General features: G+C 41.5%; 2 protein-coding genes and 1 long non-coding RNA gene across 4 annotated transcripts in view; 2 read left to right on the top strand and 1 right to left on the bottom strand.

Annotated features, from left to right (window-relative positions):
* Positions 1 to 15949, top strand: part of rhpn1 (rhophilin, Rho GTPase binding protein 1) — a 23914-nt gene extending 7965 nt beyond the window's left edge. The window contains 13 exon segments of the mRNA XM_030432128.1: positions 5238 to 5366; positions 6885 to 6960; positions 7466 to 7543; positions 7692 to 7816; positions 8264 to 8430; positions 8830 to 9017; positions 9111 to 9267; positions 10439 to 10570; positions 10675 to 10869; positions 10950 to 11099; positions 11102 to 11250; positions 14069 to 14221; positions 14307 to 15949. Coding sequence (XP_030287988.1) covers positions 5238 to 5366; positions 6885 to 6960; positions 7466 to 7543; positions 7692 to 7816; positions 8264 to 8430; positions 8830 to 9017; positions 9111 to 9267; positions 10439 to 10570; positions 10675 to 10869; positions 10950 to 11099; positions 11102 to 11250; positions 14069 to 14221; positions 14307 to 14516 — 1909 coding nt within the window. The 3' untranslated portion in view covers positions 14517 to 15949.
* A 4726-nt stretch (positions 15950 to 20675) lies between these two features.
* On the top strand, positions 20676 to 38107 carry LOC115591040 (uncharacterized). Its single transcript, XR_003985886.1, has 4 exons — positions 20676 to 20792; positions 20872 to 20987; positions 21074 to 21148; positions 38004 to 38107. It is a non-coding gene; the product is annotated as an uncharacterized LOC115591040 (long non-coding RNA).
* Positions 38108 to 38382: 275 nt separating this feature from the next.
* Positions 38383 to 60292, bottom strand: atpaf1 (ATP synthase mitochondrial F1 complex assembly factor 1). Of its 2 annotated transcripts, none has more exons than XM_030434225.1 (9): positions 60051 to 60292; positions 49182 to 49290; positions 45184 to 45246; positions 43056 to 43118; positions 42899 to 42949; positions 40038 to 40085; positions 39724 to 39819; positions 39511 to 39618; positions 38383 to 38940 (listed from the first exon to the last, which is right to left on the bottom strand). In XM_030434225.1, exons 1-9 carry the CDS (start codon positions 60269 to 60271, stop codon positions 38758 to 38760), a joined length of 942 nt encoding a protein of 313 aa, XP_030290085.1. In that variant the 5' UTR covers positions 60272 to 60292; the 3' UTR covers positions 38383 to 38757. The 2 variants fall into 2 exon arrangements, with proteins under 2 accessions (XP_030290085.1, XP_030290086.1); XM_030434226.1 differs by having other exon boundaries at positions 59986 to 60248.
* Between the last annotated feature and the right edge of the window lie 11797 nt (positions 60293 to 72089).

The raw sequence follows: 72089 nt of genomic DNA, 5'->3' as shown, positions 1-72089 counted from the left end.
ACAGAGAAGTGCAGAAAAATCCTCACCTGTAAGAGGCTGGAACCACTGAATATTTGGCATACTTGTTGACTCTGAAAATTTTTAATCATCCAAGTTGTGAATAGTTTTTTCTTCAACAAATTTTATCAAATAGTAACAAGTAGTGGTTGATCTTTCTCCACTTCTGACTGGATTCTGGCTGTTATCCTAAAAGGTGGTGACTCAGTTTAGGGGAAATAAAACAAGCGCTCTGGCCCTTTCTATTGGGACGATGGGTCATACAGACAAAGAGGACCCCCACACAGCCTGTTGGCCTGTAATCAGCCTGCTTTGTGTCCACCTCCTGTCCTGTTCCCATGCAGAGATTCCCAACAGAGCCCCAGAAGCTCATCCCCCACTTATTTGTCTGGCACAGTCAGACCTTTTTTTTTGTCCGTCCTCTTTTCCGGTGAACTGTAACAGTACACACACGCATACATACATACACATGCACACACACACTGTGTAATTACAGATGAAAAGAGGGGTTGTAACTCATCAGGGTTTGTGATTGGCTGATGAAGATGTCATGCATGTTGCAGAGTGGCAATTCAGCTGAGCGGGGAGTAACAAGTTCAATCCTGGTCTATATTTCAGTTGGTTGGTTATTACAAAAATCAGAGAAATTTTCAGCTCCTCAGTCAATGTGTACACTCAGAGTAAGAAAGTAATTTTCTCTCCACAGCTGCGGTAATGGTGTGCGTGCAAGTGGGTGTGTGTGTGAGAAGGGGATATTTGGCAGCCCATTTAAAGCTGACTAATCAGATTGCTGTTGGCTTGATCCTAGATATATATGTGTGTGTGTGTGTGTGTGTGTGTGTGTGTGTGTGTGTGTGTGTGTGACAGAGGGACTGACAAATGAAGAGAGAAGTGAAGGTAAAATGGTCTAACTGGACAGATTAACATTATTTACAGTAGCGCAGACCTGAGAGCATGTTTGAGCCCAGTTTGGTCATGTGTTCAGGAATTACAACTTTCACTTACTACACCAGACACTGGGTGTGTTAAAACACAGTTTCTTTGTTTTTTTTTAACATCTGCCTCCTACAAGGTCTGTTCAAATTAACAGAGTAAATGTACGCAAGTCATGTTTTAGATGTTTGAGTTACAGGGGTCCACAGTAACAGTTGACAGTTCACTTTCGAGAAATCTTTAAACATTACAACAGCTACACTACTGGTGGGACTATTTAGTATATATATATATATATATATATATATATATATATATATATATATATATATATATATATATATATATATATATATATAAGATTTTTTAATAGATACTGGAAAAAAAATTACAACATTTTACCAGATAAAACTATAAAACGAAGAAAACTATCTAACAGTGCTCACTGTATGTAGAACATATTCAGGCTGCCCATGCGTGGTTTGTGTGTCTTTGTGTGTATCTATTTCTCCCCATCTTAACAGTGTAGATTTATAGAAAAGTATGCCAGAATCATTCATTTGTGTGTATGATATTACTCATCTTGTGGATTCAGTGCAGTTGTGCTGTCCTCCTCTTCAAAACACTAAACTGAAGTCTGTTCATCACACATTTTACTCATTTACATTTAACCTAATTTCCCCTCTTGGTTTAACAAAATCATCTATCTCTCTACCTATGTATCGTCTTTTGAATTCTCCGTCTGTCCCTTAGAGACACATGGAAAGCTTTAAGGATTTAGTAGTTTTCCTGGAACACGTTTTCGAATATTGTATATCATCAGATACCATATCAACCCAGTGATGCCTCAAATTTCCAGAAACGTTGTGTGTCTTTGACCTCAGACCTCCACACAATAGTTTGAGCTCTCCTCCCCCATGATTGGAGGAGGGGTGCAAGGTCTTGAGGTGAATGAAACTCAGGATGATGGAGGAGAGGGTGGAGAGATGATAGTTGCATAAATTAAAGAAGCTTATTGTCTGAGAAAAGTCTATGACTGGGTGTGTTTATGGTGTCATGAATGCAGATTCTCCTTTAAGGCAGCTTTAGAGGTGAAATGTGTTATTTGATGCTAAGCTAAGGGCACACAGTAACACACCATCCCTGACACATGGTACTATTTGATCAGGCCTGTTCCAACTTTGGTGACTAATTTCTTACTTGTTCATTACAATAGACATGTTTTGTGTCAAATTCAGATAAGTGTTTTTGAAGCTGCGCCGATCCATTAATACAGGGTTTCCACGGGGTCTTAAAAAGTCTTAAAGTCTAGAATTTGACGATCTCAATTTTAGGCCTTAAAAAGTCTTAAATACGCCCATATTTTGCACATAGGTCTTAAATTACATTTAGTTAGGTCTTAAATATGTACATTCATTTACTGCTTCCGTCGTCGCCTTTTTTTTTTGTTTTGTTTTTTTTTTGTTTCGGGGAAATGTGTTGGTGAGATTCACAGTCGGTTCCGTGCGTTGTACTTCTGTCTGAAGTATGAAGGAACGCAAGAGGCATTTTGCCAACAGCCCGGTCGGAATTTATCGCCGCACTCTTCACCAGTTCCGGAAAGACTTTGACTGTGGAATCTGCTACAACTATGTGAAAGTGTATATTTAACAAGTGTTGGCTTTAACATCCATATTTCAGTTGGTTAAAAGCCATGCTTGATAATGAATCTGAAGCACAGTGCACGCTCTGCAAGAGGACCCTCAAATTGGGCACATTTGGTGTAAAAGCGCTGGTGTCACACACAAAATCGGAAAAACACCGGTTAGCTTCTAAAAGTCTCCAGCGAAGTCATGCTATCACACACTGCTGTACGCCTTTGTCACCAGTTCCCGGTCTAAGTTCGTCCACTTCTGCTCGACCCGAATTCTGACGTCTCGTAGTCAAGCGACATTCAAACCTTCTTCATCTCAACTCTGACGTTGAAATCGGAGGTGCTTTGGATTTTGAACACCGTGTGTGTGTACAGTTTGTGTGCACACACATGTATAATAATACTGGTGTTTGTGTACAAAATAAATAATAAATAAATATATAAAGAAAAAAACAGGGCTATTATAGTTAATAAATTAAATTCCCAGATAAAAACTAAACTAAAGCTACTTAATCACGTGTTAGACTAATTCAAACTAAACTTAAATAAAAAGCAAACTGAAAAAACAAATTAAAATAAAAACTAATGAAATTTTAAAACTATAATAACTCTGTGCAATTGCTCTGTGAATGGCAATAGATTTAGTTATTTTTGAAAGTAATTCAGGGACTTTATTTTTCCTTGCTTTTTCGTACTTCGGGTAGGTCTTAAATTTCGTTGGAAGTGGTCTTAAAAAGGTCTTAAAAAGTCTTAAATTTGACTTGTTCAAGCCTGCAGAAACCCTGTAATAACTCTTTAGTCGATTAAATCGATTCTCAGCAAATATTTTCTTTCAGTCTTTTTCACACATAAATTTCAGTTGCTGTTTCCAGGTTGGACAAAAGCAGCATTCTGAATACGTCACTTTCGGCTTAGGCAATTGTGATGAGCATTTGTCAGTTTCTTGACCGTATAAACAGTTTATCTATTAATGATGAAAATAATTAGCAGACAAATTGATGAGGAAAATAATTACTAGTTGAAGTCTCAGTTTTTTCCACTATCAAATGATAGGGATCAGTAGCATGAGCAACAGATGAAGTGGAGATACATGACTAATTTTTTCCATAATACTATTATATAAAGCATCAGAACAAAGAATTGTTTAATTGATACATTTATTCATGAAATAATCTAAAAGAACTAAGTTGCCTTTAAATTAAGTTTTAGAAGTGCTACTACTGGTCATTTTATCATCCATTGATCTGTACATTATTCAACTGCTCTGTCCACTTTTTTACTTGTTCCCATGATACCTTGCCCAAATTATGAAAGGACTTCCAGCACATCCTGTACCTTAAGGGTAACAGGAAGCATTATTATTGCTTAGCCCATATACAGTGGTGATTGAAAGTTTGTGAACCCTTTATAAATTTCTATATTTCTGCATAAATTACCTAAAAAGGCATCAGATTTTCACACAAGTAGTAAAAGAAGCCAATTAAACAAATAAGACAAAAATATTATTAATAAATATTTATTTATTGTGGAAAATGATTACTTATCCGGTGTTGCTTTCAGTATCTGGTGTGACCCCCTTGTGCAATAATAACTGCAACTAAACCTTTTCGGTAACTGTTGATTAGTCGTGCACATCGTCCTGACATTTTTAAATTTAGAATTTGCTGGTATGATTCCGAATTCATTGTTCCATCAATGATGACAAGCCGTCCTGGCAAAGATGCAGAAAAACAGGCCCAAACCATGATACTACCACCACCATGCTTAACAGATGGAAAGGGTTCTTATGATGGAATGCCATGTTTTCCTTTCTCCAAAGATAACCCTTGTCATTAAATCAAAAAATTCTATTTTGGTTTCATCCATTCCAAAAACATTTTTCCAATAGCCTTCTGGCTTGTCCACGTGTTATTTAGCAAACTGCAGACAGGCAGCGATTTTCTTTTTGGAAAGCAGTGGATTTCTCCTTGCAACCCTGACACGCACACCATTGTTGTTCATTGTTCTCCTGACAGTGGACTCGTTCGTTTCTTCTTTTTTTTTCCCGCTAGGACTCATGAACATTAATTTACCCTGGGGTCTTTTGTGACCTCACTGATGATTATACGTCTTGATCTTGGAGTGATCTTTGGGGGGGTTTTGCGATTGACATTTTCAAGGTGTCACGTCCAAAAAAAAATAATGATAATAATGATCATTATTAGCAACACATCTACAAAAATAAATTGCGTCCGTCTAATAAAGGGTGCGGGTCGGGTGTCGGTATTGATTTATAGCGGGTCGGCTCGGGTGGAATATATATTGTGCTACTGTCGGAAAACGGGTCGGATGCGGTTTTAATTTAAGGCTTTTAAGTCATTAAAAGTAATGCAAACAAAAGAGAATGACTGAAACGTCGGTATGCGCTAGGAAAAGCGGTAATATTTTTTCACATTCCATAATTAGACTATGGCGGGCCGCCACAGTCTCGTCAATGTATGGAAAACACTGAATTTCAATACAACTTGTACAGTTTAGGAGGTGGGAGTGTCTGTGATGTTGGTGCTTGAAACTACTCCTGCTCAGTGGCAATAACTGATTTACAGTGTGTGTGTGTGTGTGTGTGTGTGTGTGTGTGTGTGTGTGTGTTTGTGTGTGGGTGGGTGGGTGGGTGGTTGTGTGTTGATTTTTGCAGGGCGACCACAAACAACAAGGTGAAGGAGACGGTGGCTCTGGAACTCAGCTTTGTCAACTCCAACCTGCAGCTGCTCAAAGAGGAGCTGGAGGAACTCAACAGCAACATGGAGGTCTATCAGACAGACAGGTAAATGGCTGACTGATGCATGTACACACACACTTGTCTTTCTAAACTTATGAGAACCCTCACTGACATACTTTCCTGGCTCCTAACAACAACCCTGGCTGAACCCTAATTCTAACCCTTAACTAATTCCTAACACACAAGAAGCCCTTTAACAAATTAATAACTGTATAAAATGTGCTCAATTTAAGGAGAATTTGTATCTTGTATCGTCTTTCCAAAATCACCAACTCTTTTGGTAAAAAAAACCCTTAATTTACCTCATTAGTTTTCTTTGTAAGTTACCACATCTAACACAGTGAATTATACGGCTTTACCAAAAAGAAAGTTCGAAGGTTCAAAGCTTCATTCATATCATCAGCAATGACATTTCGAAACCTTTGAATGCTGCACAGCGTTTTCTTCTTATTTCTGCATCTCAGTTGATTGAGGAGTCTCATTTATTAGCTTGTCAAATGCAGACATATCATATTCTGAAACTGCCATCACTTGGCACTCAGTGTTTTATTCAATCTGATGATAAAAAAACGTAAGCGTAATAACATCAAAGTATAACTGCAGAAAATTTCTTTCAAGTTTGGTTGTAGTGAGCTTTACAATGATAAAATTACTGTTTCTGTAAATGGAATCTGGTGAATTTGGCAAGAGCAGCGTACAGTAGCAGCTGTTTGTGGTTAAACAAAAAGATTTTTACTCTTTAACAAATGGGTCTCTCTGTAGGGATAGTTATTGTAAAACTGTCAGACACTTAAAATAACAATCTGAGCCTGTCAGTGGAAATACAAGCATTTTTTGAGGATTTACTTTGACTGTTGATTTTACCCACAAAGATCACGTTGCAGCCTGTGTCACGGCTGAGGTGGTATACTGGAATGATCCAAACCATTTGTACTCATTAGTCACTTACGCACCAAAATATATCTACATAGAGCCAGGTTAAATGATAACTAAAATCCTCTTTAATAAAAATGTCAAGGTCTAAAACATGATAGGTTCCCACAAAGACAGAATTACACAAGCACACACACACGGATAGTGCACTTTTTGAATACAACAATGTAATGGATGCTTTGTTGTCACCATTTATAATTGTCATTAGGCTACTGAGAGTGATCTGGAATTCATGACACAAATAATAAATGGGCGTGTGCGTGTTTGTGTTTGTGTGCAGTCCTTCTCAGCCAGGAGATGTTTTTTTCCCTGTGCAGCTCGGAGTCATGGGGGAGATAAATCCCCTGATTAGAGTGTCATTAATGACCCCGTGGTGCGTGTGCGTGTTTATGTTCATTGTGAATGGGAGGGGTCACTGTGGGGGGTGTTGGGGCTATAAGGGTTAATACTTGGATTTAGCTTTGCTTATAAGCAGGATGAAGCTGTGAGCAGTGAGCCTGCTGGGTTTGGGTGAAGACGAGCAGATGGTAGTGCTGACCTGACTGTTATTGTGTATTTACTACTCTGTCATAGTGGAACCTGTGATAGATCACACACACCAACACACAGTTTTTATTTCTTATTTCACAGTGAGGCCATCAATGTTCCCATGATCCCACTGGGATTAAAAGAAACCAAAGAGGTGGACTTCACAGTTTCTATCCAGGTGAGGATGTCATCCATCTAGTCATATTTCATCCCCTTGATTTCTCTCATTTAGAGAATTTTCTCTTCAATGGGAGAAAAAACGTGACTCTTGTATGTAACATATTGGAACAAGGTAGTGGAGGTACATCACTGTCCTTATTTCACAAGCAGTGTTTAATCTTATTTGTTGTGATAAATACCAAATTAAGGTCACATCCCAAAAAGTGTTAATGCATCTCTTTAACCACTTTCACACTGCCCTTACAAATCACATTGCCTGTAAAAGTTACAGATATAACTTTGACACTTACCATGATGCATGGTGGATCAGGATCTCAATCACAATACATTATAACAGCATCCATATGATCCATCCATATGTATCCATATGTAATTTCCATCTTAAAAAAAATGCCGCTACTAAAAGCACAGTCAGGTCTTCTGCAGTTTGTTGGGATATTAGAGAATACTTGAGCTTGACCAGATTTGTCTTCATGTGACTGTCGGTCTGTCTCCCCTCACAGGACTTCATCTGTGAGCACTACGGAGAGGACAGTTCACTCTATGACAAGGAGATCAAGGAGCTTATGGAGCTCAGACAGGTTAATAAATACTCTCATAGAACTAAAATGAGCATCGATTTAGTTATGTCGAAGGCTGGTTTTCATTGAAGGGGGTTTCTAATCTTGTTAGGATGAGAGGAAAATTATCTGTCTGTAATATAACATGTTTGTCGGTGTTTTGGGCCAGGCCATGCGTACACCCAGCCGTAACCAGGCTGGCCTGGAGCTACTTATGGAGTACTACAATCAGATGTACTATCTGGACCAACGATTCTTCCCTCTACACAGGAACCTGGGTGTGCACTTCCACTGGTACGATACCAGCACTTTCTCATCATCAGATCATATGTTTCACAGGTGAAACACATGATCTGTTGAACTGGAGTCGTGTGACTGTGAAAATATTCACATTTAAGAAGCTGGAATCAGAAAATGTAGACTTTTTTTCTTGAATTACTCAAACTGATTTATCGATCATCAAAACAGTTGGCAATTAATTTTATAGTTGACAGCTAATCAAACAATCGTTGCAGCTCTGGCAGCCTCATCTATGTTTTTAGTTTCATTGTCCTGGTGCCTTGTCTTTAAAAGTGTGGAGGACTATGTATATGTAAATTGGTATGAAAGTGATGATGATGCAAACACTCCTAATTAGCCCTAAATCTAAAATGATACGCTTTAACCTCAAGATCATAGTTGTATTTTAAATAAGTGTTCATTTAGATGAAGTAATTTGATTCCCTCTGGTCTGTCTCTCAGGTATGACTCTCTGACAGGGGTCCCGTCCTGTCAGCATACGTTGGCCTTCGAAAAAGGAAGTGTGTTGTTCAACATCGGTGCTCTGTACACACAGATTGGAGCACGGCAGGACCGCTCTGCAACAGCTGGAATAGACAAAGCTATAGATGCCTTTCAGAGAGCTGCAGGTACTGAAACCGAAAATACTCACCTGGATGTTCTATCAGCCTTTTGTCTCGATTTCAAACATGCAACAATGTTTTACACGAAAACATCCAAGTCTGTTTCACCTTATTTGCCAGGTATACTGTAGTTCAATTTGTATCATTTTATCAATCAATTTATCAGTCTTTTTGATACTTAAAGCAGCAGCTAATTATTGTTTTCATCATTGTTTAATGTGATGTAACACAGAGAAAAGCAGCACAATTCTCAATAATCAAAAGCTGAGACAAATAAATTTTTGGCATTTTTGCTCGACAAATTACTTGAATAAAAAAAGGGCACTCAAAATTGTTGTAAATTGACTATTTTTAACTAACTTAACATATTTATGTGTCTATGTTCATTTCCTTGTGTGTGTTTAGGTGCATTTCATTACCTGAAGGAGAATTTCTCAAACGCTCCAAGCCTGGACATGAGTAGTCCATCGCTCTGCATGCTGGTACGGCTCATGGTTGCCCAGGTGCAGGAGTGTGTGTTTGAACGTATCACACTCACCACACTGGACATGAACTTCACGTCTCAACTGCATCTGGCACAAGAGGCTGCACGGGTGAGTGAACACGTCTCTGGTTGTGTTTTGTTGTCCCTGCTGATATATAGAGATGTTGTGCTCATGCTGTGTTTCTGTGTGTGTCTCCTGTAGGTGTCAGATGTGTACTTGTTGGTACAGCAGACCATGACGCAGCCTCTGATGAAGGACTATGTGCCGTTTTCATGGGCGTCAATGGTTCAGGTCAAATCTGAACACTTCCGTGCCCTCTCACACTACTACACTGCTGTTGCACACTGCAACCACATGTGTAAGTCACACCAAACCACTGAGCATTTTAATATAAGCAGGGGGGTGTTCACACTGTTGTATCCAACTATTTCCCAAACCAGATGCAGTTGATCAAATTTTGATGGTCTTTGTTGCACATCAGAAAAATAAAAGGAATGATAATGTACAAAAAACTTGCAAAAAGAAAAGCAAGATAAAAAAATGACATTGTGCAGAGATGGTTCTCATGGTGGGACAGCAGTCAAACAATAGGCTCCATAAGAAAAGTATACCTCTGCCCCCTCTCATGTAAAATAGCCTAAAGCCTGTGTCACACTAACCAAGCATTCTCCAGACATAGGGAACATTCTTGTGTTGGCAGTTGTCTTAGTGGCCAATCACACTGAGACAAATTGCTAGAAACGCAATGTACTTCCAACAAAAACCACTGTTTTCATGTGGCCCGGTGTTCATTCTTCTCTTGTGTGGTGTGTCACATATTTCTACCGTTTTTTAGACGTGCATAAAAGTTTAAATGCCAACTTTTTAGCTACATTTCATTGCCCTTTGGCACACAGTCCATTTGCAACGGTGCACCAAACTGTTTGGCCCAACATGCTTTTCCAAGGTGGTTTTGAAGCAGCTAAACCTGTAGTAGGTGAGGTCATCAGGGCTGCCCACACCCACATCGCATTGGTCAGACAAAACAGTTCAGAACAAAACTACCTCAAAATGGAGAGTTAAGGATTATCTACTGTAAGTTAGATACTTGTACTATTATGTTTAAAAATGGCAAGTCATCTTCAAACATGTGCGAAATATATATTTATAAATATCTGGAGCAGGTCATGGTTATTAAGAAGACAATACAAGAGCGCTTTTCATCTTTGTCATAGGCTTGAAGACAAAGACAGATCTGCTTAACCCTGACTCTGACTTAACCTGTCCAAACAAAGACACTTTGGTGGAGAATGTTTGATTAGTGTGCCACGACTTTAACATGGGGATTCTTATAATCAAGAAGTATCTTTAGTGTTTGTTTATTAGGAATTACAATTACTTTTACCAAATGAAATGAAAAAACATGAATTTTGAGGTTTTCAGAAGCTTCTTCTTTCCATAGAGACTCACTCACCTTTGATAATTCTTACCCAAAATTAGCTTTGCATTCTGTATCTACAGCTATGAACTTTAAATGCATTGATTTGCAGTGTCTACAGAGGGGGAGGAGGGGGAGGGTGGTGAAGAAGCAGAGAGGGCTTTCCTCCAGTTTTACATCAACGTTCCTGCAGGACCAAAACTCAGCCAAGTTTTACGTGACCCTGAAAAAAGTAGAAAGCTTGGTGAGTTCATGTGCATGAAGAAAATGTTCATATGTAGTCCTGTTCTATGGAGTTAAGCTTTGTGCAAACATCAGGGATGTTATTTTAAAAAACACTGTCTTTAGGTAAAGCTCACCTGCGACGTGCAGTCATCAGACATGAGGAGGCCATGCGTGTTCACAGTCTGTGTAAGATCCTGAGGAAGATGGACATCCTGCAGGACGTGCTGTCTCTCATGCACAAACGCTCTTTGGACAAGTACTCAGAGCTTGACAGAGAGGATGACTTTGATGAAACCGCAGAGGCTCCAGAGATACAGTGTGAGTATCTGTTTCATGTCTTATCAATAATATGCTATGGTTAAATGACAGGAAGTGAATGTGGTGTCTTCTCTTATCAGCTCACACCCATCAAAAACCGGACATCACTCCACCAAACTTCTCTTCAGTCCAAGTCACTGATATCTTCCAAAAATTGGTAAGTCATGTTCATTCTCCCATTAAAAATCGTAGTCCTGATACTTGTTTTGAAGATGAAACGTCACTGTGCTGCAGGGGCCTTTGTCCGTGTTCTGTGCTCGGGCTCGCTGGGGCCCCATACGAGTGATCTGCCTGCAGAGGGGAGAGGGTGGCCTGGGGCTCACACTCAGGGGGGACTCCCCCGTCCTGGTGGCTGGAGTGGTGCCTGGAGGCTGTGCAGCGGTAAGAAAATCCAGACTTCATCTGTATCAGTTAAATTAGTCAGCTCATGTGTTCCACAACTTGTGAAGTACAGAAGCCCTTTTTTTCTGATAATTCATTCCTATCTAAATAGTTTTCTCTGCTGTGTTTATCAGGCATGAAAATCACTCACCTTTTGGTGAAATTTGCCGTTTTTAAACCAAAATAGGTGACCTACGTGAATCGGGTAGATCTGATGAGAAATTTTTTTTGGGGGGGGGGGGGGGGGGGGGGGGGGGGGGGGGGTATGGACAGGACATGGAGGTATACCAGAGATTATCAGTGAACTGCAATATTTTTGTCATTTTCCAGTAAAAATATATATTTTTGCTTTCTTCTTGCGTCTCAGGGGAGTGATGTCACGTACGCGACAAGTCAGGTTTTCCTCATGAGGACAACTCACGTGTAACACCACGCAGCGACACAAACACAAACAACAATTGAGGGAGGAAAGAGATGCACGTTTTCTAGCTGGAAATATAGTCATTATTTTGAGTTTAAGAAAAACCCACAAATGCTTGATCAAGGGCTGGCCTGGCCCGGCCTGATTATAGTGGCGGGAAATATCGACCTGGGCTTGGACTCGAGCAGAGATTCTAAACTCTAGGGGACTGACTGGAGGCTGAAGGTAAAGTTGGCGCAAGCTAACGACGTTAGCTTTTTGTGTTGGGCTAAACTAGAAGTTAAACCTAACATTAACAGTGTTTTTCTAGAATGAGTGTGTAAGGAGAGAAAGATGATGTGGTTGTCAAACAACTGGATGCAGGGATCAAGTGCAACTGGAACTGGTCTTGGCTCAAGCTAGAAGGCAAAGTCACAGTAAAAGGACAAGAGCTGTCATTCCATCTAGCAGATGTGTTCAGGAAGATCAGTAAGCGGGGATTTTCATGTTGCATTCACTGTAAGAAAGACATTAACTGTGCAAACAAGGGCAGCCATGCACTGCAGACACACTGTCAAACAGAAGTGCACAAGAAGAAGGTTCAGCAAATGTGTATAGATAGATACTTTATCATACATTCATACTGTCTTGAAATTCTGCTTGATTTTTCTCTCAAAATGCATCAGATTGATGCTTTTAAATATGAAATATTCAAAATTTTGGGGGTAGCATGCCCCTGGAGACCCCCCAAGGGGGTCGTATCCTTCTCACCTTTTAACCCCTGACCAGTTTTCATGCCAGGTTTATGATTTGATAAATGGTGTGAAAAAAAAAAAAAGTTTTAGCAGCTTTTTTCCCATGTATAAAAAGACATGAAAACTTCAGGAGAAAAAATATGCATGTGTTAAATAGAGTGGGAAAAAAAATTTCATTTTTGACACCAGTTGGTGGAAAAACTGAAGGGATTCTTTTTTCTTTGAGAATTTTAAATAATTATATGTAAACAAAGAAAATGTAACCTTTTCCACCTGAAAATGTTCTGTTTTTCCCAGGAGAAAAGAAATGTATTAAGCATGGGGAAGAATGGAGGACTTAAAGGGATATTCCGGTGTAAGTTTAATCCATGGTCTAACACACCGTGAAACTTTCTTAGACTCCCTCTCGAGAGATAAAGTTTGCAGACCGCTAGCTAACGTAGTTTTAGCATGACACACGACAACATTACATAGCAGTAAATGGGTCCAAATATAAAACTACCATCAAAAAGCCACAAATAATGCTCAGAACAGCATCAAACTTAAGCAACATTAGAAACAGGGTCCCATCACATATTTCGAGGCATCAAACATTTGATATCATTGCCGGATTTGTCGGAGTAGATAAACAAATCTCACCACCCTAGAAGCCCTCCTTGTTGTGGGGAAGCCCCGTGAGTCGATTATCGATTGCAGTAGAGTTCCGCAGCTCAATGATGATCATTACTGCGGGACTCTACTGCACTCGGTAATCGACTCACAGGGCTTCCCCACAACGCGGTCATTTCTGAGGATGCTAAAACTACGTTAGCTAGTGGTCTGCAAACTTTATCTCTCAAGAGGGAGTTTAACATAGTTTCACGGTGTGTTAGACAAGGATTAAATTTACACCAGAATATCCATTTAAGGCTCTTGTGGTCAAAATGAGTATTACACAAATGATTACAAAAAAAATCACGAGAAATTTCTTCACTTCCCCATCAGGGCTCCCATACATTAAGGTCAGAATCTCTGGGAAATTGATTTGTTGTAGATTTTCAAGACGTGTTATCAATATACCAAAATGCCTCTGGATTGGACTGGATAGACATACAATCATAGTGTTAAGCCAGGTAAAGCTACTGGAAGGAACTTTAATTTTTTTAAGCTCGTTAGCTTGTTTGTGTTGGCTTTACACAGACTCAGTTTGGCCAAAAGACACCAGTTAGTCTCTTTTAAACAGAATCAACGGCAGTGCAGTAGTGCACTTGCTGTACGAAAGTTGAAACAGACCTTTAAATTAGGCCCTGTAGATCTAATGAGGGAAGATCTATCAAATGGATTACTTATTTCTCCTCTCAGATTTAATCCAAAATAGTTTCTGGTTGACTCATAAGGTAAAATCTGTGAAAATATACGGAATCGAAACCTGTATAAAAAGTAAATGTATCAAACCTGCCCCATATTAGATGATGGTTCTGAGTGGCTCCTTGCAAAACAAGGACAGAGGGAAAACTGTCTAAACATGAGTGGGGCCATAGCTAATTCAGCTTGAGCTCCCAGATTCATCAAAGTTCTCAGGCTTTTATAAACTTTAACATGGTTGATGCGATGATGATTGGTTGCGAAATTGAAGGGTATATAACACTTTAGTGATTGACACATGTTGTTTGTGTGTTTGCAGGAGGCGGGACTGAGGGAAGGCGACTACATAGTAGCAATAGACGGACAGGACTGTAAATGGGCCAAACATGGCGAGGTGGTCAACATGCTGAAGAGCTGCAGCGACAGAGGAGTGGAGCTCAGTGTGGTCACACTACACTCACATGAATCACAGGTAAGCAAGTGTGTTTGTGTGTTTGAGGCTGTTGTTTCAATATGCGTGTGCAAATGTGACCGATACTTTACCTTTGTGTTTGCAGGTAGAAAGGAGAGCCATCATGCTGTCCCACTGCAGCAACAAAGAAAACACACGGCAGCGTCTGCTAGGTGGAAGTAAGGGCCAGAGCTCCGCCTCTTTGTTGAACTGGAACAGGAAGAAGAAGAGGGAAGGCAGTGGTGTCACCAAGAGACTAGGAAGCACTTTCAGTTTGTCGTTTGGAAGCACCAGAGACGCCGAGGCCATGTACTGAGACAGGACTACACAGGAACCACTCAGGGAATGACAGCAGTGGAGCACACTGTAAGATTGGGACCACGTTCAGACCAGCTGCAGTGCTGCACCAGGAAACCCCCTGATGGGGATGGTGATGCTGCAGAGTGCTTTGATATACAAGCACAAGCATAGCCATGTGAAAATGTGCTACAGCATGGTCCAATGTATCTGCCAACTTTTTTGTGGGAGCACACATACCAGGTAAAACAACCTCTAAGTACGGTACACGAGGATTTAAGCAATCACATTCTGTATCGGCTAATGCACCTCGATTATTTCTGTCCATAATGATCCAATGCTGTCATGTTGCAATGACATAGCAGACAAGGTTTGTAGTGAAATTTTAGAAAGACATTACTGAAATATTCTTGTACTCAACTTTACACAAAATGTGTATTGAAATCAATGTAACTTCACTAAAATATTGAGAGGACAAAGCAGAATTAACGAGCATGCACCACATTTCTTGTGTCTTTTGTAATCCTGAAATGGTCACCTGTTGAACCACTGAAGTGCTCCACAAACCATCTGAAACTTATTGATTAGAATCAGTTGATTCTCTGATACTTCACTTACAAGTATGATGCTCGACTTGTCCTCAGATCAGTATTTTGGAGAATATTATTGTTTAGTTTTGTCACTTTTTAGATGATTAAAAGCACTTCAGAGGTTTTTTGTGGGTATTTTTAATAAACTGTGAATATTGAAAAGGAGAGATCTCTTGACAACAATGTAGTTGTGAATTGGCATTACAAGTTGTGTGTGAGAATGTGAACAGTTATTGAAGTCCAGCCACTTTACTGTGAGTTAGTCAGCCAATATAAGGAACAATGGATGACGATGTTAGTAAGAACATTTTTTATTTTAATTAACATTGTTTGAACTTTTTGTAAGATTTTGATACAACTAGAATTCTGAGAATTGTAGCACATTATTGTTTGATCCAGCTAAAACTCACCGCTGTCAATTTCTGTTTTGTTTGTGCATGTTTGTGCCATCTGTGATCCAGAGTGCCGAGGAGAGGAGACAAATACAATTGTTTCTCATGATCTTTGTTTTGGATTCCTGTATTGATTAAAAAAATAATAATAATTAAGTGTGTGTGAGTACAAAAGCTAGGGTTGAGAATGTATGCCAGGATCACAAAATAGGAAGATAATGACATTCATTTCCAATTTGAAGAAAACAAACTCGTCATGTTGCAACGACAAAGTGACAGACAAATCTTCCTATGACGCCCTCCTCAGTTCTCTGTACTTAGTGTGTGAGCAAGTAAATGTTTGTCATGAGGAATCCTTTTTTCTTTGCATTTGTGACTGAATATCTGACCATCCCTCAACGACTGCATCTGGGGATTTGCACAGTATTTTTTCATTTGTAAATAAAGTAAAAGTGAATTATCTGCTTTAACTCTTTGAGTGTTCATGACATGCTGCAAGAAGTCACTCTAGCTTAGAATTGTAGTGTACAGTAAATGTACCTACAGAGGAGGAATCTTAAATAATTTACAGCTTTGTGTTAATTGTTGGTGACTTTAACATCCATGTCGATAAGCCTGAGGAAAGATGGACTAAAGAACTGTGCTGTGTCCTTGATAACTTTGGACTCACTCAGCATGTGACACAACCCACACACAACAGGGGCCACATCCTGGACTTAGTTATCTCAAAGGGTCTGAACATCTCTAAGGTTCTGGTATCTGATATCGCTCTCTCTGACCATTACTGTGTTGTCTTTGAGAGTGATATATCAGTGCACACAAATGTTGAAACTCAGGTTGTCTCAAAGCGATACATCACTGAAAACACTGGTGACATATTCATTGATGATTTCTCTTCCACACCACCCCTCTCTAGGTTCTCTGTCAATGACCTTGTACTTCATTTCAATTCCAAAATTACAAATGTCATGAATGCCATTGCACCCACTAAAGTGAAGGGGTCTCTGGTAAGAAAAAATCTCCTTGGAGAAACGCCACGCTTGTCAAGATGGAAAAAAGGGAATGTCGAAAAGCTGAGCGCAGGTGGCGAAAAACAAATCTCCAGGTTCATTTTGACATTTATAAAGAGAGACTTTACATTTTTAATTTAGAATTAAAAAAGTCAAGGCTGTCCTTCTTCTCAGACATTATCACCAAGAACAAAAATAATGCTCGTGCCTTGTTTGCTACTGTCGACAGGTTAACAAACCCTCCTGTGCCAGTAGCAGCTGAACATCTGTCTACCAGGGCCTGTAATGAATTTGCATCATTCTTCACTGCCAAAATTCAGAACATTAGACAAGCGGTCAGTGCCACTCTACCAGGTACTGGAGGTGTGTTGTCGTTTTGTCCACCTAAACCCAACTCTAATACCCTGACACAATTTGATCCAATTAATGACAAAAACCTTCAAGACATTATACAGCATTTGAAGTCTTCCTCCTGCAGCCTGGATATTTTACCAGCAGGGTTCTTCAAAAAAGTTTCAGACTGCATGATTCCAGACCTGCTACAGATTGTTAATATGTCTCTTCTCTCAGGTGTCTTCCCCCAAGCCATTAAGACTGCAGTCATTAAACCACTCCTGAAGAAGAGAACTCTAGACACATCAGTAATGAATAACTATAGGCCCATTTCAAACCTCCCAATTTTAAGTAAAATAATTGAAAAAGCTGTCTTTCAACAGCTGAACAATTACTTAATAATAAATGGCTGTTTTGATGTTTTCCAATCACAGCACTGAGACGGCCCTCGTTAAGGTCTTCAACGACATTCATTCAAACACAGACAGCGGAAAAATCTCAGTCTTAGTATTACTGGATCTCAGTGCTGCGTTTGACACAGTCGACCATAATATACTACTGGACCGACTGGAAAACTGGGTTGGACTCTCTGGTACAACACTAAAGTAGTTTAAATCTTATCTAAATGAGAGAGATTACTTTGTGTCTATTGGTGATTACACATCTGAATGGATGAAAATGACAAGCAGAGTACCCCAGGGCTCCATTCTGGGGCCTCTACTATTCAACATTTACATGCTCCCTCTAGCTCAAATAATGGAAAACAATGAAATTTGCTACCATAGTTATGCAGATGACACACAAATTTACATAACCATATCACCAGGGGACTATAATCCCATACATACCCTGAGTAGATGCATTGAACAAATCAATGATTGGATGTGTCAGAATTTTCTTCAGTTAAACAAAGATAAGACTGAAATAATTGTTTTTGGATCCAAGGAAGAACGACTTAAAGTCTCTGCTCAGCTTCAGTCTGTAATGTTGAAAACTACAGACCAAGTCAGAAACCTTGGTGTGACTATGGACTCAGACATGAATTTCAGCAGCCATATTAAGACAGCTACAAACTCAGCCTACTATCACCTTAAGAATATATCCAGGATAAGAGGGCTTATGTCTCGGCAGGATTTGGAGAAACTTGTTCACGCATTTATCTTCAGCAGACTCGACTACTGTAATGGTGTCCTTACAGGACTCCCTAAAAACTCCATCAGACAGTTGCAGCTGATTCAGAACGCTGCTGCTCGAGTCCTAACAAGAACCAAAAAAGTAGATCACATCACTCCAGTTCTTAGATCTTTACACTGGCTTCGTGTCTATCAAAGAATAGATTTCAAAGTCCTGTTGTTGGTTTATAAAGCATTGAATGGTTTCGGGCCAAAATACATTTCTGATCTGCTGCCGTGCTATGAACCATCCAGACCTCTGAGATCGTCAGGTACCGGTCTGCTTTCAGTCCCCAGAGTCAGAAGTAAACATGGAGAAGCAGCTTTCAGTTACTATGCGCCACATATTTGGAACAAACTCCCTGAAAATTGCAGGTCTGCTCCATCACTCACCTCTTTTAAATCAAGACTTAAAACATTTCTTTTTTGCCACTGCTTTTTTTTGCTCTTTGAACTGCATTATTACTCTGACTCTACAGTCTTGTTTCTTTTAAAGCTTCTCTATTTTAGCCTACTTGTTTTGATGTTTGTCTCTTAATGTTTTTACTGGTCTTAAAATGCTATTTTTCTTTTTTTTTTATTTATTTTTTTTATTTATATTTTTTTTAATGCAATTTTTAATGTCTTTTAAATGAAATGTTTGTCTTTTAATGTAATTTGTGTGTGCCTGTAAAGCACTTTGAGTTGCCTTGTGTCTGAATTGTGCTATACAAATAAACTTGCCTTGCCTTGCCTTGCCTCTGATGCCGTTTCCTGCCTGCATTCATCCACAGCACTGACATTTGTATTACACATCTTAATACCAGGTTGTCCTATTTTTTTTCATTCTACCAAACACATTGTTTTGAAGCTGTAGTCTTGAGTTGAGCAAAACGTGGACTTAGCCACAAAATTTGAATGAGCACGACTCCTAGGTCCCACCTTCCTCTGTGCTGTGCTGCAGCCCTGTCTTCAAAGCCCCTCCCCACAGAGGAGCCTGCTGTGCATGAGCAGGCTTGTACGCCGTAGAGTTCTCAACAGGTCGGCCCGGACCGACAAACCCGACCGGACCTGCAGGTTCGCAAATGAGCCGGGTCGGGTCGGGCCTCGGGCTTCCTTTTTTACAAAACACATTTCATAAAACACATTTCTTGCAGGTTGTAAATTATATATTGTTTGTTGTGAATCATCGCTGTTCACGTGTGGTGAAGAGTAAGTCTGGCTGCCTGCTTCATGGGAAGGGGCAGACGCAGACCTGATGCCGCTGCGTAAAGTTACGATGACAAGTGTATGAGGAAAACAATGCAGGCGCGCGGGGGGGTCGGGTTCGGGCCGGGTCCCCCCCCCCATCCTGGGTTCGGGCAGACAATTCATGCTGGTGTGTCAGGCTGCGTCGGGTTCGGGCTTAAAACCCGCAGGCCGGATTGGGTCGGATTGTAATTTTTAGGCCCTTTGAGAACTCTAAACCACGGTAGTAGAGGACGCCAGATAACCAAGATGGCGCATTCACAATAACAAGACCAACATAAGCCCTGATTTTTCTATTTCTGATCAATACAATTAAATTACAATGACGAGTGCCTCATGACAAGTCACTGTAGTAATCTGAGTAACAAACACTATTCCTCACATGGCGATGGCGGTATACGGAGTTACCAACTAATCATTACCCGCTGTGATATTTTTGCCATGCTGCCTTTCTGAAGCATGAGCAACATTATTTCTGTAAACCAATTCAACCACTTCAGCGTGTACTTAACACAACAGTTATAACTGCCCGGTCACTTGAAAGACACTTTTGCTAACCAGTAGCCATGAAGACAGAGCTAAACACAGGAGTTAGCATACAAGCTAACAAGCAAGATTTACCAACAATCTACGTAGCTCGACTGCAACATCTTATGGCCATATGCACTATTGTGAGTATTACTGTAACCACCGCCACCATAGACTTGCACAAAACCAAGATAAGGGATTAAGCCGGGATATGATGGTTATCCTGGCTGAATTTAGCCTCAAGTCGGTTGCATGAAAGCAGGTAAAACTTAACCCGGCCAAGTTACCATGGTGATTTATTCTCTGCAGCTAGCCAGTCTAAGATTAATCCGAGTAATTCACCTGTATTTCTACTGTCAATCCTGTGAGGAATTAATGTGTTTTACAGCATGTCCATGGTCTTTCTAAGCATGTTGCATCATTTTAATTATCCTGCATTAAAATATTATATATATATTTTCATTTCTAATTTCATTTAAATCTGTTGGCTGTTTGTAATTGCAACAGTCTTTTTATATTCATTCAAGTGGTAGTATTATTACTCAGGCCAAGTGTTATATTGCTATGCTAATGATATATAGTATATAGAGGTCCTAACCCTCCATTCACCAGTTTCCTCTTGCTCTTCTTCGGAGGATGTACTGGATAAGGAAACCCTAATCCTCAGATGAGCATTTAGGCATGAAAGAGTCTTCCGGGACAGGTCAAACCCATTGGCCTTTGTCGATGACTATGTCATTGAGAGATACAGATTCTCAGATGATGGACTGAGATATTTATGTAGGCTGCTGAGTCCAAAAATACAGCACCAGACGGCACGAAGCCATGCTCTCACTACACAGATGGTCTGTATTATGTTGAGATTTTTACAAATGGGAGGTTCCTTTATTCTGTTGGGGATGCAGAGAACCTCAATAAAGGAACCATTTGCCGCACAATAAGACGTGTTTGTCTGGTGCTGAAGTCATTCATCAACATATTCATCACCTTCCCTGGCCACAGAGGACCCCTCCACATCAAGGAGGAGTTTTACAAGATTGCAGGTAACCTCAATTTCAACGTGCAACCATTAGCTTCTAATTTGATCAGTCACAGTTGGATGCTCACTATTTTATGTTACAGCTTTCCCTAACATCATTGGTGCAGTTGATTGCACACACATTAGGATCAAACACCCCTCAGGAGAACATGAGGGATATTACATTAACAGGAAATCCTTCCACAGCATCAATGTTCAGGTAAGAGTGATTTGTGGTTACTATGACCTATGTGAATTAAATCTGTGTATTAAATTACCTTAATAGGTTACAAATTCACTTTTCAGATTATCTGTGATGCTGACTGCCTTGTCAGCAATTTAAAGGCAAAGTGGCCTGGGTTTCGCAAGGACTTTCACAAGGTAAGCAACACATTTTATTTGTGCTGTAAGCACCTTGGACATCATGAGTGTTTAACTCTGCCGTGTAGTTTTCTAAATGATATCTTGCATTATCAGCCGAATTCTCTGGTGTGCTGCTGTGAAAAAAGGCTATGCCTGCGAGTTATTCCTCTTGACTCTACTTGCTAACCCCTAAACCCCACCATAGCAGGCCTACAACCATCCACACAGCAAGACAAGGGCTTGAATCGAGATGACCTTTGACCTTCTGAAATCTCGGTTTCAGTGCCTGCACCAACTGAGGGTTTCCCCTGACTGTGTGTGTGCGCATTTCGTTAAGCATTAGTGTTTTTTTTTTATTCTACTTCACATTAATGAAAGGACACCTCAATGTTTTCTGATTGAATTTTTTTTTTATTTGGCAGTCATTTCTCTTGGTTGCTTGGATCCTGGAATAGAGAGAGCAAAAGCAACAAATATTAAAAGACTGTATTGCAGTTATGGTTACAGTGTGCACTGAAATACTCACTTCTCTTTCTAGTTTCTGGATTTCCAGGTCCAGTTTCATGAGTGTCCGGCGTTTAATCTCAAGCTCCAGCTCCATTTCTTGGAGCTTTCTCTTCTTCAATTTGATTTCAAAGACTGCCAGCTTTATCCCTTTCTCCAGGTGCTTTGCATACAGTCTTCTGAAAGTTTGTGAAGTCCGTAAAAAAAATGTCAATTAGCACCGCAGGATTTGTGCATAATGTAGATTTACTTTAGCCAATACTCACAATGTTACAATGCTGCTTAGAAGACTTGTGCAGCATCTGGGTCCTGTTACACATATATTTTCTATTATCTTTTATCTATCTTTTACTTGACATAGAAATGTAGGAAATCTTGATGGCTTTCAGCTGATGGTCTTATTTTTAGATGTAGGACTTACAGTTTTGGATTTAGAAGCCTGAGAGCGACAAGAACTTGAGCAGCTCCCCCATAAGCTGCAATGTTAATTTTGAGGCTACATTTCTGGAGGAGAGGAGGGCGGTACCTGATTTGCCTCTCGCTTTTCTGCCCTCATTTCTCACTCTAAAGAAATAAAAATGACATGAGTGCGTTTAGCCATGTCTCCTCTCACTCATAATATAGATATTTGGGCGATAACCATTAGAGTTTTTCATAAAGTGGCAGGAGTTTGGGAGGCTTTTTCCCATTCATTCTCTTGGGACATTTTCATCTTTGGCTCTTGTACTTCTCCAGCGTGTGTATCTGAAGAATGCGTGTGTAGTGCGTGAGCTAGAGTGCGTGACATCATCGCTAGAGTGGAGAGCAGCTGGAAAATCTGGAGAAAGAATTATCTTCAGCTGTATTTGGATCCCACATCTTTTACTTAACAAAGACAACATATACATAGAAATGTAGGAAATCTTTTTTGCTTGCTCCATGGTTGCTCCTGCTCCAGCATATGTGCAGCCATTTTAAGCTCTTTCACCCTTTGACTTTTTTACATTTTCATCCTTTTTTCACCTTTTTAAGCTTTTTTGGCCCTCTTACTCTATATCTTTTCATCCTTTTTTTTTACCTTTTTAAGCTCTTTCAGCCTTTAACTTTTCACCTTTTTTTCACCATTTTAACCTCTTCCAGCCCTCTTCATCTACAGATATTCTGCTTTTTTTCACCTTTTTAAGCTATTTCAGCCCTCATACTGTACAGCTTTTCACCTTTTTTTCACCATTCATATAGTTTTATGCATTTTCTGCAGTACATTCAGCAGATTTCTGAAATTCCTTCAGCCATCAGCATTCACACTGTATTTTTGCAGGAAATGCAATTTTTCTAGGTTTCAACTGCTACAATCATACAGATATTCAACATGTCAGCAGACATGTAATCTCACCTCATTTGTTCACTGTTATCTACTTTAAAGTCCCTTACCAGCCTGAAAAATGTTCTTGTATTTAATCTCAACTTGCTGCCAGGTCCTTATATGGCCAGACAAGTTTGTTCATTATGAAGGAGAGAAAGATAAAATAGATAAAAACGTAGCATGAGAAAAATAGATTAAATGATACATTGTGGATAATTGCTTGCACTTAATCATACTCTACATTTCCTGAGTAACATGTACATCTACTTGCCACATTTAAAGCAAAGTGTACAACAGTAGATTAGTGGACTTGAAAAGTAACTCCTTTAGTCCTGTAATTGTTGCCTAATTATGACAGTCCAAGTGGAGCACTGTTTATTAATGGTACAGTTTTGAACTACTTATGCTTTAAGCCTACACCTGGCTTGACATAGCCGCGCCTTCTCATCCTGGCTCGGCAAACGTGCAACCAATTAAGCCAGGATGCGCCAAGCAGACTAGGTCAAGCGGGGCTTGCTCAATCATCCTGGATTTCTTTATTCTACTTTTGTGCAATACCCCTCAGGTAAGAGCAGACACTGTGCCTGCATGGGGGAGGGAGGCTGACAGCAGCATATGCATGAGAATGATTGACACTTCTTAGACACCCCCCTTGGCTCTGATTGGTTCTGTTGAGCCGGGAGCGGGGCCACTGGATGGAGCCACAGACAGTGGATTTTTACACAGCTGACCTCTATCTTATTTTAGCAAGGTTTAGGTTAGATAGTTACAGACTACAACTTTAGACCACAATTTGAAATCACGTCATTTAGTCAGCTGTAGCTCATTCACACTACAAATTTTTTGTTGGGTTACTTGTGGTAGTATTAGCCAACGTTTAGATTTTTATGAGGTTGTTGGCTTTAATTAGATATTACAGATTACCAATGATAGAATATAACTGGGTACATTTACCCAAAGACTAAGTATAATTTTGAGGTACTTATACTTCTACCACAGTGCATTTACTTTACAGGTAACATGCTGCAGACCGCAAATGTATTTTATCTCCAATCAAATAATAATTTTAAAAAAAGATAATCAGTCCACCGATAGTATACAGTAAATGCAAAAATGTGTATGTGTGTGTATATATATATATATTGTGATGTCACGAGAGGCTGGTTCCTGGAGGGGCACTACATTCCCCTGAGATGGCTGCAACCTCAGACAGCTATGCCTTCATCTGCAGGTGGAGTCGGGAATTCCACCCCTCAACCCATGACATTCTACCACACCTGAGACTGATGAGTGCTTGATGAGCTGAAGGGCTTTTTAAGTGTTTGAGACACAGTCAGTGGCAGAGTGGGGTTTGGAAAACAAGCTCCTGGCTGTGCTCTCTGCGGGGGAAGGCTGGAAACTAAAGACTGGGAATACTCACCCGACGACTGGAAGGCTTACTGCTGGATTGGCCACGGGCTACAGCGCTAACTGAAGTAAGGTTGAAGATGACTGTTTAGCAAGAGGATACTTACCCAAGGGAATTAGGACTATGGTTTCACTGCCGAAGAGACATTGTTTTGACCGTTGAAGAACAACCTTACCCTTAGTTAACCCCTTTGAAATTGGAATACCTTTTCTGTTAATTCCCAAGAACTGTAATAAAAATCTTGACTATATTCTAACCTTGTGTCCTCGCACTACTTGAGCTGTCCCGCTGAGAGCCGTGTAGCCTCTCATGATATCACATATGGTGGAGAATGCGGGCATCCTCAAGCGTTAATAGTGCATGTCAGAGGCGGACACTGAAAATTTGATCACCCAATTTTCCAGATTAACTGTAGGCCCCGCCCCAAACAAAATGGAGGAAATTTTGAAAGCCCTTGTGGCTAGCAAGCAAGCCCAGACACAAGCAAACATGGCTCTCTTGGAGGAGCAGAAGAGAGCCAACCTTATGAAGATGGAGGAATTGCAGCTGCAGAAACAAATGGCCGTCCGTAATGCCCGGCCAACAAGGGCGAGTGAGTTTATATCCAAAATGGGGTCTACAGATGACGTTGAGGCATACCTGCACGCCTTTAAGGCCACGGCCACTAGGGAAATGTGACCCAAGGCACAGTGGGTTGGACTGTTAGCCCCCTTCCTGGCGGGGGAATCGCTGAATACTGTCCAGGACCTGCCCCCTGACAAGGTGACTGACTATGACGCCCTGAAGACTGAGATCCTCAGCAGAAATGGGCTCACCAAGTTTGGTATGGCCCAACACTTACACAGCTGGACCTTCCAACCCAACCAGCCTCCTTGTGCGCAGATGCACGAACTTGTCCGGATCACGCGGAAGTGGCTGGAACCAGAGAAGAGTACAGCAGCGGCCGTAGTGGAAGCCATTGTAGTGGATCGGTACTTACGGGCCCTGCCTTATGAGGCGAAACGGTTCATCGGTCAGCAGGCCTTGACCACCGCCGATCTAACCGTGGAAGCTGTAGAAAAGTACCAGGCCACGGCGGAGATGCTTCGTGCTTCCAGGAAGGAGCCCAGGAGTGCATCCCCACTCCAGGTGGGAGGAGCTTGTCCATAGAACCCCAAGGCTTCCAACCCCGCCACTTCAGGAGCTGTCCAGGCTCCAGGGAGAGCCAGAAACCAGCTGGGACCAGGAAGAGTACACCGGGAGAGTGAAACCCGACAGTGTTACCGGAGTGGGGAGTTGGGTCACGTCTCCTGGCACTGTGGGAAACCGGCGGATGAGCCTATGCCCACTGCTGAGTCTTCCAGCTCACCACCCGCCCACCTTTTTGCCTCGCTCGTGGGTGTCATAGATGGTGCCCCAGAACGACCCCCCACCTGCCCGGTGACTGTGAATCACCATGACGTGGAAGCCTTACTAGATTCAGGTAGCCGGGTCATCCTGGTGCGTAGGGACCTGGTGGATCCATCGTGTCTGACCCTGGGGAAAGTCCTCCCTGTGTCCATGGAGACACCAGAGACTACCCCACCACGGAACTCACAATGATCACCACCCGCGGAACAATACTCATGATGGCGGGTGTGGTTGATTCCCTACCCATTTCTGTACTAATTGGACGAGACTGCCCTGACTTTCACCCGCTGTGGAGAGAGGCTCAGGAGAGTCTAACCCAAGTACCTCGGAAGCGGAGAGGTAAGACTCATCCTGAGAATACTCAACTGCAACCCTCAGACCCACTCACTCCAGCCTGTGCTATTGCAGGGATGGCAGGTGCCCAGGCTGACACAGAGACTGGTCCAGACACGGGAGAAGAGAACGTGGCTCCGGAAAGTGCTCCGCTCTCCAGCGACGGAGACGTCCAAGGCACCAAAGAGCTTCTCCCTCTCACAGGCCAGTATGGTACAGCCCAGTTACAAGATCCCACTCTTGCAAATGCCTTAAGAAATGTACAGGCATTAGAGGGGGTAGTCCTAGGGGAGAGGACAAGCCCTACTTACCCCCATTTCGCGGTACGCCGGGGGTTAGTGTATCAGGTAGTAAAGAAAAATTATGACGTGAATGAACAGCTCCTCATACCACAGCTCCACCGGGCCACCATACTCAACCTAGCCCACACGCACCCCCTAGGGGCCCACCTAGGGGTAGAGAAGACTAAGGGAAGAATCTTGCAACGCTTCTTTTGGCCAGGAATACACAAAGAGATAGAGAACTACTGTCGTGGTTGCCCTGAGTGTCAGCGGGTGGCGCCAAAGCCCACATATAGAAACCCGCTCATCCCCTTGCCCATTATCGAAACTCCTTTTGAGAGGATTGGACTGGACATAGTTGGGCCCTTACCAAAAGGTGCCAGGGGGCATCAGTACATCCTGGTCATCCTGGACTATGCAACCCGATATCCTGAGGCCATCCCGCTGAGGAAGGCCACGTCCAGACAAATCGCCAAGGAACTATTCCTCCTCTTCACTAGCATGGGGATCCCGAAAGAGATATTGACGGACCAAGGGAGTCCATTCATGTCCAGGGTGATGAAAGAACTCTGTGCCCTGCTGAAGATCAAGCAGCTGAGAACGTTAGTCTACCACCCCCAGACGGACGGGTTAGTCGAACGTTTTAACAAGACACTAAAGTCCATGCTGCGGAAGGCGGTCGGTGAAGATGGGCGCAACTGGGACCAGCTGCTACCATACCTACTGTTTGCGGTGAGAGAGGTACCTTAGTCATTTACTGGTTTTTCACCCTTTGAGCTCTTGCTTTCATACAGACCCAGAGGACTGCTGGACATTGCCAAGGAGGCCTGGGAGGAACAGCCATGCCGACAGCGGACCCTGATCAAGCATGTCGGAGCCATGAGAGAGAGAATGAAGGCCATCTATCCCATGATGCGTGAACACATGGAGACCGCTCAGCGGCAACAGCAAACCTCCTACAACAGATCTGCCCAACCCTGAGAGTTTAAGCCGGGGGACAGAGTGCTGGTCCTGGTGCCAACCGTTGAGTGAAAATTCCTGGCAACTTGGCAAGGACCATATGAGGTCATTGAACGTGTGGGAGAGGTAAACTACAGGCAACCTGGAAGCCTGGTTTATGCTTCTGCGTCGCGGCGACGGCGTAGCTACGTCGTCGACCCTACGCCGTCATTGAGCATTCGAAGTTCTGCGTCGAGGGAACGCGTTGTTCTGCAATTCACCGCCAAGCCGCTAGGGGGGTGTGGCTGTGTCTTTGTTTGGTTTTGGGGGGTTCATATCGGATTCCTTGGTTTTCTTCCGGTCAGACAGTAAACAATGGCAACTGGAGATGAGGCTCGTGGATATTGAACAACAAATGCTGTTATTACAAATGGCGGTGTTGTTATACTGTTGACCGGAAAAGCAACTGCCGGAAATGACGTTCAGAGCGGACCAATCACAGTCCTTGCCGTTGGCGTCTCGAGGGGTCGACGTGACGCGCAGTCAGGATTTTTTGGAGGCGCATGTCAGGCTACGGCGTAGGGTCCGCGTAGGGGTCTGCGTCGACGACGTATCTACGACGTCGCCGCGACGCAGAAGCATAAATCAGGCTTGATGAGTGCCTGATGAGCTAAAGGGCTTTGGACCGTTGAAGACCAACCTTGCCCTTAGTTAACCCCTTTGAAATTGGAATACCTTTTCTGTTTATTCCCCAAGAACTGTAATAAAACTCTTGACTATATTCTAACCTTGTGTCCTCGCACTACTTGAGCTGTCCCGCTGAGAGCCGTGTAGCCTCTCATGATATCACTATATTTTATTTATATATATATATATATATACATATATATATATATATAATATATATATAATATATAGATATATATATATATATATATATAATATAAATATAATATATTATATATATATATATATATATATATATATATATATATATATATATATAATATATATATATATAAAATATATATATATTTATATATATATATATATATTTATATATATATATATATATATTATATATATATAATATATATAATATATATATATATATATATATATATATATATAACAGTCTTCCTGATAGTGATCAAATTATCAAATGTGCTGTAAGGACAGGAGGAGTTGGAGACAGGAGGAGTTGAAGTGTCAATAGAGCCACAGGTGCGGGCACATCCCCCATATGAGAAGATACAGAAGTGCAGATAAGATGACATTTGCTGTCCCATCTGTTACATCAAACACTCACTGTCCTGGGAAAGACAGGATACACCCAAGCATCAAAGAGTCATTGTTCATGTAAAGAAAATGTTTTATGACTGTTGTAAATGTAGGTAGCCTCCTCTCTGTTCTGTACTTAAGGGGTAACAATTTATTGTTTCGAGAGAGAACGCTTTTGCCTTCTTCTCCACGCTGCGTGTTTATTAAAAGAGATCTGGGCCCGTTTTCACAAAGAATCTTAATGCTAAAAGTAGCTCCTAACAGGCGCAAATTTGGGAGCAACTTTATCAGTACTTTACTTGAGTTAAAAAATATACTATTACTTAGTTACGTTGACGTTTGCCACCTCGTTACTCGTTACAAATAAAAATAGAAATATAGTTCATCTTTAAAGGATTATCTGGAACGGGCAAGAGAACACTTTCACCTGAAAATGACATAAGAGAACAAGGGGAGAACCATTTTTGGTTGTTTTTCTTTTTTCCCAACAACATCTTTATTTATTTCAGACATAATAACACACATATAATAATAATAATAATAATAATAATAATACATTTTATTTGTTTGGTTGCGCCTATATATAACCACTGGGACTCAAAACTCTTGCCCCAGACCATGCAGAACCCATGATCATCAAACACAACCAAGACTTGATGACAAAACACAACAACAGAATAAGAAAAAAAACAAACTTGACTACACAACAACAAAAATAAATAAAATCAAATAAACCAATAAATACAAATAATACATAAGAAAATGAAAGTAAATAAGAGGGGAGGGAATAAGTACAAAACCAACCACACCTTGCTCATATTCACAAGTAAGCATTATGCTGTATAAATTAGATAGTGGTGGTTCAACACCAGACCTTAATCCTTTCCCAAAGAAACTACAGAGAGCCACTTATGGGTCCTCCCCAGATGGTTCCACCAAATGAGACAAATCGTTGTTTGCAAGATAATTACTAAAGGGGCCCCAGATGTTATCAGAAATTGGTTGCTTACCCCTGATTGCATACGTAATCTTTTCTAAGGGCAGAATTGTTGTTAGTTCTGAAAGCCATTTACCTATCCTTGGTCTATTTACCTCTTTCCAAGCAACTGCAATGACTTGTTTTGCCAACAGCAGGCCTATGTCTAGAAATATTTTATGCTTCTTTCTTATGTTACACTTAGCTTGATAAATGCCCAATAGAAAAAGTTTCGGTTCCAACTGCAAATTTATCTCTAAATTTTCCTCAATACACTGTTTCACTTCTTCCCAGAATTTCTTTATTTGAGAGCACTGCCACAAACAGTGGAAAATCGGGCCCTTTTCCTTATCACATTTTATACAAACATCCGGTACGACACTGTTGAATTTATTAAGTTTAACTGGAGTTATATTGTTTGGCAACAATTTCATCAAAAGACATCAGATGTTTATCATCCGGCCTAGGAAGATCTCCTATTTTTTCTAACCCCTGTCCTGCCCAAATTTTAAATCCACCCTCACCTCCTCCTGGGGGAAGAGATCATTTCCCCAAATTGGACTAAATGAGAGCGAGTCAGCTACTCTGAGATAATTCCTAACTTGTTGCCACACACTAATCATGTTTTTAGTCATAGGATTCTTGGTATTCTTTTTTAACTTCTTAAAATTGGCTGAGTACAGATAAGTGGGCAAAGGCAGCTTCAGTGAATAACCTTCCATTTCTCTCCACATTGGCATATTCTCCTCCCCAAAGTAGAACATCAGTGTTCTCAGTTGCGCTGCCCAGTAGTACCAAAGTGGATTTGGGCATTTAAGCCCTCCTCTATCATACGGCAAGTACAACGATGATAGGTGCAACCTGGGGCGTCTTTTGTTCCAAAGAAACTTGATGAAAAGTGTCTTCAGTTGAGAAAATAAGTTGCTTGGTGGTGGCAGAGGTACATTTTAAAACAAATACAACAGTTTAGGAAGTACATTCATTTTGAGAGTATTTATTCTCCCCATTAATGACATTGGTAAAGCAGCTCATCTATCTAAAGAATTTGAGACATCTTGCATAACTGGTCTATAGTTAGTTTCTATGATATTGTTAAGCAATGGAACAATTTGAATGCCTAAATAAGTGAAGCAATTGACTACCCTAAATTGTGCAACTACGTAGGGCTGGGCGATTAATCGAATTTTGATCGCGAAAAACGATTAACGTGCCGCCGCGCGTCGTGTATGCAAATTACTGCACTGTAAAAGCACAGTGAACGCACCTGTGTCGCCTGCAGCTGCAGCAGTGGGTGTGTGGATCAATTGTGGAACGGGCGATTGACAACATGGCAGAAAAGCAGCCTGAGCCTTTAGTTGAAAAGAAAGGTAGGACAACTTCGGTCATTTGGAGACATTTTGGCTTCGAATCGTCGGACATGGAGCAGAAGGAGATTGTTTGCAAAGTTTGTCACACCGTCGTGTCTGCACCCCAGGGCAACACGACACATTTATTTAACCATGAAGTGGTCTATGACAAAGTACTGAAGAAGCAAAGGACCCAAAAAAGTGCAAGAGCGTCAACTTCAGCCACAGCCACCGCCACCGCAACACAGTCCTCCATTGACGACACTCTTTACAATGCCACTCCATATCCCACCAGCTCCCGGCGACAGCGAGAGATAACGGAGGCTGTGACATTCATGCTAGCTAAGGACATGTGCCCTATCAGTACAGTTAGCAACCCAGGCTTCAAGACACTGGTCAAGATTTTGGACAAGCGGTACGTGTTGCCATCACGCAAACATACAAATATTATTATCATTTAGTTTTTTACTTGTTACTAATCTATCTGGTTGTTTTTCTAAAAGTTATATTTAAAGTTGAGTTTTGGTGGCTCAATTAGTACTTTTTTTGAAATCAGTGAATAATTGTGTTTATTAATCGTGATTTCAATATCAATTTAAATAATCGTGATTATTATTTTTAGCATAATCGCCCAGCCCTACAACTACGTTGGATGGATTTTCCCTGTCTATTTGATTTAATAGCATAATAGATGTTTTAGACTTATTAATCTTATAACCTGAAATCTTACCGAACTCCCCAATCCAATCTAACAGGGCCGGGGTGGATTTATTGGTATTTTTGAGAAAAACAATTATGTCATCTGCATATAAGGCTAAACGGTGCTCAGTCTGTCCTATGGTTATCCTAGAAATGTTATCATGTGACCTCACTGCAATTGCCAAAGGTTCGATTGCCAAAATGAACAGTAATGGAGACAGAGGGTCCCCTTGTCTACACCCTCGATTTATTTTTATAGTTTTTGAGATATTGCTATTAGTCAAAATGTGTGTGTATGGTTCCTTATAAAGTAATCTTATCCAATTACAAAAATTCTCTCCCAAACCAAAGCGTGCCAGAATCTCAAACAGATAGGACCATTCCACTCTGTCAAACGCTTTTTCAGCGTCGATTGACAGTAAAGCAGTGTCTGGCGCCCCCTTTCGGTGATGAAGAATATTCAAAATCCCTCTGACATTACGGAAGCCTTGTCTGCCGCGAATGAACCTGTTCTGATCCCCCCCAGTTATCTTAGGTATTATTTCTTCGATTCTTTTTGCCAAAATCTTACAAAGTATTTTCAAATCTGCGTTTAGCAGACTAATGGGTCTCCAATTTTCACATTTATTGTTAGGTTTACCTGCCTTTGGGAGCAGAGTAATTCATGCTCCTCTTAGAGACAATGGCAAGATGCCTTTTTGGAAGGACTCTGTAAACATTTCTAAAATCAGCAATTTATTTTAAAATTTTTTATAGATTTCAGTTGGGAGGCTATCAGGTCCGGGAGTTTTTCCTGCTTTAATACTATCAATTGCAGCAGACAATTCCTCTACCGTAATATCTTTCTCCAAATTTATCCTAAGGTTTTCTGATACAGTGGGTATATTCATACTATCTAAAAATACTTTTAGTTCCGAATTGTAATTAATTATTTCTGAACTATAAAGACCTTCATAAAAATTCCTGAAAGATTCATTTATTTCTTGATCATCCTTGATCACTCTGCAGTGAGGTGATAGCCCTTTCACACTGTAGCTGCTTGAGGCGCCATGCAAGTACTTTCCCAGGTTTTTCACCCTGATCATAGAAGGACTGCTTAAGTCTCAACAGACTGGCCAACGTCTTTGATGCAAATAATTCATTGTACTGAGCTCTAAGCAGCAATAGATTTTGATGAGATTCTGCTGACCTTGTTCTGTAATATTCATTTTCTATTTCTTTCATTTTTGTCTCTAAATTTTTTGCCTTTTGAAAAGTCAGTTTTGCTTTAGAGCTTGTGATGCTGATTATTTGGCCTCTGATAAAAGCTTTAAAAGGCCTCCCATAAATAAACCTTAAAACTTTCTTTCATAAAAGAGGAGCTGCAAGAAGAGGAAGAGCACGTGGAGGTGGAGGAGGAGAACATGGAAGAGGAGGACGTGGGAGAGGAAGAGGGAGAGGAAGAGGGGCGGCTGGGAGAGGAAGAGGGATGCCTGCAGCTTCTGGGTGTTGATCTTCCCTGTATAGGGGAGAGATATTGTAATTAGGATCCTTATTTCTGAACACGTTTTTGGGAGCTCGGTGTCATTTCATCAAATATCACTGTGCATACATTTTAATGTCTAATTATTGCATAATGCTTACCCCTCTATCTCAATAGAGATACAATAACAGCATAGCTGGGTCAGCTGCACCCTCAACACCCGTTATATTTGTGTCTGACCCCAGCACGCTGTACACCCCTGATGCAACTCGAGACAAAGGCTTTGGTACTGAACCTGCTCCTGTGCATATAATATTTCAATGATATGTAAAACATAGGCTACCTTACATTTAAACATCTTCATATCAAAATAGCACTTTGGATAAAACAAGACTGTAAACATAAAGATTATTTTGTATTTGGATTTTGTAAATTGCATTGTAAATTAGCAATGTTAATTCCCACCTGTTTTCTCGATGGCTCGTTTGTAGGCTGCAATCTCAGCCCTTGAATGAGATTGCAGCAAATACCACCGTTTCTCGCAGTCGTCGGCTGAACGCGATACTGGTGGGAACGCAGCATTGATGTTAAAGCTGATGCTTTCCCATGCATCCCGCTTTGCTTTGCACGTTACCCCGGAGCCAAATTTACCCTTGATCGTTTGTCTAAATTCAAGCACCAACTGGGCCAGGAGCAGCAACTGGTCCTGTGACCGATTGGGCTTTCTTGTCCTTTTCTTTGTTGTTTCCATTGTTTCCGTTGTTGAACTTGAACGGGCGATCATTTATAGTGTCACAACATAGTCCTATTGGATAATTGGCCGATGTGGACGTGTTAATGTTTTTCATCGCAATCTTCTAATTTTATTTGGCCAAAGCGGTTTTGTTTGGAGCGGAAGGTGCACGTAATTCTCCTCATAAATATATTTCTTTATAGGCTTTGTCATGGGCTTGTAGGCAACTTCCTTATTTTCACTTCATGCATTGCGTAGCCTAAATGACTTTTCAATGGGCTGCCCTGTCAGTCAACAACCAATCACCATTGTGACTGCTTCTAAGTGCGTCCTTATAAAATGACATCATCCATAGCAACAGAGAGTTACTTCTAGTTTAGGAGTTCACTGTTTTCATAACTAAGAGTAGGTCTCAGCAGCTTTGTGAATTACTTTTAAGAAACGACTCCTACATAAAAACTTTTAGTCCGATTTAGGAGTACTCCTAACGTTAAGATAAAAGTCTTTGTGAATACGGGCCCTGGTCTGTTAAGTGATTGAAACAAATAAACTAAACGCCCCGGCTAGTATTTGGTATTTTACAGTACTCTAAAAATACTCTGTACTTTACTTGTACTTGTATCAAAAGTAGGCCTACATTTTTTCACAAGATACTTTTGATACTTAAGTACATTTAATGTGAGCTACTTTAAGACTTTTACTCAAGTAATTTTCTTATGGGTGACTTTTACTTTTACCAAAGTCATTTTTAGTTATGGTACTTTTACTTTTACTTAGTTATTTTTTTCAAGTACTTTATACACTTCTGGACGCAACAACAATCAACTGAAACAATCCACGCCGGAGTTCAAATGTTTGGCAACACTCCGGTATTTGGCTACGGGGAAAATGCAGCTCTTCGCACAGGACTAGAATTACCTGGGGACCTCAAGTGATTTAGAAATTATCCCACCACAGCTGTGTTTCGTGCTGCGCATTCACACAGGATAAGCAAAGTCTGTGTTTTAATTTAGATTTACTGACATTATCCCCCAGGTCGATCGCACCGGAGCCCTTGTTGGAGCAGCACAACGCGGTTAGATATAGATATTACTAATATAATAACTGGTGAGCCTGTTGAAAGATGGAAGAATTTTCCTTACCGCATGCTGCCATGCATGTAATCCATCTAATCATCTTTCGAGATTTCGCTCTTCTGATGAGCCTCCTGAATTTGCACCCAAAATGCTGTCAAAACTTTTATTCAAAATTCCCAACGCAGCCTCCATAATTCTCGACCGGAAAAAAGGCAGAAAAAAGGTATGGAAAACACAAAAAACCTTAAGAAAAAAAAAAACAAAACACGACCCCAAATCACAGAAATGCCGTTTCGCACGGGACTAATATTATCACATGACCTCTGTGTTTGGTGAAATATGGTAGGTAATTTGCGGTGGAATTTTTACTTTACAAATTATGGCAGGCAGACATGGCAGATTTGCATGGGATTAGGATCACAGACGACCTCCGCAATTATTACAAACTACTGGAGGTCCCCAGGTTATACTAGTCCCGTGCGAATAGGGCTTTTGTGTCAGTCGGAAAAAGTTGCATTCCATCAATACACAAATTGTCTTTGACACAAGTTACAATATACTGGACATTGTTGGGAAATGGCCCGGATCAACACACGATTCCCGAATTTTAATGGAGAGTGGTTTGACGTAGCCTTTCGAGCAAATGCCGCTTTGTTTGACAATTCCCGTTTTTCATCGCAATCTTCTAATTTGTCATTTTTGTCTGAAGCGTTTTTGTTTGGCGGGGGGTGCACTTAATTCTCCTCATAAATACATTTCTTTATCCAATATCCATAGCAACAGAGAGTTACTTCTAGTTTAGGAGTTCAATGTTTTCATAACTAAAAGTAGGTCTCAGCGGCTTTGTGAATTACTCTTAAGAAACAACTCCTACATAAAAACTTTTAGTCCGATTTAGGAGTACTCCTAACGTTAAGATAAAAGTCTTTGTGAATACAGGCCCTGATTTATATGCTGAAGTCTGAAGTTCTTCTGAGACTTAGCAACTCTCTACCTCACAAAGGAGAATTTCCACAACATTTTATAACACACGCACACACACACACACACACACACACACACACACACACACATATATATGTATATATATATATATATATATATATATATATATATATATATATATGTATATATATATATGTATATATATATATATATATATATATATATATATATATATATATATATATATATATATATATATATATATATATATATATGTATATGTGTGTGTGTATATATATATATATATATATATATATATATATATATATATATATATATATATATATATATATATATATATATGTATATATATATATATATGTATAGTGATAGTATCAGAGGCGCAGTACTGGGAAACTGAACCAGTATGAATGGATGAGCCAGCTGCACATATGGAGGGGGTGTCTTACAGTCTGATGACTGCACAGGTCCTTCACTCAACTTAATAAACAGAAATGTCCCACAAAGCAACGTTACAGAACCAAACAAAAGTAACGTAGTAACTGTAACTGTCTTTGGCAACTTACATGAGGAAAAAGATACCACAGATATAGTGGAGAAGTGTCCGTCCTCCCGCCTGTCCTACTGACTCCTTGCGACATTTCTGCCCGAGAAACAGCGTCTGTCACCCGCAAAAATCTTTAACTCATCGAGTGTTCGTGAGGAAAAAAAAATCTCCGCGCCCGTCAGCACTCCTGACCGAGACTTCAGTGAACTTTCGGAAAACAGCCTCTGTCACGTTACACGTTACCATCACGCCTCTTTAGGAGCTGCAGCGCCGGCTTTCTGTGTGAATTCACGGCGGAGATCTTTTGCTCTGTGTGAATCAACATCGGCAGAGAATTGGCGAACCGCGGCTGCGGCTTTTAATGTAGATGTGGTTTGGTTTAGTTTGTTTGTGTAAGTGGCCTTTTTTATTAAGTGTAGTGGTCATCTCTTTTGTTAAATGTTGTTGTTGCATGTCGTGTTTCTGACTGAGCACCCTGACAAGATAGCTGCTGGGCATTTTTCCAGAATTTTCCACCTTTTATTATTTTGCCTTTCTTATTTTTGGTGGTAATCCTGAGTGGGGGTACGCTTCAGTTTTTTGCAGTTGACTAGGTTCCTGGTCTTCGGTGATGCACTAATTTCAGCGTTTAAAGATGCCTCGAGCTCGGCAAGCCACTGAAGACTAGCTAGGCGAGTTAGCCATCTTGGTAGGCAGGTAGTTGGGGTGTCACTGCAATTTGTTTCCTTTCGTTTATACTTTGCACAGCAACATAATTTTGTGTGAGATGGCTGCTTTTTGTTCACGTTGTGATGTGTGGCCCTGATTAATACTTGTGTGCAGTAACTTTTTGTGACCTTTTGGTTGTGGAACTGGACTCCACTTTTGTAGGGTCACTTGTGGTTGCAGCTTAAGAGTAAGCTTGCAACATTTGTGTAGTGGTGACTACAGTGTGATGCCTTTTTGTGTGTGGTTGTTGCAGTCCACTTTTGGTTTGGTCACGTAGGTGTTGCTGTTTTTCATGTATTAATTAGTGTGATTGGGATGGTGTCACGCCCCAGATTAGTGGATTTTGAGTGGTGGGTATGGCTTGTCCAGTCACTTTGTCTCTTTCTGTTGCACTCCCTTTGGAAATCACAAGGTGTCCATTTTGGGTGTGGTAGTGGCAGTTCACTTTTGTTGGGTCCCTTGTGGTTGCAGCTTAGGTGTAAGCTGGCAACATTTGTGTGTAGCAGTGGCTACACAGTGACACCTTTTGTGCAGTGACTGTTGCACTCCACGGTTGTGTTCACCTGTGTGTGCGATGTATGTGTGTGTGTTACCACAGTTGATGTATTTGTTTTTGTGTTCTCTCCTCATGGTGGTGGCCATTTTGTTTGTGGGAGTGGCACCACTAACCAGGTTTTGGGTCCTGTTTTTATGTAGATTGGTTTTAAGAGGGAACAGACTTGTGATTACTCAACACCCGAATGCATTAACTTGAAAATTTCTATAGGGAGAAATGTTCAGTTTTAAGGGGGGAGATCTTATGACCCTAGAGGTCATAAATGTTTGTATGTTTTTTAATATCCCTCTTTTTACATGAGTGAGTGTGTGTGTTAATTGGTTGTAGGTTGTCCCTGGGAGCTGATTGGTTCCTGCCTGGAAGACGAGGGTATAAAGGCTGGCTCCTCTCCAGTTCCTGTGGACTCTCCTCCATTGACCCAGACTGCCAGCATGCATGATTGTCAAAAATGTTTGTTTTGAATAAAACTATTTAAAAATGCTCTTTGCTGCTGGTGCTTGGAGGATGGGAGGAGGGGAGTCCCAATCTCTTGTTGCACCAGGGTTTCCCCTAGGCCCTGGTTGTAACACTCATTGATGACATTTAAGTGAAATACACATCTCCTTATGTCCCCCTGGCCACTGCATACTTCATAACAGTCAAAGTAGTCTCCAATGACACACCAAGGACCTTTGTGTGAGAAATAGAAATGGAGGCACAAAAGCAGTCAGTTTAAAACATTTGGGGCTATCGAAGATTTATTTGAACTTTTTTCTGAGCAGTTGTCGAGCTAACAGTCTTTTGTGGAGGGCAGGATACAAGTGTGTATTGTAGAACAAATCAAAACATTATTCTCCTGGGGTTGTACACAATGAAAAGATGTGGAGGAGACGTCTTGAGACGATCCAGTCCCAGTCACCGTTCAAAAGAGGCTCCTGATGCTCCTTTAATTCTTTCACCCAAATTACAGTTGCTGTTGCAAGCTTTATGTACAATCTGTAGGACAGGTGCATCTCTGTGAAAATATGCTGAGTGAAGGAGCACATATTAAATGAAGACCAACAGTTCCAGATAAGCCAGCTTTAGTTCTTCTCTGGTCTCACTACGATCCTCCAAGGGAGACCGTTGGCCCCAGTCCACTCTGCTCCAACTCCGCGATCACCGACATGTGTTTGAAGTCTGTAGGGTGGTGGTTAAAAGTCTCCACCAATCGGTACGTTTCCTGCCTCTGCGTGCCGTAGAATAGCTGCACCTGATTGGCCAAGCACTGAGCCTGGTGGACAGTCTGTGAGGAGGAGGGAGGGACAGACAGTTTGACATATACAGGTGTCTAGGGGTATTTATCAAACTCTCCATTCAACACTTTGGACTTTCACAAAGAAAATCTTGAAAAGTTTTTAAAATAAAGAAATTATAAGATGGATAAATTCAATTGGAACCAAAAATATTTTCACAATTAAAAGAAACAAATTTAAATTTGACACCATTTAATAAATTTAAGTTCTAGGTCTGATATTTATGAAATTGAATTAAGGACGTGCAGACACTTTGTACTCTGTCTATGACTGAACTATGAGCATTTATCTGCTGCTGTAAAAGCTTCCCCAAGCTGATAGAGTGTGGAAGATTAGTGGAAAATAATATGAGCGAAAGTGTTAACGTAAGTGTGTAACGTATGACACCCGTGAATAATTGTTAAAGATGAGGAAAAAGAGCAGCAAGGTCCACCGATACAGCTTGAGTCTGCAGCCACAGCCAATAAAAATGTTCCATCTATTAGTGTAACAATTTGTGAAGTTTGTAATAATCTTATTAATCAAAATGAGTGAGTCCACACAGGTAAACTAGGACTCACTATAAACTTGGGGTCCATCTCGGCCATCATCAGGACCACGCCCTTCTCCTCCTTCAGCTCTGGGTAGTGGTGGAGGATCAGCTGACTGGGCGCGTTCTCGCCCATTGTCTAGACAACAACAAAGAGAAATAAAAACAGTGGTTATCCACTCCAGGTAAAACTCTTCAGACTGAGAAGAAGAAATATATTTATAGCAGCGACTGCCGTGTTTACCTGCACGTTGATGAGGGACGTGAAGTGCAGCTCGTGTCCCGACCACTGACCCAACAAGAACTCATAACCCTCCCGCTGAGGCAACGCGTAGAGGAACTGAGGGGGAAAGGAATATTTGATGCATATTCTGGCTAATCAGATTATTCAAAATGATTTCATGTATTCACAATCTGGTTCTTTGCAGCCATTTAGCCAAAAATCTGAACAAAAAATTAACCACTGTTTTTGGATGACAGACTGGTAGGTCATGTACACCAGTTCAATTTCAGCAGTGTTTCATCATTATGTCTCAGTGTGAGCAGCAGTGATCGTACCGTCTGGCAGGACTGTGATCTGCTGAAAATCAATTTGTAGATCTCAGCCTGTAATGGAAGAGTAGACAGGTTTTTAGATCATTACTGCGCATGAGCCAATGTGAACATTGTTCATCATTGTTAGATCTATGAAACTGTTTACCATAAATTGTTTTACAACCTTCATTGTACAGCAGCAAAAACATTATTAATTTTAAACTCTGGAATCTAGATAGAATAATAAACTTCAACACCTGAGGGTTCAGGATTTTGACGCAAAAGGATAGAGATTAAATCTGGGTGTGCCACTGAATCTGGATTAAAAACTAAAATGAATCCCATGTTCTGGAACTTAATAGTGTGACTGTCCACTGTGGATGTAAGATGTCGTGTCATCTAAAAAGATTAATAAACAAAAATAAACACACAGGACCTCATATCAATGAAACACAGACAGGTTTCATGAAGGGTCGTCATATAAGATGTAATATAAGACTGGCTCTAGATTGGGTTGATTATGCTGAGTCTACTGACTCAGAAGCCATTATCCTATTTCTGGACTTTTTTGCAAAGCCTTTGACACTGTAGAACACAGATTTCTCTTCGCCTCCCTGGAGATGTTTGGCTTTGGATCAAATTTTATCTCCGCTATCAAAATGTTGAATAAAGACATCAACAGTTCCATTATTAATTACCACAACACTTCCAAAAGATTTTGTATCCACAGAGGCGTTCGACAATGATGCCCCATCTCTCCTTTTCTTTTTATATTGGTGGTGGCGCTAATGTCTATTAGTATTCTGAATAACACTCTTATGCAAGGCAAATCCATTTTTAATAAGGAAATTAAAGCTTGCTGATGACACTACACTGTTTCTGAAAGATAAAGATCAAATTCCTTTTGCTTTTAAATCCATCGACATTTTTTCCCCAAGCCTCTGGTCTATATTTAAACTTGAATATTTGTGAAATTCTCTGCCTTCATAAATCAAATGACCAAGTAATATGTGGTATACCTGTTATAGATTCTGTTCTGTCAAATATTTAGGTATTCACATCTGTAAAAACCAAATTATACGCCAAAATCGCAATTTTCTTCCTAGGTTAAACTTAAACAGTATTCTTAACGACTGGCTTCAAAGTGATCTCTCTATCATTGGTATCATTGAGTTTTTCTCTCCAAAGTGGAAGGTCTCTCTCGCTTTGTATATCCAGCTTTATCTTTATGCTCTTTCGAATCCACCTGTAAGATGTTAACACCTTTTTGAACTTTCAAATAAAAGGTCTGAAGGGGGTCTTTGAAGTCATCAACTTCGTTGACATCAATGACACCTTCAAAATTAATCGATTGAGAAGATGCTTGCTCAATGGTGAAGATTCCTTATGGTATTTCATTCCCTGCAACATCTTTAAAAAATGCGGTGGTTTACAGTTTCTCTTAAATTGTAATTATTCTCCTTGTAGACTTCCTCTCAAAATGTCTAACTTTCACAGACAAGCCCTCTTAGCATGGAATATTCTTTATATTCATAACTTTTACCCTAATAAAGCCCTGCATTAAAGAAATTAAAATAAAAAACAAATCTATCTAACTTCCCTTTTGGCATTCAAAGGGCATATCTTTCATTATTGACTTATTTGATAAACATGGTAACCTCCTCTCTTATAATGATTTTCTCAGTATTTTTGAATTTCCTATTAGATTTAAAGAATTTAGTCTTGTATGCCAGGCAATTCCTTCTGGTGCCATACAGTTGATGAAATATCATCTTTCCCACAGCACAAGTGCAAGAATTGACTCCAAACTAATTATTGATGGTCGCCCTCTGCTGGATAAAAAATGTGATAATAAATTCATAAGGAATGCTAGCCATGCTAAAAAGAAATGTTCTCCAAGAGGGAAATTCTACTGGGATGAGTTCATTGATGATACTGACTGGAAAAAAGCATGGTTACTGCCTTATAAAATTTGCATCTCTAATAAGATTAAAGAAATACATTTTAACATTTTACAAAAAAACTACCCTTGCAATGCAATGCTATCTAGGTTTATGGATATGGATACTAAATGTGTCTTCTGTGATGTGGAGGAATCTATTGCTCATGCATTTTGTGAATGTAATGTTGGGCATGATTTTTGGATGGACTTGAGAATCCATTTATTTAACTTTCCTAGTGTCTCATACCAATTCACCAAAAAAGACGTTTTTTATTATTTTACTCATTGTAACAAATCTATTGAATTTGAACCAATTTCTTCACTCTCTCTTGTAAGTTCTGTATACACAAACACAGATTTTTGAAAGCTAAGCCGAAGTTCAAGGTGTTTCTACTTGAAACACCTTAAACTTGTGTTTCTAATTGAATTCTTAAGTCTCTCAGAATTGTAAAAGGCAAAAAAAATTAACCATTTCTTCAATATTATGATAGCCTGATGAATGTATAATCTTAATATCTATCGAATAATAATAATTAAAAAAATAGTTATTATCAGTGAATGTACAGAGTTTATGTAATCGGTACTCTCTGCGTGACCAATGTATGTACCTTTTTTTTTTAAATGTATATTATTTTCTACTATTATCATTTTCTATTATCATTTCTCGTGATTAGTTATTTGCTTCATAACATTTCTCTGTTTCATGAAATCTCTTTTTGTCTGACTTCATGATTGTAATGTTCCTTACTTGTCAATAAAGATTTAAAAATAAACAAGTAAATAAACGCACAGGAACGGAAAACATAACTGTCTTCTGCAACAAAGGTACAAATCAGACACACAGAAAATATGTTTGAGGCACAAACCTGATTTGGTTCATTCAGTAAAATAAAATGAAATGACTTTAATCAATTTGAATGTTGTGTCCTGGTGTTAAACTCACCGGGATGGCGGCACTGACTGTGTCTTTGGTCGAATAATATTTCATCCAAAGCTGAGAAAGAGATCACAGAAGTTGTTTAACTGCAACAGGAGGCGATGTGACTCTTGGCGGTTAAATTAGATGAAAGGTTTAGGTGACCCCCCCCCCCCCCCCCCACCTCTGCTATTTCCTCTCCTGTCTTGTCCTGGATCATCTCCATGTTGAGAATGGAGCCCAGTGTCTGAAGGACAACATATTACAGTCACTTACAGGTGCACACATCATCATCATCATCATCATCATCTTTTTTAACATTGTGAAATCCACAAAGAAAACAGTTTAGTCTTCATTTTTGTCATTGGTTCATGAGGGCACATTTGGTTCAAATAATACAAACTCATGACAAGATTAAAGAATAACATAAATTTAACTTCCAAATTAATCTGTGACAATTATAAAATCCACAAGTTTTCTGATTTCAGATCTGAGTACTTGATGCTCTTCTTTGTTTTACATCAGGGGTTCTCAACCTTTTGCAAGCTGGGCCCCCCCAAAGCTGGTTCAACGCAGCTGTCAGTCATGATGAGTCGCGTCTCGTCACCTCTCTGCTGTGTCTGCAGCTGAGCACTGTGATGCATGTCTCTCTCCCCGGGCCGGTAGAGTTATTATACCGTACAATACCAAATAATAGTCGGGGCGTTTATTTGTTTCAATCACTTAACAGACCAGGCGGCAATTTGGGACAGGCGTTTAATTCCTTCCTCACAAAAAACCCGTGGTGAAAATGTCACAAACTTCTCCAGCTTCTCGGTGAATTCTCTGGCATCCTTCTTAAGTTGTTGCGGTGGAGGAAACGATTCATCCAACCAGCACTCGCTGCAAACTCCTCATCTCTGCTGTCACTCACGGTGGCGTACATTTGTTTCACCATCACCCTGATCATTTTGCGGGACACTCTCTCGTGGCGTGCCCATTTGCTGATAACTCATCCCTGCATGTTTATCTCAGCCTCCTCGCTCACCTTCTTCCTCCCTCCAGCAGGCAGCCTGGCCCTGTTGCTGTCCTCCTCGGACAGACGCTGAAGCTCAATTTGATTTTTTTGCCAGTCTTTCACTCTCTTGGGGTCGACAGATGTCTAGCGGCTGCTTCTCCCGAGTTTTACTCTGCATATTTTACAAAAAAACGTTTGAATTTCAAATCGTACTTTTTATTTTTTTGCAGCACCGGAGCCATGGCGATCATCAATGTGATACTGACTGACAGAAAGCAGCACAACACGTGTGAAAAAGGCGAAGAAGAAAAACGTGCAGTGTCAGTAGTCACGTCTTCTTCCTTGATTAAAAAAAAATAAATGAATTAGATTCGGCATTTATTTAGGAGCGGCAGCGCAGTAATTGTAATTCATGTAATTCACACAGAAAGCTGCGCTGCCGCTCCTAAAGAGACGTGACGGTAGACGTCATGATGATGACGTCGGGGTGTTTCCCAGGTGTTTCCCCTGTGGTTATTTATCAAAATATACACCTGCACCCAGCATTTAAAGGGGACCCTGCGGTTAATTGAAACCCGGCTATTATTTGGTAATATACGGTACATTTACACCCCGCTCCGTACCCCGCAAATGAATCGCGGATGTGCATGGCCGCGGAGTGGTGTGTGTCTCCTCTCTGCTCTGACTGCAGGCTGGACTGCTGCACGAGGCTACTGAGAGACTGACCGCCTGTGAGTTCTTTTGTTCGCGGGAGGGACTCGTTGAGTACAGTAACTGCAGAGTGATACGTGCTTTCAAGTCAGAGTCTCCAAACACCACAAAAGTCTCCAATAACACCAGTAAAAGTCACTAGATTTGTCGGTAGTCGCTTTTGACAAAAAAAAATGTCTCCACAAGGATGATTTGTTTGTGTGTTATAATAGTCCAACCACTTGCATTTCGACATGGGGGGAATTTTCGTGATTTTTTTTTTTCAGATTTTTGTTTTCCCTCCCATCCTGTAGCCTACTTGCGCCCCCCCGGGAGAGTATCCGCGCCACCGGTTGAGAACCACTGTTTTACATCATTGTCAATCAATCGTTTGGGGTTTTTAGACCATTAGTCAGAAAAAATAATTACAACGTCATTTGATGAGGTGTGTAGAAACTTTTGTAATTACTTTGAAAATGATAAAATCTTATTAATTAGCAAAATAAATTTTTAAATCAAGACGATTCTTAAATAAAACCAAAAAATCAGAACAATTTTAGAGTGAAGGAAAATCAATATTATGCAAGATGAGGCAGATTACACTGTCCATTCGCTCTCATCTCACCATGTTCTTTGTGAAACTTCCTGAAGCTCCATCTTTAGCAGCCATTTTGTCTCTTTTCTCCATCTGCAAAGATTCAACAAAAACTCACATTCATCAGGGTTCGTACATAATTTTCAAAGTCAAATTCAAGCACTTTTCAAGCACTTTTAAGGGTCATTTTCAAACTTTTCCAGTACCTTATCGCTGGGGTAAAATACATATCTACAGGAATATATATACTCATGATTATTATTTTTTTTTTTTATCACAATTATGTACATTGTATTATGCTGTAAACATCTAAAATGATGTTTCATAATAGCAAAAACTTTAGAAATTAAAGGAGTTTTATCCAAAAAAAGGGAAGCCACTTGCGATCTTCAGGCACACTTGCACCGAGACAAGGAGATACCTGAGAACACCATGTAATTTTCTTTTTTTAAGTTGTTCGCCTATTCATCAAAGTTCATTAATACTGAACATGTCATCAGTCCAAATTGCATCAAATTAGCCTTCTCCTCAGCCATCCTTCTCTAGGCTGCATGTGTGATGATACACACACACACTGATTTTATTTCTCTTTGTACTAAGCAAACTATCCAGTCTGATCCCAATCTTGCCAAGACACAGAGTTATAATGTCAAGCACTTTCAAGCACTTAAACTAAAATCCAAGCACTTTTCAGACCTTGAAAATGCAACATTGAAATTCAAGCACTTTCAAGGATTTCAAGCACCCGTACGAACCCTGATTCATACAGTGTGTTCAAGAGCTGCCACAGACAAAGAAAGAAATAAAAACTAGAGAAAAATACTTGCTATTTATTCTCTATTATTTACAATATAAACATATGCTGACAAGAGTATTGCTTTGAGAAATTACTGAGGACATTACAATGGCCGGTGCAGTGGGATATGGGTGGCAGTCGTGGGCGGGGGCCCCGGCGACCCAATCCCCGGATGGTGACTCTAGCCATGGGGACATGGAATGTCACCTCGCTGGGGGGGAAAGAGCCTGAGCTGGTGCGGGAGGTTGAGCGGCACCGGCTAGAAATAGTCGGGCTCACCTCCACGCACAGTCTGGGCTCTGGAACCCAACTCCTTGAGAGAGGCTGGACTCTCTTCTATTCTGGAGTTGCCCGCGGTGAGAGGCGGCGAGCTGGTGTGGGCTTGCTTATAGCTCCTCAGCTCAGCCGCCATGTGTTGGAGTTTTCCCCAGTGAACGAGAGGGTCGCTTCCCTGCGCCTCCGCGTCAGGGATAGGACTCTCACCGTTGTCTCGGCTTATGGGCCGAACAGCGGTGCAGAGTACCCGGCCTTCTTGGAGTCCCTGGGAGGGGTACTGTAGAGTGCTCCAACCGGGGACTCCGTCGTTCTACTGGGGGACTTCAACGCCCACGTGGGCAGCGACAGTGTTACCTGGAGGGGTGTGATTGGGAGGAACGGCCTCCCCGATCTGAACCCGAGTGGTGTTTTGTTACTGGACTTCTGTGCTAGTCACAGTTTGTCCATAAAGAACACCATGTTCAAGCATAAGGGTGTCCATATGTGCACGTGGCACCAGGACACCCTAGACCGGAGGTCAATGATCGACTTTGTGGTCGTGTCATCTGACCTCCGGCAGTATGTCTTGGACACTTGGGTGAAGAGAGGGGCTGAGCTGTCAACTGATCACCACCTGGTGGTGAGTTGGATCCGCTGGCAGGGGAGGAAGCTGGACAGACCTGGAAGACCCAAACGTATTGTGAGGGTCCGCTGGGAACCTCTGGCGGAACCCTCTGTCAGGGAGATCTTTAACTCCCACCTCCGGGAGAGCTTTGACCAGATCCCGAGGGAGGCTGGGGACATTGAGTCCGAATGGACCATGTTCTCCACTTCCATTGTTGACGCGGCTGTCCGGAGCTGTGGCCGTAAGGTCTCCGGTGCCTGTCGCGGCGGCAATCCCCGAACCCAGTGGTGGACCCCGGAAGTAAGGGTTGCTGTCAAGCTGAAGAAGGAGTCCTACTGAGCCTGGCTGGCCCGGGGGACTCCTGAGGCAGCTGACGGGTACCGGCAGGCCAAGCGTGCGGCAGCACGGGCAGTCACGGATGCAAAAACTCGGGTCCTGGAAGAGTTCGGGGAGGCCATGGAGGAGGACTACTGGTCGGCCTCGAAGAAATTCTGGCAAACCATCCGGCGCCTCAGGAGGGGGAAGCAGTCCTCCACCAACACTGTTTACAGTGGAGGTGGGGAGCTGTTGACCTCAACTGGGGACATCGTCGGGCGGTGGAAGGAATACTTCGAGGATCTCCTCAATCCCACTGACACGCCTTCCATAGAGGAAGCAGAGGCTGGGGACTCAGAGGTTGACTCATTCATCACCCAAGCCGAAGTCACTGAGGTAGTCCGGAAGCTCCTCAGTGGCAAAGCACCGGGGGTGGATGAGATCCGCCCTGAGTACCTCAAGTCTCTGGATGTTGTGGGGCTGTCTTGGCTGACACGTCTCTGCAGCATCGTGTGGCAGTCGGGGACAGTGCCTCTGGACTGGCAGACCGGGGTGGTGGTCCCCCTATTCAAAAAGGGGTACTGGAGGGTGTGTTCCAACTATTGGGGATCACACTCCTCAGCCTCCCTGGGAAAGTCTATTCCAGGGTACTGGAGAGGAGAATTCGGCCGATAGTCGAACCTCGGATCCAGGAGGAACAATGCGGTTTTCGTCCTGGCCGTGGAACACTTGACCAGCTCTATACCCTCCGCAAGGTGCTCGAGGGTTCATGGGAGTTTGCCCAACCAGTCCACATGCGTTTTGTGGACTTGGAGAAAGCATTCGACCGTGTCCCTCGTGGCATTCTGTGGGAGGCGCTCCGGGAGTACGGGGTCGGAGGCCCTCTGTTAAGGGCTGTACGGTCCTTGTACGACCGGAGCAGGAGCTTGGTTCGCATTGCCGGCAGTAAGTCAGACCTGTTCCCGGTGCATGTTGGACTCCGGCAGGGCTGCCCTTTGTCACCGGTTCTGTTTATTATTCTTATGGACAGAATTTCTAGGCGCAGCCACGGGCCGGAGGGGATCTGGTTCGGGAGCCACTGGATTTCATCTCTGCTTTTCGCAGATGATGTGGTCTTGTTGGCTCCTTCGAGCCAGGACCTCCAGCATGTCCTGGGGCGGTTTGCAGCCGAGTGTGAAGCGGCTGGGATGAGAATCAGCACCTCCAAATCCGAGGCCATGGTTCTCGACCGGAAAAAGGTGGCTTGCTCCCTCCGGGTTGGGGGAGAGTTCCTGCCTCAAGTAGAGGAGTTTAAGTATCTTGGGGTCTTGTCCACGAGTGAGGGAAGGATGGAGCGTGAGATTGACAGGCAGATCGGTGCAGCGGCCGCAATAATGCGGTCGTTGAATCGGTCTGTCGTGGTGAAGGGAGAGCTGAGCCGAAAGGCGAAGCTCTCGATTTACCAGTCAATCTACATTCCTACCCTCACCTATGGCCATGAACTTTGGGTCATGACCGAAAGAATAAGATCCCGGATACAAGCGGCCGAAATGAGTTTCCTCCACAGGGTGGCAGGGCGCTCCCTTAGAGATAGGGTGAAGAGCTCTGTCACCCGGGAGGAGCTCGGAGTAGAGCCGCTGCTCTTACACATCGAGAGGAGCCAGCTGAGGTGGCTCGGGCATCTGTTTCGGATGCCCCCAGGACGCCTTCTTCGGGAGGTGTTCCTGGCATGTCCCGCCGGGAGGAGACCCCGAGGAAGAACCAGGACACGTTGGTGTGACTTTGTCACTCAGCTGGCCTGGGAACGCCTTGGGATCCTCCCGGAAGAGCTGGAGGCAGTGTCAGGGGAGAGGGAAGTCTGGGTGTCCCTGCTCAGGCAGCTGCCCCCGCGACCCGGCCCCGGATAAGCGGACGAAAATGGATGGATGGATGGATTACAATGCACACCGTCATCAGTTTAAACTAAAAATGTCTGCCTGTGTTAAACTTTCTGACTTCAGGTTTAATATTGCTGGTTGCTAAATGAATACTTTCAAGTTTCAAGTCGTGATTCTCCACCTTGTGCTCCATGAGCCTGATGAACTCCGCCTGCTTCGAGTGTCCAAGAATTTCATTCTTGAACTCATTCCTTTTCTCCACTCGGGCCTTGAACTCCTGTGGTTTGGCACTGACAACAAAATGGAAAGAAATCAGTTTAACACCAAACCAAGCAAACAATAATTTAGATTTCTGGCAAATGTGCCTCAACCTGCCCTGTCCACCGCTACCTACCACATTCTTCAGACTGCATGGTAACTAATCAACAGAAGTAGTTTTGCACGTTTCCCCTTATTAAAACATAGCTGTCTATGCTAACCTTTTTCTGACTTCCATCCATTCTGTCAGTTACTTATTTACATAGTTTCAGTGCACTATGAATGAAAGTAATCATGTGAAACTATTCCACATTTTCATAGCAGTGTTCAAAAAACAAAAAGGTGTCACTTTTATTGATGACCTGTCCAAGGTTTGAGCTTCATCCAATAGCACATGTGGCCTGACAATTTTATCAAAAAAAAAATAAAAATCCCAAAAGTTAAGATTTGGTTTCATGGTCAGACAAAAGGAATCTGTGATATGTTTTACTCTTCAGAAGCTGCAAAAGATTTGCCAAGCTAATAAATCAAAGCCCCCAAAAATGCATTTTGGTTGTGCTCAAATATCACCCATCAGTTCTCCATCGCTCCTCTTAGAACGGGAAATTACCCTTCAGCCAAAAAACTCAATTACATTAACATACTACTTTCGGCATAAAACTACATTTGTATAAATCAAATTAATGTTTTTTAGACTCATCAGCTCATTACTATGTCAAAAGTGCGTTAGGTAAATGCATGAGTTTGGTATTGGAGTGACGCCGAGGTCCAAAAGTGGCTAAAGGTATGTCGATTGCTACTCAGCTGCATATACCGATCCCCAGACTGACATACAGATGCTCGGAGTGGTATACACCGATCCCCAGACTGGCATACGGATTCTCGGAGTGGTATGCTGCTGTTATGCCGCTATTATTCCACCGACACATTTTGGAGGGGTGCCGCCCCCTGATGAATATGCAAATGTAATACCACTGGGCTGGTTTGACGACAAGTACTGCCGTAAATGTAAACATTTTTTTAAAATCTTTATTGACAATGCTAGCTCAACACATGTCTAAATTTCTGCCTATAATTTAGCCTTAGCTAACATGGCTAATGTTAGCCCAGCCACTGTTGCCAGTTTGACTAACTGATAGCAGAAACGTTGAGCCAACCAATTATGGCATATTATGTATCATGTTCACTAATGAGCATGATACACAAGGCTGTTTCTGTCTTTTTGGGGGCCCTATGCAAGATGCTGTTTGGGGGTCGCTATTTTGTCAAACTACGATGGACAGATTCCTAACCTTTTTGGGTGAACCATAAAGATGCAACAATCTATTACATTTTAAGAGGAAAACAGGCTAGAGTCGTGAAAACCTCTCTCAAATTAAAATCAAACATCTTAAGTTGACCCACACTAGTAAGTTGAACTGATAGAAAATGATAATACAAGGTAAACAATAGGGAACCTTGATAGGTCAATAAATGAAACTGATGGAGTGTTCCTCAATTTTATTTTATTTTAAGTTGACATTAAACATATGACATACATACACCCAAAACTAAAGTTAAAGTTGTCGAGAAAATAAAATACGCTATTACTTAGAAAAGAAAATCACAATGAGCCAGCATCCATATCAATATGTAAACAATAAAAACAAAAAAACTAACAAGAATAATACTGTTAAGGTAGTAAGAAACCTTTCAAATGTAACACAAGCCCTTCAGGACCAACACAATAAACCAGCAGACAATAAAAATGCAACAATGAAAACAAACCAACAATAAAAACAATACTTTAAAGGAACCATACAGAACTATATAACACAATCACACCACTTTGTGATGATTATCAGTATCATCTGAGTCTTGTGTTTTAAGCAGATCTACCCTAAGCCCCACCTCAAAATTTCTGCTTCCTTGCCAGCATATGAGAGTTGCTTGTCAGTCTCTGGTGCTGAAGGCGGCAGTGCTGCTTCCAGTTCTGCGGCTCCAAAATACTTCAGAATTGCTCCTGCAAAGACGAAACTCCTCAGGTTACCAAGCCAAACAGATCCTAAGCAAATATTCATACTATATAATTGAGTCATGTTACACTAATGGAGAAATTCATAATCTGTTTTTATTTTAAACCTTGCAATATACAGCACAGTGTCCCTTTAAAGCATGCACCCAATTTCAAAGTGACTTTTAAGCAGTTTTAAAGAGTTATAAATCAAAGATAAATGACTGATGAGCTTTATGTGATATTGAAGGAATATCTTAGTTTATATTTCACAGAGTATTACAAAGTGAACTACTTGCTTAACTGATGATTTGGTCTTAACATATATTCTGTGGCCATCACAAACGGTCCTATATAGTATAGTTCACTTTAAATTGACTTTAATTTGTGTTATTATGATTCTTTTGAATAAAACAAAGTATTACATCAAAAACATAACTAAATGTAGGCAAATGTGTTCAAATTATATTGTTACAATAAATATTCTCATAAATGTGGAAAAGAAAGACGCAACTAGCTCAGTAGAGTTAACAATAATCCACTCAGAGCAATAATTTACTGCCACAATAGTCCATAATAATCTACAGTAGGCCTCATATGCATTAGGGTTGTTTAGCACACTTCACATTAGAGACCTACAAACTGAGGAAACACTAAAATTGATAAATTAATCATAAAAACAATCCTAAAGTGATGTTATGTGACAAATATTGAAGAGCAGAGGAGGTCTATGACGGACCAGCAGCTCCACTGGATGAGGATCCAGCAGACATGACAGATATCTGCCTAACACACACACCCTCCCTCACAAATAAAATGCCAACGAACTGGACCTGATTCACCAAAACGGGTGTCACTCCAGTCAATCAGTGTTATGGCATTCACATGTGAGATACATTTTATTTTAGCCATCTCCTAAAGCAAACACTTAAGCTAGCTAAAAAAATGGAGAGACAGCAAGCTCAATTTGCGGCAGCGGCACCCAGCTGCGGCATCTCTGGTGGCACCCCCAGATGCCGCAGCTAGGTGCCGCTAGCAGTCGCGGCAGGTGCCGCTGTTTGCCGGAGGTGCCACTGCATGCCGGAAGGTGCCAGTGCTTGTGCCACTGCATGCCGGGAGGTGCCACTGCGTGCCGGGAGGTGACAGTGCTTGTGCCACTGTTTGCCGAGAGGTGCCACTGCTTGTGCCGCTACCGGTGACATCTGCCGTGGCATCCAGGAGTGCCAGCAGGGATGTCGCAGCACATGTCGCGGCAATTGCCGCTGTTTGGGCGAGGTGTCGCGGCAGAAGCTGCTGTTTGGTGGAGGTGCCACTGCTTGTGCCGCTACCCGTGACATCTGCCGTGGCATCCAGGAGTGCCAGGAGGGATGTCGCGGCAGATGCAGCTTTTGGGGGGAGATGTCACTGCTTATGCCTCTGTTTAGGCGAGACAAGAGGGTCTGGCCTCCTCCAGCGTGAGGCTGCTTCCCGTACAGACTCCGCTCTCGGACCGCATCCAGCATAGGCAGATACATAGACGCCTCATTCAGCGTTGGACTGTACGTCGACGTCGCCGCCATATTGGAGGAGGCAGCTCCGCCCCGTGAACTAATACAAGTCAATGGAGTGAACTTTATAAAGCGCCTTCTACAAAGTGCTATAAGTTAATGCCTCATTTACACATTCACACACGAACGGATATATTCAGGAAACAGAGAGGAACCAAAAACAACATCTGTAACGTTCTCTGATGATTATAAACATTAACTACTCCTCATATGTTCTGTATACAGGCCCGCACCTAACCATTTTATAATGTTTTTATGAGTGTTTACAGCTGCTAATGTATAACGCTGTTACTGTGATGATACATGACAGTTAAATATTCAATCTGTGTCTATAATAACCAGATCCTGACATGTAAATGTGACGTCTGTCTCCCATACTGTCAACTTGTTTCATTAAATTAAAATTTTAAATATGGACAACTGACGTCATAATATATTAATCAGAATCAGAAATACTTTATTGATGGCCGATGGGAAATTGCAGCGTAGATGCTCCCATTCAAAGTCAAGAATATGCAGAAAAATACTACTACTACTACTACTACTACTAATAATAATAATAATGAAAACTATATATGGTGCATATTTATAATAGTAGCCTGCTGCAACTTCACTTTTTTTTTTTTTTACCATGAAATGTTATTGTATACATTATCATATGTTATAATGTTCTGTCATGGAGTATATCTCTTCACTGCTGAAAAAAAGAAAGCAGACTCACTGCTGCTGCAGTTTCTGATCTTGATTTGCAGACTTTGTTAATTTTTTGTCTCCATGATTGTTATTATTAGTACTTAGATCATAAAAAAATTACTGTATTTATAAAAATGATGGTGGTGTTTTTTATTCACACATCTGTTACATTTACATGTCAGGATGTGGTTATTATGGAAGGATTCAATATTTAACTGTCATGTACAGGGTATAAAATTAGATTTTTGACCAATGGCAGGTAGGGAAATTTTACCGGCCAAAATATGTTTTGACCTGCCGCTGAAGTGTTCACAATCACAACCAGATTTCCTGTAGCTAAACAGTATAGAGATAACTGTTAATTGCCCACTGATTGTTTTTTAGTAGGGAACTATCTAAACTACTACTTCTTCCTCTTCCTGATTGGCAAAGGACAAAAAAGCAGGAAAATATACGATTCCACTATGTCTCTCTTTACAATTAGTTTGTCCCGATGTTGGCTGCAGCTAAGAAAGAATAAGTTCGCCCCACACGTCCAAAATTCTTAGAACACACTGTTCACACTGGGTGAACCTCGGTCAAGTTGCGGCTGGACCCGAGTGAATATCCGCCGAATATCCAAACAAACTTCACCCCGGTTCGATGGGACGCCTGTTGCAGACTTTGAATAGGATGACGAGGATTTCAGTCACTCAACTTAAACGCTGACTTGTAGAAATTATACAAATAGCAGTAATGACCATTATAATCGATTTCAAGACAACTTAGGGTGTAGTGCTTTCACTGTGTTCAGCTTAAATTTGCCAGTCGCCCATTTTTTTTTTTTTTAACGGCAGCGCTGAATATCCCGCAGCAGATGGTGGTCCGTGAGCGACCCCTAGTGCTCCGCGAGGTGACAAGTGACATATCACGTGTTAAATTATAAAATGTCAGCGTTTTAATTTCAGTGTTTCTCAAACTGCCTGTGACATATATGTGTTGTTTTCAATATCAAATAAACTTGCATATAAAATCACAAAATATTTTTTTTGTTTGTGGCATTGTCTGACTTGAGCGGTGCAGTGGACCCTAAAATTACGTCTAATTAAGTGCGACCCTGCTGCCGCAACTGTGGCAATGTGACTGTGCAAAGCGGTGTAAAGCGTGGATGTATGGTGCGAACAAGCACAGAAACGAGTTACAAATGGATCAGTGGCTTAGGACCGGGTCATGTAAAAGAAAAGCAGATGAAAATTCTGACTCGACAGGAAAAGTTGTTGAGTCCCAGGATGCTGGTCCAACGCCAGCGGCGTTGTCAAAGCAGACCCCGCCGCCAACTCGTCATGAACGTGAAAAATCAACCGTTAAGGTGAAACGGAGATACCACAGTGACTACATACAGTTCGCGTTTTTTTGGACTGGCGACGAGGGGGATCCTAAACCACACTGCGTGTTGTGCTATGAAACGTTAGCTAACGAGGCTATGAAACCTGCAAAGTTAAAGCGACATCTGGAAACTAAACACAAGGAGTACATGGGGAAACCTACTGGATTTTTTGAAAGGAAACGCGACAAACTCACGCAGCATATGATAAAAGAGGCTTCAGAGTTTTTTGCACCCGGAGAAAATGCTAAGGCTACTGAGGCTTCATACAAGGTATCCCTCTTGATCGCTAAAGCTGGAAAACCTCATTCAATAGGTGAAATTTTAGTTAAACCAGCTGCAAAGGTGATGGCTAACGGGGAAAGCCAGCGACGAAATTAACAGGATTCCTCTTTCCAATGACACCGTCCAGCGGCGCATCAAATCTATGGCTGAAAGCGTGGAAGATCAGCTGGTGACACGTTTGCGCCAAAGCCAGTTCTTCTCACTACAGTTGGATGAATCTACCGACATTGGGAATGAGGCAAATCTGCTGTGTTTTGTGAGATACATTTATGCCGGTGGAGTGCATGATGACTTTCTCTTCTGCCGTTCCCTGCCGACCAACACCACAGGAGAAGCAGTTTTTCAGTCACTTAATGATTTCATAATGGCGAATAACATGGACTGGTCAAGATGTGTCGGCATTTGCACCGACGGCGCAACTGCAATGACTGGAAAGCTGAAAAGACTGGTAGCGCGCGTTCGCACAGTAGCGCCGTCTGCAGCAGCAATACACTGTTGCATCCACAGAAAACAACTGGCTGTGAAAAAAATGCCACAGTGCCTAAAATCAGTACTGGACGAATCTGTGAAAATAGTCAACAAGATCAAAGGTATAGCACTGAACACACGTCTTTTTAAAGCTCTGTGTGAAGAAATGGGGAGCGAACACACAAAACTCCTGTTCCACACTGAAGTTCGCTGGCTGTCGCGTGGTAAAGTTCTCACCCGTCTATTTGAACTGCGAGACGAGGTAATGTTATCAATGCACCACAGCGATGAACTGTATGACAGAATGCATGATTTCCAGTGGCTCGCAAAGTTGGCATACTTGGCTGATGTTTTCAGCGCTCTCAATACTTTGAATGTGGTGCTGCAAGGGAAGACCGTCACCATGTTCAATGTCCAAGACAAAATTAAAGCCACACGCATGAAAATGGAATTATGGTGTGGCCGTCTCGATCGCGGAGAATTCGACAGTTTTCCCACACTTGCTGATTTTCTCCTCACTGCTGGAGAGGACATGGATAGGAGCACAGTTGCATCCTTCAAGCAACATCTGCAAGACCTCCACTCGCAGCTGGGAATATATTTCCCAGAATTAGACACAAGCTTTGAGTGGATCAGAAATCCATTTGGTGACAAAACGCACATTGAGCAAGTCAGTTCAAAACTTTCACCAAGAGAGGTTGACAGCCTTGTGGACATTGCATCAGATGGGACACTGCAGACAACTTTCAGGGAGAAAGGATTGACTGACTTTTGGCTCCACATCCAGCCTGAGCACCCTGAGCTGGCTGACTCTGCTCTGAAATTGTTGATGCCGTTTCCAACCACCTACAACTGTGAAGTTGGATTTTCCTCCCTTGTTGGTCTGAAAACAAAGCAGCGCAACCGGATTAATGTGGACTATGATATGAGACTGAAACTGTCCAGTCTGGAGCCAGACATTGCTTCACTCATGGCCCAGAAAAAAAAACAGCACCATTCTTCTCATTAAGATGACAAAAAAACTGAGTGAGTACAGAGACTATGATATTGCTTCCTTGAGGGATGGGTTAAATAAAAAGAATCTCACTGTACAAGCTGTGTGACAAAAATGAAGTACCTGTATCTTTGGTAAAACTGTCATTTTATGTTGTAATTTGTGAACTGAAGTTGGCATATTGTTTTGGGGCTATTTTGAGTTTGAGAAACACTGATGTAGGGGAAACACTGACACATCAGAGAACCTTCCGCAACGGTTGCAGGCTCTTTGGTGGACCTCTGCTTTGAATGAAGTTTCGTTGTGACAAATAAATTGACTTCTTGCGGAGCGACATGAAGACATGAATCAGAGGCTTAAAAAACGTTGACAGCGGTGGCCGGTCATTATGTTTACCAATACCCGACCCGTGCCTTGCGCAACTTGTTATTTTCAAATGTTGAATGACGGTGGACAGCGAGGGACAAATCTGAAACGCAATCAGTAGATCTGCTGTAGCTGTAAACTGTCTGTTTTACTTTTTGGCATTTATGTTGAAAGTTATATAGCAAAGTCGGCAAATATAAGCAGCCTGCCAATGGCGTGTGACCTATTTATTTTATTCGCCAAAATATATTTTTACACGCATTTGGCGAGTAGCGGGTGCCAATTTTAAACCCTGGTCATGTTTTATCACAGTAACAGCGTTACATACATTAGCAGCTGTAAACACTCATAAAAGCATTATAAAATGGTTAGGTGCGGGCCTGTATACAGAACATATGAGGAGTAGTTAACGTTTATAATCATCAGAGAACGTTACAGACGTTGTTTTTGGTTCATCTCTGTTTCCTGAATATATCCGTTCGTGTGTGAATGTGTAATTGAGGCATTAACTTGTAGCACTTTGTAGAGGGCGCTTTATAAAGTTCACTCCATTGACTTGTATTAGTTCACGGGGCGGAGCTGCCTCCTCCAATATGGCGGAGACGTCGACATACGGTCCAACGCTGAATGAGGCGTCTATGTATATGTCTATGCTGGATGCGGTCCGAGAGCGGAGTCTGTACGGGAAGCAGCCTCACGCTGGAGGCAGCCAGACCCTCTTGTCTCGCCTAAACAGCGGCATAAGCAGTGACATCTCCCCCCAACAGCTAGATGCCATGGCAGATTTCACGGGTAGCAGCACGAGCAGTGGCACCTCCACCAAACAGCAGCTTCTGCCGCGACACCTCGCCCAAACAGCAGCATTTGCCGCGACATCTCTGCTGGCACTCCTAGATGCCACGGCAGATGTCACCGGTAGCGGCACAAGCAGTGGCACCTCCCGGCAAACAGTGGCACAAGCACTGTCACCTCCCGGCACGCAGTGGCACCTCCCGGCATGCAGTGGCACAAGCACTGGCACCTCCCGGCACGCTGCTGCAAATTGAGCCAGCCCCTGTTGAAAAAATCGGCATTTAAAGGAGAACTTCAGTCGATTTAAACATGCAGCTTCATTGCTCAAGCTACCCTTGACTTGCCAGTACCGAAGACGCGAAAACATTTGGTCCAGCCATTACAGAGCTCTGTGAACGGAGACTTAGCATTGAACGCTAACAGCATGGGGTCAGAACTTTACACTGTGTTTTAAGCATCTTAACATGCTCCACATCTCACACCAAAAGTTATGCAACATCAGCAGACACCTTAGCACACAGCACTGTAGCGTGTATGACTCACAATGAATTAAAAAGTAGTTAAAACAGTGTGTTTGTGCAAGCAGCTATTTACCTGTTTGTTGACATCCGCGTCTTCCGGTAGCTAGACCAAACTAGTATATCCACCGAGTGTGCACTTAACAGGCTAAACAGGCTATTGTCAGGCTCATGGCTCATGACAGGCTGTAACATAGACATGTACATTATGAACAGAAACACGAAAATGCTGGAATACGTTTCCGTCTCCGCCAGTGAGGGAGTAAGCGCACGCTCGACGGATTGACTAGTTTGGTCTAGCTACCGGAAGACACGGATGTCAACAAACAGGTAAGTAGCTCCTTGCACAAACACACTATTTTAACTACTTTTTTATTCAGTTTGAGTCATACACGCTACAGTGCTGTGTGCTAAGGTGTCTGCTGATGTTGCATAACTTTTGGTGTGAGATGTGGAGCATGTTAAGACGCTTAAAACACAGTGTAAAGTTCTGACCCCATGCTGTTAGCGTTCAATGCTAAATCTGCGTTCACGGAGCTCTGTAATGGTTTGACCAAATGTGTTCGCGTCTTCGGTACTGGCAAGTCAAGGGTAGCTTGAGCAATGAAGCTGCATGTTTAAATCGACCGAAGTTCTCCTTTAAGCTAGCCCCTCCAACCCACATAATGAAAAAAAAACCCCATACCTTTATCCAGCAAGCGTTTTTCTTCATCGAGTTTCTTCTTTTTGCTGCGCCAGATGAATACGCTAGTTTGGACGCCATGCCGTTAATGACTTGAACTTACGGCTCCGCGAAATTCCCCGCCCCCTCCTAGTTTAGCAGTACTGGTCGTCATAGCAACGCGGCGTGGTAGACACCAAATCTGACCAATCAGCTGGCCGGGTGTCAGGTCCTTTTCACAGCTTTTCCTTTGGATCATTCCTCAGGTATTGCAGCAGACCTTGCAACTTGAGGGGGCCCCCTAGTGGCGTGGGGGCCCTATGCACCCGCATAGTCCGCTTATAGCAAGAAACAGCTCTGATGATACATAATATGCCACAACAATTAATGTCCTGCGAAGTAGATTTTATAAGTAATATATAAATAATGTATTATTGTGTTCTCCTAATAATGAAAACCTGCCACTATTGTTTTGTTGGTTGGCTCAATGTTTCTGCTATCGATTAGTCAGACTCGCTACGGTGGCTGGGCTAACATTAGCCATTTTACCTAAGGCTAGCTCTTTCTAGTGTAACTGTTATAGGCAGAAATTTAGACACATTACTTTACTGTCATATTGCAAGAGTTCCACGTGTAGTTACTGTCTATATGCTGACATCCCAACAACATATTCGGTAATGTGTTAAATTAGAATTGACAAAAAAATGTATACATTTACGGCAGTACTTGTCGTCACAACAGCCCAGTGGCAGTATTATATTTGCATATTCATCAGGGAGCGGTACCCACCCAACAGTCTCTCAGTGCCATAACAATCTCAAGCGGCACATTCCGTCATATGTCGGTGGAATAACAGCGGCATAACAGCAGCATACCAATCCGAGAATCTGTATAAGTAATTAGTAAGTAAGTAATGAGCCAGCCGGAAATGCTGGATAGTCTGAATGTGATCCGAATATAACATTAATCGATTAGAATAAATCGTTAAGAAAAGTCTGAATAGCAATTAAACTGATCAGAAAGAAGGTGACTTTTTAAATAACAGACTTTTCTAACAGGGATCCGGATATCGCGGAGAACGCTGTTGCTGCTAGCTGCATTAGCCCGCTGACCTGCGCAGCTTCTGGATCTTGTCCTGGTACTTGCTGTAGTACGGGTTCTCCTCCAGCTCCGGCTCCGGCTCCTTACTGACGGAGAACGCTCGGAACTGCGCCGGGACCAACCCTGGGATAAACGTCCTAATGCCGGTTGCCCTGACCGCTAGCATCCCCCGGTACAAACATGACATTTGCACCATGGCCGCCGCCATCTTTTCATTGCTCCCGTCCAGCATCTATAATGTTCCGGCGGGGAGCAGTTTTCATACAATGGTTCCGAGAGACGTTATTGTAGATATTGCATTACTGTATGTTAGTACGGCAAATATTTTTGTTACACCGAAGCAGAAGGTAAATAAAATAAAATATTAATAAATAAATGAAAAATCCTTGTCATGATAACATATTGCATTAAGGTTTTGTGAGGATTACAATGTGTTTTGTGATGTGGAATGACAACTGTTTTCCTGTTGACTTTTGCTTGGATCTGAGATTTGAATAAAACAAAACATAATTTTCTCCCCTCAGGAGGATCTTCAACAAACATCATATCCCGGTTCACTTCAAACCTACCAACATACAGAGGCAGATACCTATCCATCCTAAGCACAAAATACCCAGGCATAAACCGAGTAAAGAAGTGTATAACTCCTCAGGTCAGGTCGCACGACCTACAGTATTTGCCCATTTACAGATATATTTTGTTTTTGCTTTTTTTGTCACACTTACACGTTTCAGATCATCCAACACATTTTAATATCAGACAAAGATAACCTGAGAAAATACAAAATGCAGTTTTTAAAAAATGATTTCATTTATTAAGGGAAAGAAAGCTATCCAAACCAACCTGACAATAAGTGAAAAATGAATTGCCTCCTAAACCTAATAACTGGTTTTGCCACCCTTTGGGGGCAACAACTGCAATCAAGCGTTTGAGATAACTGGCAATGAATCCTTCACATCACTGTGGAGGAATTTTGGCCCACTATTCTTTGCAGAATTGTTTTAATTCAGCCACATTGGAGGGTTTTCAAGCATGAACGGCCCGTATAAGGTCATGCCACAGCATCTCAATCGTATTTAAGTGCGGACCAGGCCACTCCATTAGCCATTCAGAGGTGGACTTGCTGGTGTGTTTTGGGTCATTGTCCTGCTGCAAAACCCAAGTTCGCTTCAGCTTGAGGTCACAAACAGATGGCCAGACATTGTCCTTCAGGATTTTTTGGCACACAGCAGAATTCATGGTTCCAGTTACCACAGCAAGTCTTCCAGGTCCTGAAGCAGCAGACAGCCCCAGACAATCACACTACCACCACCATATTTTAGTGGTGGTATGATGTTCTTTTTCTGAAATGCTGTGTTACTTTTAAGCCAGATGTAATGGGATACACACCTTCCACAAAGTTTAACTTCTGTCTCATCAGTCCACAGTGTATTTTCCCAAAAGTCTTGGGGATCATCAAGATGCTTTCTGGCAAAACTGAGACAAGCCTTTGTTCTTTTTGCTCACTAGTAGTTCTAGCCTTGGAATTCTCGATGCGATTTTGGTCCAGTCTCTTTCTTACTGTTGAATCATGAACACTGACCTTAAAGCTAGGGTCTACAATCCTGGAGAGTTAGCAAGAGAGCTAGCAAGATTTGAAAGTGCCACCTCCTCTAAGTTCCTCACATATTTCATGAAAATAACAAATCTCCCTGAAACAAAACAAATAATTACCTGTCCAACAGAAAGAGAGCAACCTCTGCATCATTTTCCAAGCCATTCACATGCTCCAGTTGTCTCCACCGCTCAAACGCAGCACCGATGTTGACTCGGTCAGACTTCCGTCTTTATCCAGAGCCTTTTTCGTGGCAGCCTTTTCTGCCTCAGGCTTTCTTTTCCTTGCCTTCTTAGCGGGGTGAGCTGTTACAAGTAACGCTGGCTGCATTTTCTCTGCCATTGTAACCAAATGAAGGTCTTCTCCTGCAACTCCGTATTTCCTGCAGAGGAGTGTGCTGAATATTTCCGGCATCAAGCGAAACGTAACATGTGCACGCGCGGAGGAGGGAGAGACAGAATGAGACATGAAGGCATCTGACCAATCCGTGCTATCCGGCCCGGATAGCAGGGATTGGTCGGTTTTTCTCAGTCATGCAGCTGCCACAGAGGTCGGATTATTTTTGTTCCTTTTTCTGAATACATAATGTATTGACTACCCTCAGGATAACAGGATCATTTCACCCAGTATAACAAAATGTGTGTCTGAACAACATTACAGACCCTAGCTTTAACTGAAGCAAGTGAGGCCTGCAGTGCTTTAGAGGTTGTACTTGATGAGTCGTGCTCGTGGAGCAATTTTGGTCAGCCGGTTAGTCCTGGTGAGGTTCACCACTGTTCCATGTCTTCTCCATTTGTGGATAATGCTCTCACTGTGGTTCGCTGGAGTCCCAAAGCCTTATGAATGGCTTTGTAACCCTTTCCAGACTGACAGATGTCAATGACTTTGTTTCTCATCTGTTCTTGAATTTCTTTGGATTGGGCATGATGTGTTGCTTTTTTGAGATCTTTTGTCTTATATCATGTTGTCAGACAGGCTCTATTTAAGCGATTTCTTGATTCTACAGGTCTGGCAGTAATCACCACTGGGTGGAGCTAGTGAAATTGAACTCAGCTTTCCCAAAAATGTGGTTAATCACAGTAAATTCCTGATTCATAGGGGGGGGGGGGGGGGGGGGGGCAGGCAGTTGCTTTTTCACATAGGGCCAGGTTGGTTAGCTTTTTTCCCTTTATAAATGAAATCATCATTTAAAAATTGCTTTTAGTATTTTCTATGGTTATCTTTGTCTGATATTAAGATTTCTTTGATGATTCGAAACATGTAAGTATGACAAAAAAAGCAAAAACCAAAGAAATCTGTAAGGGCCAAATACCTTTTCACAGCACCTACAATACAATACTGAACTAAACTTCCCTGACCAGACAGCTTAACAACCATTTACACCTGGGCTCACCTAGCCCTAGTAACCGACATGAAGGTCGGTTGGGTCAACGACCCACAAGTGGCCCTAATGACTCTGAGCTCAAAGAGTTTAAAAGCCTGCAGCTCCCTTCCAGTTAGTTAGAACTGAAGATGAAGATGAAGACTGAAGATGAGAGGTGAAACATTGTCAGGAAACTGAAACAGGTCCAGTTGCCTAGAATTACTGTGACCTGGATGACTGAGAACCTTCATCACCATTGTTTAGAATATAACTATCAGCCGTAGGATCAGGATTATCCTTCATTGGAACAAAAAAACTAACCAAACAAACAGTAAAGTTAGAACTACAACAATATCTCACAAAACACTTGTGTTTGCATGTCATGTATACAAAAAGTGAACAATGAACATTTGAAATCCTTCACATCTGTTGTTGTCCTAACACATTAAGACCACTGGTGGTCACTATTTCTCTTCCTTGAAAACCACCTGGGTATACTTCCATACATTATCAGAATCAGAATCAGAATTCCTTTAATGTCATGCAGATGGGGAAATTTGTTTGTTGCAACAGCAGAATATTACGAGACAGAGAAATAGACAAATAGACAAAAAATGAAAAATAAAAAAGGAAAGAAAAATAGAATAGAATTGACAAATGTACATATTAACATGGATAGTGCAAAAATGAGCAACACATTTTTATATACAGATTTTAAATATAGGTAATGAATATGGGTGATGAAATGAGTTTGTACAGACTTATTGCACAGTGGTGAGTACGGGGTGAGGTCTACATGGAGCAGTGCTGGTTGTACAGTCTGACAGCAGCAGTAAGGGAAGGACCTGCAATACCTCTCCTTCACACACTGAGGGTGTATCAGTCTGTTGCTGAAGGAGCTGCCCAGTGCTGTGAGAGTGACCTACAGGGGTGGGACTGCTGCACCAGCAGAGATCACAGCTTGTCCATCATCCTGCTCTCTCCCACCACCTGCACTGAGTCAAGAGGGCATCCCAGGATGGAGCTGGCCTTCTTGATAAGTTTGTCTAGTCTCCTCCTGTCTGCTGCCGAGATGCTGCTGCTCCAACAGACTACTCCATAGAAAATGGCTGATGCCACCACAGAGTCATAGAAAGAGGTCAGGAGTGTCCCCTGCACTCCAAAGGACCTGAGCTCCCTCAGCAGATACAGTCTGCTCTGACCTTTCTTATATGTAGCAGCAGTGTGATCAGTCCAGTCCAGTTTATTGTTCAGGTGAACTCCCAGGTACTTGTAAGATGTCACCATCTCAATGTCTGTTCCCAGGGTGTTCACCTGTGTGCAAGGTTGTGTGTGCCTGCGGAAATCCACCACCAGCTCTTTGGTCTTCCTGGCGTTGAGCTGGAGGTGGTTCCGCTGGCACCAGTCCACAAAGTCCTTGATGAGTTCTCTGTAGGCTCTGTCGTCCCCGTCCCTGATGAGGCTGACGATAGCAGAGTTGTCAGAGAATTTTTGTAGATGGCAGTGAGGGGAGTGGTGGTAGAAGTCTGCGGTGTACAGGGTGAACAGGAAAGGGGCCAGGACCGTTCACTGTGGGGCCCCTGTACTGCAGGTTATTGTGTCTGACACGTAGTCCCGAGTCCTCACATACTGTGGCCGGTTAGTGAGGTAATCAGGGATCCAGGATGTGAGGTGTTGGTTCAACCCTGCGAGCTCCAGCTTGTATAGTGTTGAATGCACTGGAGAAATCAAAGAACATGATCCTCACAGTGCTTCCAGGCTTCTCCAGGTGATGATTACTCACTGCTATCAGAGCACTGAGAATCGTTGCAGCCTTACAGACACAGCTAAGATTGACAAACAGGTAAGGTGAGAAGATAAATGAAGTAAACACTAAGCTCAAACTCTCCAGAGTAACTGATGTTGTCATCTTTTCATGTTGGTGTGTGTGTAATAGTGTGTTTGTGCGTGTGTGCAGCAGGTTATAAATGTAATGACATGTGTTTCCTTGATGACCCTGTGAGTGCTTCTGTGTTTACTTTCCACAGCCAATCATTTTTCCGAACACTAATCAATACAGAAAGTAGCATGGGAGCAGTTCAATGCACATCTGGGACCCAGCAGATGATGAGACTAATGCATATGTCTTTATATGTATGAGAAATACATTTTTTTTTAAAAAGCAGTCATGTGATTTCTGTGTGTAGATTTTTTGGTGTGGGTGTCAATTGCATTTTTTAAAAATTCAATTTATTTTTGTGAAACTACAGAATCATGAATCGTGGTGATTGATTTTTCTAAAAGTAATTAAAAAATGTGATTAAAACAACAGTATTGAAATCTAGCTAACTGGGCTGTTCTAAACGTACAACAAGCTCATCACACGATCTACACACAGAAGCAGAACTGTTTATGTTCTTAAAAATGTGATATGTGATTTTTTTTAACATCGTGTGCGTTTTTTTTTTTTTTATTTTATCTTGCCTGCTTGTGATATGTTTCCATGACTATGACCCGATGTGACCTCACAGTATTTCTGAAATTCAAATCCAAATATTTCAAATATAAATTTGAGGGTTTCTTTTTTCCATCCACCCAGTGGTCATGGCTGAGTTGATGTCGCAGCACAGGATGGTCACAGTGAGTCTCTGTTAAACTGAACAAATTATGGAATATAACAGAATGGCTGTGATCAAATAATGATCTGAATCTATTATATTGCTTCAAAATCACAACAGGATTTAGCTCATGACACTTCTCAATTAAAGCAGGTCTCGACCATACCCTTTAAGTAACAGACACCAAACATCCCACATGAGCAGGCACTTAGCGACTGAGAGTGGTAGCAATAAACATTTACATATATTGTACTATATACATGTATATGTGTACATGTCAAATCTTTCTGGAAATAATAAACAAATATGAATAGTATGACCAAAAAAATATTGACTGGGTATTTAGTAGTTGAATTTATATACATGGAATGATGTTTATGTACAGTATTTACATTTATACATGTCTTAATACAGTTTATACAGCATGCAGGATGTATATTTGACAATGATTGATGACACATGTTGAATTACAGTTTCTATTAGTCAATATATCATTCATAATTTGTAGTGGGTGTTTTCTATCTATATGTATATATAAACATCCCGATAAGATCTAGAAAGCTACCTGTAATTAAGATCATCTAAACACCATGTCACTGACCTTCATCTTCACATGTGAGGCCTCCAGTTTGATGACCTATGATTGGACATTGGAGCTGTCATGTGATTTTAATAAAATAACAACGAATAGTTTTATTGACTTTCGTTTGTTTGAGGAAGACCTCCATCCACCAGAGCAGAGGTTGTGTTTCACATTTACCTAATTCACCCTATCTGGGTGGGTGAAAAAATAACACCATTGTTTCAGAAGATCAGAGCTGTCAGTATTTGACTTTATAAAATGGATTCAACACAGGAGATAGAAAAATATACTGAGAAATAAGAGTTTATAATAATCAATATCATATAAACAACTATTATGTGACAATTTTACCAAAACAAATTCACGATCAATTCTTGTATTCTGTCGACTTGCTGTGACAAAACAGCCACAGCTCCCTCCTCTGTGCTGTCAGACACTGACCGCTTTCTATAATCTGCTCTCTGCTGTTGTTTTTTCTTCCTCATCTCTTACTGACCTGCTGCCTCCTCCTCCTCCCCTTCCTCCCCCCCCCCCTCTCTCTCTTTCTCTCTCTCTCTGCATTCTGTCGCTCTCTTTGTTATGGGGGTCCTGCATGGAGGATGTATATTTTATGTGCGACTCTGGAGGCTTTTACCATTAATTATAGAGAAACACTAAGCTCTCCATTTGCAGGACAGATGTTATTTTTCACTTAAGGAGAGAAAGGGGACTGTTCCATAATTCAGAGGTAATCCCGCTCACCAGAGAACAAATAAATAAATGAATAAATAAATAAAGCAAAAGCAAAAACCACAAACATTTGATTCACTACTGCTCCTTCGTGCTCAGACATGTAACGCAGCAGCCAACACACACGCACAGATTTCCTCTGTGTTCAGCCTTTAAGTGCCCCCCATGTAATAAATATGGAACAGCTGCTTTATCATTTCATTTTTTATTCAATCGGCTTCTCCAAAAGCATTTCATAAAATCACACTCACACACAATGCAACCCCTTTTTAGCCTCAGAACAATAGATGTAGAACAAAGTTTTTCAAAGTAAAAGAACAAATATCTGTTAAAAACAAGACGTTGACTGAGCAGGGTTAGACATTTTAAAATCTGGGTACATCATCACAAACTGCAGTCAGGTAGAGCTGCTATGATATGAAATTAAATTCAATGATAGATTAATTGTTCTACTAAACACCCTCTTGTCCCCATTTCTCTAATGTGAGAACTTGCAATCCTGGCTACCTCCCTGGTGGTTTTCAATATTATTTGACATTTTATATATTATATGAAAAAATTGACTATTTGACTTTCTTTGTCCAAATCCATTTTATCTTAAAGCCTTGAAACGCTCAGTCAAATAACTGAATTTTAATATTTCAATATTTACCTTAATTTCAGCCACACTCTCCAAATCTTCTTTCCCCTCTACAAAATTGTATTCTAATTTAACAAGAACTCCTGTGATACCATGATATTTTACATACGTTTGTTTGCGGTCAGTCTGAAAGCAGCTCTTTCTGACTCTTGACAGAATTTTAAACATCTACAATTCCAGGCAAACTCTGCCTTCTTTTTTCTTTTTTTCTTCTTTCCTCACCTTTTCCTCCTTACTCCCAATCTACTTCCTCTCCATTATTATTTCTCCTCCACCATCCTCTTTTCTTCTTTCATTACATGTTGTTATGTTGTTCTCCAGCGAATCCTGTTTAAACTGAGTGAAGTAATTATATCTAAACATGGACATTTAACTCCATCTCCTGAAGAAGATCATGTGCTATGATAGAAAGTGCCAGAACAACTGCTGAATGAACGTTGTCATGAGATTGTTGTCTTGACAATTACTTCAACTTTTTTTTGTTGAAGGAAATACTGTGTGTCATTTTATACACATTTCCCCAAACTATGATATCTGATATTTGTGAGCGAGGTATCGCTGCAGGATGGATTCGTAATAACTAAGCTCCAGCATATCACTGATGATAAATGATGACATCTGGAATAAAACATGATGGTTGGATATTTCCTGAGTATAACTCATAGGCCCAGAATACATTAAATATGTGATGCTGTTTCTCAGTGTAGAAAATCTGAAAATTCACTTGATTTGAAGAAACCATGATGTGAAATTTGAAGGGAAATCAAGGAGGCTACAAATATGAATTAGTTCAAAGACATTATTAATTAATCAAAATTATAAGGTGTACTCTAGATCATGCAAAAGCTGCTTAGGGGTGTTTTATTTGCTCTCTTAGTCTGCCATGTTGCTGTTGCTCTGAGTGTGTAACGTGTGCTATGAGGTTTGATTTCAAGCCTTGGGGTTTTGGGGTCTTGGGACCACTCACGTACGCTCCCTCTGGCAAAGTTGAAATCGCACCCCTGGGCCGGTGGATGACCCACCCCGCCCACACACACACACACACACACACACACACACAGTGAGGCACTCACTCACATACACACTCAATGAAAAAGGGTCGAGCTTGGCAGAAATATCCCATCGTTTTAGAGAGGGATCCCATTAAAAGTGCATGAGTGTGTCTGTCTAGGAATCAAGACACCTGCTCTGCTGCTCAGCCGATAGCTGTATGTGTGTGTGTGTGCGTGTGTGTGTGTGTGTTATTTATTAATGCACAGAGTTATTAGGTCATCCTGTGGAGGGCGTCACTCACTTTAAGCTGGACACACTGAAGAGATGAGGAAGGTTGAGATCTGAGAGTCCTGAGGCTTCATTTTCAGGTCAGGGTCCTAGATTAGACACAATCTTTACATCTTTAAATCACAATCAAATCCCCCAAAATAAATGATGCACCCAGGGTAGATGCAGTCTTGGAGTTGAGGGATTCATGCTTTTGTTTTTTATGGCCCTGATCAGACGTCTCTGCCTAGTAGAACTACAGGACAGGAGCTGCCTGTCAGTCAATCTCTTCTTTGGATCAGACCTGAAATTGAACGTTTTGCAATTTGCATGAAAAGAAGATTCAAACATTGAACCAGCAGCACACACAGAACTAGAGCACAGATGTCAAAGATGCAGGTGGAAAAAGTGAGATCAAGGAAAAAGGAGAAGCAAGTGGGACCTAATTTGTTAAAGGCATTATGTGACATTTCAACCTTGAAAGTCTTATGTCAGGTCAAAACTGTTCTTCCTCCACCTGCTCTTTGCTTTCCTATCCATCAAAGGCTAAAAAGACCCAAATAATAATAATAACACTGAAATATAAATCCTCCTGCTGCCTACTTTTATTTAACAGTGAGATCTGAAAGAAAATGAATTCATGAAATAATGAACCCGATATTGTATATGAATTATTAATAAATAAGATTTTTCACGTCAGATGTTAAGTTTCTGGAAATTCCCGAAACATTTTGCCTAACTAATGCTCTCAAACTAACTTAGAACTGTAATAAATTAGGTTACAATACTGATGGACCGTAATTCCGACTTAATCATCATGAAAATAAATACTGGAGTTAATATTATTCAAAAGAAGTCATAAATCACAAGAAAGTCAGCAAATGTTCCGGATGGATTGATTTTGCACACACAAGTTAAATACGTTACACTGCAAATCAAGTCAGGATCAGACAGAATTATAACGCGTCTTTCCTCTATTATTATTCATTCAAATATAGAATCGAAAAGTTTTGAAAAAATAGAATTGGAAAGTCTGTGTCACATTAAGTTAATAAATAAACGCTTATCCATTAGCTTGTGTTATTATTAGACAAAAACTAAGCAAGTTTAATTTATGTTCGCTGCGATTCGTCTTTATATCTCCCGTCAGGTCTTTGAAAATTCATGAAACAAATACAAATTTGACAAAGAGAAAATAAAAGTCATTGTAGTAGACAGTAAAACAGTGTGTTTGTCCCACCTGAACACTTGTTTTCATCCTCTCGGTCCTTCACGATCTCTGTAAACACGGCAGTGTACAGCCGGGACCAGCATCCAGCAGAGCAGCACTGCGGCACATTGCTGCTGCTGCTGCTGCCGCTGGGCTGCGGCTCCTCCTACGGCCAGCAGGAGGCGGTGCTCGCTTGCGAAACCAGCGGAGCCCCGGGGCCACTGACGGGCCAAAACAGAGCAGCAGGGCCCCAGAACAACAGAGTGGCAGTAGCTACAAAGGGTCAGAACCGACCTGGATGCAAACACACAGGCTGGATATCGATATCAATATTGATCAGTGGTGAATTTAAATCAATATTCCTATCATGCAAATAATGTCACTTTATCCTCTGATTCTCCTGTTAGTTCATGTCATATTTTCTTTTCAATTATTCACTTAGTATCCTTGTTTCCTTTCCTCACCCCAAACTGTTTCCTCTTTCTCAGCTCTCCCAACTTTCCTTCCACTCTTGTCTCCTTCCTCTTCTCACTTGTCCTTATATCTTTGAATTCTCTTTTCTTCTTTCTCTCTTCTTTACTTCTCTCTTCTCTCCTCTCCTCTTTAATCTCCTTGCATCCTCATCATGTTTCCTCCTCACTTTCCTTTCACCCTTGTATCCTTTCACTCTTTTCCCCTCATTCTGTATTCCCTCTTCTCCTTCTTCCTCACTTTTTTTACTTCTATCTTCTCTTCTCATGCATTTCTTTGCATCCTCAGCTTGTTTCCTTCTCACTTTCCTCCTCAACGCTGTTTCTCTCCTTGCCTTTGTCCTTAACCCTTTCTTTTCTCTTCTCCATCTTATTCTGCGCTCTTTCCTTTATTAAATTTGTTTGCTCCTCCTCTTTTACCTCTCCTTTCATTACAAATTGTTTTAATTTCTTTGCTGATATTCTTTTTGTCTTCTCTCTTCTCATTATCTTGTTTTATCTCCTCGTTTTTCTTCTCCTCCTTCTTCTTCTTCTTCTTCTTCCTCTCCTCTCCTCTCTTTCGTCCTACCGACACTCCAAGGACGGATGGAAGGGGAGCATCTGGAGCGCATTCAGTGGCGCTGACAGCTGTCACTTTGGCTGGTGCTTATGCAGACAGGCTAACCTGAAATGAGCAGGGACAGGCATGAAGCTCAGCGCGTCACTGACCTCCTCCTTCTCCTCCTCCTCCTCCTCCTCCTCCTCCACGGGGAGCGATAGCAGCAGAGTATGTGGTGATGGCTGAGGTGCAGGGTGCTGTGGTGGGCTTGGAGAGATAAGGCGGAGGATATAAGAGGGGTCAGCAGGGTCACAGTGTGGTTAGCACTGACAGCGTGGCTCTGAATTTGATCCAGCAGCAGCGCTAACAGAGATGCAGGAAACAAGATGGGAAAGAAGGAGACAAACCAGGAAGGAGAGAGGATGAGGAGCAGTGGTGAAGAAGGAGATGGAAGATGGGAACAATTGAGCACTGTATCTCAACATTTTAGGTTTATTTTTAAATACTGAAGAGGTAATTATCCACCAGTGTTTCACAAGAAAAAAAATAAAAATATTTTCACTTCTTAAAAGAGCACCTTTATTAAAGTAAAATAAAAGTTTGCAAAATATGGTGCAGAGAGAACTTCACAGTTAGCTTTAACATTGATGAGAACTCTTGAAGAGCATTTATGGAATTTTTACCATTTTATTGGTCCGTAATAAATAAGTTACTAATGCTTTATATATCAGTTATATGACATTAGACATCAAATAAGTTATTAATAAAGGATTCTATAGGGTTGTGAATTTGTCACTTTCTAATAATCCAACACGTTAACAATTCAAGTTGTGGTTATGAATGGATAAATGGATATTGGTCCAGATGCCCTGTAGTGATATTAGTATTATTGAACTTGCGGGAGTGTGTGGAAAGATTATGGAATAATTCAACTAATTAAAATGAAGATAAAAACTATATATATATATATATATATACATACATATATATATATTCATATAGTGAAACCTCGGAACCCATGACAGCCATGACAACCCAAACCATGTATTTTAGGTTTAAACATGAT

Source organism: Sparus aurata, chromosome 11 (assembly GCF_900880675.1).
Source record: "Sparus aurata chromosome 11, fSpaAur1.1, whole genome shotgun sequence".
Classification (NCBI taxonomy): Eukaryota; Metazoa; Chordata; class Actinopteri; order Spariformes; family Sparidae; genus Sparus; species Sparus aurata.
This window is presented reverse-complemented; position numbering and strand designations above follow the sequence as displayed.

Excerpts from the sequence above, each read along its gene's own strand:
- atpaf1 (XM_030434225.1), bottom strand. The coding sequence starts at position 60,271 with ATGCTGGACGGGAGCAATGAAAAGATGGCGGCGGCCATGGTGCAAATG. Across the intron at positions 49,291-60,050 it reads AAGATCCAGAAGCTGCGCAG|TGCCAAACCACAGGAGTTCA; the intron begins GTCAGCGGGCTA and ends TTTTGTTGTCAG. Across the intron at positions 39,820-40,037 it reads GATCACAGTCCTGCCAGACG|TTCCTCTACGCGTTGCCTCA; the intron begins GTACGATCACTG and ends TTTCCCCCTCAG.